At 33.7% G+C, this 72089-nt stretch overlaps 2 protein-coding genes across 2 annotated transcripts; both read right to left on the reverse strand.

The window, feature by feature from the left end:
* Nucleotides 1-2850: 2850 nt before the first annotated feature.
* Nucleotides 2851-43901, reverse strand: LOC146539792 (uncharacterized). The gene is made up of 3 exons (XM_085207927.1): nucleotides 42399-43901; nucleotides 41136-42167; nucleotides 2851-3087 (listed from the first exon to the last, which is right to left on the reverse strand). The coding sequence occupies exons 1-3, from the start codon at nucleotides 43899-43901 to the stop codon at nucleotides 2851-2853; spliced, it is 2772 nt and encodes a 923-aa protein (XP_085064053.1).
* A 15601-nt stretch (nucleotides 43902-59502) lies between these two features.
* Nucleotides 59503-65368, reverse strand: LOC146539793 (ras-related protein Rab-18-like). The gene is made up of 5 exons (XM_085207448.1): nucleotides 65161-65368; nucleotides 64356-64523; nucleotides 63027-63168; nucleotides 61132-61254; nucleotides 59503-60828 (listed from the first exon to the last, which is right to left on the reverse strand). Exons 1-5 carry the CDS (start codon nucleotides 65220-65222, stop codon nucleotides 60718-60720), a joined length of 606 nt encoding a protein of 201 aa, XP_085063574.1. The 5' UTR covers nucleotides 65223-65368; the 3' UTR covers nucleotides 59503-60717.
* Nucleotides 65369-72089: the final 6721 nt, after the last annotated feature.

Here is a 72089-nt window from a genome sequence, read left to right on the forward strand (position 1 = left end):
ATTATATACTTATAAGTACATTACAACTTTTATATTATATAACAAACTTATAATTTAGATTTTATCGCATTGTATATTGTAGTATTTTTATTTATTTATTTATTATTATTATTTTACATATATACCTGTTACTATATATATTTTTTGTCTATATTAATAAGATTTCATTATCGTTATTTTAATGTCTGAAACCTCCTCTGATACAAATCCTTTTCTCTCTTCTTCTTCTGTTTCAGAAGATTTATCTAACAACAGTTATCAAAGCATTCCTTCTTTAAATGAGTGTCTGAATTTTCATCTTTCTCCTTTTCCAAAAAATCTAAATGTGGTTCACATAAATGCACAGAGTATTCCAGCTCATTATCCTGATCTTCTGTCCTCTTTTGAAAATACTAATGCGCACGCCATATTAATATCAGAATCATGGTTAAAACCCTGTCTGCCATCAATAGCTTACTCGTTACCTGGATTTCACCTGATTCGAAATGATCGCACAGGGCGCACTGGTGGGGGTGTTGCAATTTATCTCCGCTCTCATATACCATTTACAGTTCTCGACTACTCTCATTATAATGCAAGTGACGCCGCTAAACCTGAACATCTTTTTATTGAACTGTCGTTTACACATACAAAAATTCTTCTGGGTGTGTACTATAGCCCGTCACTTACTGTGGATTATTTCGAATCTCTTGAAGTTCTGCTTGAAAAACTGAGTCCTTCATATGAGCACTCAGTTATCATGGGAGATTTTAACACATGTCTGCTGAGAAATAATAGCCGATCGGATCGGTTAAAGGCCGTTGTGAATAGTGTTAATATGCACATTCTGCCTCTATCCTCTACTCACTCATTTCCTAACTGTACTCCATCTCTCTTAGATTTAATCTTAGTCTCTTCCATTGATCATGTTGAAATACATGGTCAATGCAATGCCACTGCATTCTCGTATCATGACCTCATCTTTCTGTCTTATAAAGTTAAACCGCCCAAAGCAAAATCAAGAATTCTTCTCCAGCGTAACTTTGCGAGTATGGATTTAGAACGTCTGCGTGAAGATGCTACAAAAATTGATTGGAACATAGTCTACAAAGAAAGTACTGTAGAGCATCAGGTGTGTGCTTTCAATTCACTTATAATCCAACTGTACGATAATCATGCACCTATTAGACCTGTACGTGTTAAGCATCTACCAGCTCCCTGGCTTACAGAGGACATAAAAAAATTACAACAAAAGAAAATTATTGCCAAAGCTAAATATAAAAACAACTCTTCAGACAGTAACCGTGAGAAATATGCTAAGGCTCGGAATCGTTGTAACATGGTGTGTAGGGATAGTCAACGACGCCATATCCATAAATCTGTTGTTGAAGAAGACAACACAGAAAAAATCTGGAAATTTCTCAAGACACTTGGAGTTGGGAAGGCAAAGCAATACACCAATCCTTGTAATATTGATCTTAACAAATTAAATAAACATTTCTCCCCTTCTGTTACAATTGATGTAACCACTAAATTAAGTTCTCAAAATCAAATTCGTGCCTTGCCCACTCCTACTAATCCTATTTTTAATTTCGCTCAATTCACCGAAAGTGATGTTAAAGAGAATATATTGGCGATTACTTCTGATGCTGTTGGCCATGATTGCATTAGTCGTAAAATGATCATACCAATCCTTGACATCCTGATTCCTGTTCTTACCGAAATTTTCAACCTTTCCATAAACACCAGTACCTTTCCTCCAGCTTGGAAAGAGGCCCAATTAACTCCATTGCCTAAAAACCGCAATCCTTCCTCCATGTCAGATTACCGGCCTATTTCAATTTTACCATTCCTTTCAAAAATCCTTGAACGTCTCGTAAACCAACAATTTAGTAAATATCTGGTAAGCAATAACCTACTTAATTCCTTACAGTCCGGCTTTAGGCCTGGTCATAGTACGACTACTGCACTAGTTAACGTATCAGACGATATTCGTTCAGGTATAGATAATCATCAAGTTACCTTAATGATTTTGCTCGATTTTAGTAACGCCTTTAATACCATAGATTTTGATATTCTATTGTCAATTATGTATTCTCTTAACATATCTCCTAAAGTGATTGATTGGTTTCACTCTTACTTGTATGGTCGCAAGCAACGTATCCGAATTCAGGATTCCTATTCTGAATGGACCTCGGTGCGTGCTGGTGTTCCGCAAGGTGGCGTGTTGTCTCCTCTCTTATTTTCTCTCTTTATTAACTATTTCTGTCACAATCTTGCTTCTCCCTACCATCTTTACGCTGACGATCTTCAAATTTATCGTCAATGTCCGTTGCATAATCTTCCGAATACTATAACAGCATTATCTCAAGAACTCACTAATATTTCTACACGAAGCAAATCATTAGGCTTAATTATAAATCCTAAGAAAACGCAAGCTATTATAATAGGTAGTCCAAGGCTTATTTGTCAAATCACATTTAACGATTTACCTGATATATTGCTTGACGGAGTAATAATTCCTTTTACTGAGAAAGTTAAGAATTTAGGAATTATATTCGACCAACATCTATCTTGGAAGCCACAAATCTGTGAAGTAAGCAGGAAAATTTTTTCAGCTGTCGCATCACTACGTCGATTACGTAACTTTCTACCCATCCCTACTAAAGTTGCGCTGGCACAATCACTCCTACTACCAATTCTTGATTATGCCGATTGTTGTTACCTTGACCTAAAGGAGGAGCAATTAAATAAACTCGAGCGTCTCCAAAACGTCTGCGTAAGGTTCATCTTTGGACTCCGCAAATACGATCATATTTCCGAATTTCGGAAAAAGCTCAAGTGGCTCCCTATTCGGTTTCGCCGGAATACTCATGTTCTTTGTCTTCTGTATAACATTCTGTTTAATCCATCTTCCCCTTCATACCTCAAAGAACGATTTAAGTTTTTATGTGAATCACATAATTTCTCCCTCCGCTCCCAATACACATTATCTCTTAAAATTCCTTGCCACTCTTCTTCCTTCTTCACAAATTCCTTTTCTGTTAAATCTGTTCGCTTGTGGAACTCTTTACCCGTTAAAATAAGGCAATCTCGAACTTTAATGACCTTTAAAAAAAGGCTGAAGGAATATTATTTGACACTTTGACAATCTTAAGTATAGTTGACAAATTTAATTTAATTAATACGTTCACTGTTCCCACAAAATCTTATTATATATGTATATGTGTATGTAGGTGTGTTTGTATGTGTGTATTTATGTATGTATGTATGTGTATGTATTTATGTATGTATAAGTGTATGTATGTATGTATGTATATGTGTATATATTTGCCCATTTATATATTTTATTTAGTACTCAGATTTATTTAGTACACCCCTCCTAATTTAATTAATGCTCTCCTCTATCCAAAGGTTGCCTGGGAGAGATTGCTGGCTTAGCAATAAGGCCGCCTATTGTGCTGTTTCTTGTATCATTATAAACATATTTGTAATTAACTATTTGGTGTGCAATAAAGAATATTTTACTTTTACTTTACTTTTATTTAAAGATTTCGGGCACATTATGTGCAAATGCGTCACGACTGGCTTCACATTTACATAAATTAAACATGAACTGAATAGCAAGATTTTGATGTCGTAGTTTATTTAGATTGTGTTCGGTCATGTTAGGACAGCTTGCATCGGCATCATCGAGAATTGGGTGTAATAGAGAATTTCCTAGCATCCTCTTGGTGGGGATAGGTAACACTTATTTGTAGACGTCAGAGAAAGAGAGAGAGAGAGAGATCTTAAATATTATCGACTTATTTTATTTATCGACTTATGTACGGACCATCATATGGAACGGTCAAAAAATACCTAACCAAGTTCTTTTCCTAATAATGTAAAGCTTAGAGGAGGTTTTTTACACACTGCGTCCAACAAACAGCAGGGTTGGGAACTTAGTTTTTAGACACTCTAGTTTCTAATAAGACACTTCCATTTCTCATTTTCTGATGAGGCGTTGCGTGTTGAATGGCGGAATTCAATGCCGCGCTTTGTCTCGTTACCAGAGCCAGAAAATGGAGATGCTAAATATTTTTGTGCCTCAAGTGAGAATCGAACTCACTACTGCCTTGGTTACAGTGGCACGCTTGTATCCCTGCGCCACGAAGCCCATTTTTTGCTATTCACGAAATGGTTCCTTCTGTCTAATCTAAGTAAGGATACAGGGTGAAGCTAAACAAAACATTTTAAAAAATATAACTCAAAGTACTAATACTAAAATTAGTAATAGCTTTATTGGTTGTTAAAGTTAATTTTTTATAACGCTTTCAAACTATTCCATTTTATTTTACAGCACTCTAAAAATAGAGAGATTAAAATTTGCAACGTTTTAACAACGCTTAATCGAATAACAAATCAATGTGGCACTCTGGTACTGAGCTAAGCCGTTGGTAAGGCAATGTTAATATTTTTAGCTCACCAAATTAAAATTTGTTATTTTATAAAATTTTCATACATATTAGTTGAGTAAAAGTATATTTTTTATATTATAATGTTTATAAAATGTAAATAAGAGAAATATTAAATTTATATTTTCATTTCTTTGTTCTGGTGTCGAGGCAAAGCGTGGCGTTGAGTCCCGCCACTCAACACACTACGCCTCCTAAATTCGACGGAAAGTGGGGAACGCAGTGTCTTAATATTAGGTTCCCTCTGCCTACCCTGCTGTATACAGCGTGAAGCTGATTTAATTGAATTTAAAATGTTTATTGAATCGTGTGACGCGTCAGTAGTGTTTGATTTCTAATTGGGAGAATAAATAATTTTAGACCGTCGTAGTGCAGGGCAAAAGCACGGCGTTGATTCCCGCCACTCAACACGTCATGTCTTGGAAATTAACCGTACGTCTAGAAACCGACTGGCGGAACCCAACGCCACTTGACACGAACCAAACCCACAACTTACTGACTAATGGCTTGAAAAAAATCACTTGTAATATCTAACATATCCGACCCGCACTAACCTCTTATCGTGCTATATCCAAACACGTAACACTCCCCCGCGAATTGACAGTATTTTATAGTTATCGCGGTACGATACGCTCGGTTATATCCCCTATGTGTTTTAAAGTATATTAACAATAATAAATTTTAGCATAACGCGACAAGCTTCGTATTACACCTTTAGTAGCTATCTAATGTTTTATTACTCTGCCCCCATATAAATAATATAATGGAATTTATTCGGAATGGATTTTGAGTGGTTTGAAGCCGTCGTGGTATGGTGGTGTTTGAGTGTCAACACACAAGGCAACTATTGAGGGTTCGATTCTCATTCTACAGTATAATTATATATCAATTTTTTTCATTTTCCCGCTCTTGTGGACAGAGCGCGGCGTTTAGTTGTACCACACAACATCCAATATCCCGTAAATTGATGGGAAGTGAGTGATAAATTTTTTTATACATTTACTATTTAATAATGAATGAAAATTAAATAATGAAAAAACTGTGCTCAATTTTAATTTACTTTGAAACTCCTTACTATTTTTAAAGGCAAAGTTAAGCTATTTTTCTTTACTGTCGATAGCTTGATAGCTTGATTTATACGAGAAGTTGCTAAAGTGTCTGCAATGAGATTACTTTCCGCTGCTGATGTGAGAACAAGAACAATATAACTATACAACTATTTACATTATAAAACGTTGTCACCTTAGTAGCGCAGTGACGAAATGTTTGATTAAAATGAAGGGTTCGATTCCTACTTGTCAAAATATTTGTATTTAAAATATTAGTGACATTGAAAGATTGTTAAAGAGTAGAAGATAGAAGATATTCATTTATCAAAAATTTAAACAGTTAAAATGACGATAGGCAGGACACAGGACAAGGGACAGTACTAGAAAATATATAAAACTAATTACAACCAGCAGACGGTAAAAGAAAAAGAGGTTATTGGACCTTGGTTGGGGGTACCTGTTCAAGAAAAGCCAAAAATAGAGAGAAATGATATAAGAAAGGTAGAGTAATTTAGATAAAACTTAATATCAGCAACAAAAGCTATAAAAAAAATTGTAATAATCTTATTTTAGTAAAACACTTCCCATGCACAACTTGAACCGCTGTCGAAACATTGAAAAACAGAGCTCAACACCGCCCTTAATTTTTCTAGATCGAGAGAACAAAATTGATGTTTGAGTAAAATAATCTGTACTTGGTTTACTAAAAAATAAACTATATAAAGGGAGTACTAGACGGGCAATGCACTTGTAATTCTAAAGGTTGAAATTTATTAGAAAATGTTCTATTAGAGAGATTTTTATCAGATATTTATAAAAACTTTAATCTTATATTTTAACAATAATCTTTGTATTGAAAATGTAAAAAAATAATATTTTCTAAAACTTATCGACGTATCGCCCTGAGCGTTACTCATGGAGAGTGAAAGTTCAAATGTCATATATTTATATGAGTTGCTTGAAGACATCATTTTGATTTTTTATATTTAGCCAGAAGAGGCCAGTCTTGGCATAGGGGCACAAAGTGTGACTGGTTATGGGTTCGCAGTTTCCCATTCGAGGAAACAAAATACTTATATAAATTTATATTTTCATTTCTTCGCTCTGGTCTCGAGGCAAAACGCGGTGTTAAGTTCCGCCACTCAATACGCAATGTCTCCAGAATTTAGCAGAAAGTGGGAAATAGAGTGTCTTGCCTACCTGCTGCAAGTCTTAGTATTTTAGTTTTGCTCTTTTTGCCTTTGGGAACGGAACCGTAAAAACTAATTTAGAGCTTCTTAATAAGAGAGAAGAATGCCTATTTACATCTCTATGACGTCAATCAGAAATGCGTGAAAAAACTTCTTCATGTCAAAAAAGTAGTCCATGTTTAATTTTATGGAAAGAAAATCTAAGCTGTAAAGATTGTTTTTATGTTAGATTTTACGAGGGAACTTGCTACCCTTGTTTACTTCGGGGGGGTTTTGATTAAATTACACGGACCTTGAATATAGCTATGTTAGCATTTTTTTTATTACTTTTTTTTCGACTTATAAAGCAAAATATATAATATGTTGGAAATTATTGCAAGAAGATTGCCGGTTGGTACCTAATTTTCTATCAAATTAAAAAAATACCGTTTTTCTCTTTTTTATTATTAGTTTTTCAGCTTCACTCTTATCTCTTACGTGAAGGTAGGCGGATAGCATTTTGTGTTTAGTGTTAAAACACTTCTTTATAGGTTTCTAGTATTTCACCATTTTATCTTTCAATATTGTAAGTAAAATCTTTATTACAGAAAATTAATAAAGACAGATCATATCTCAACAATTAAAATCGTTTCACTAGAAATTCTTATACCATCAAAAGATGCGATATCTTCACAACGAAGTTCATTACGGCGTTGCAACAAAAGACTGACTTAATGAAAGTCAAATATTTAATTTTAACGTTTGGTACTTGGATAGTAAGCTTTGAAGTACAAAATAGTGTATTTTTAATTATTTATTTTCATTTTAAAATATTTTAATTCCCGCGCTCCTGTAACAAGAGCGGCGTTCAGTTCCGCCACTTAACACGCAATATCTAGAAGACAGTGGGGAAGAATGTCTTAATAATAGGTTCCCTCTACTTACCCTACTATTTGCGGGTCGAAGAAGTGAAACTTTCAAAATATTAATACACCTAAAAACGAAAAAGAAGAATGAGTTATTAATATTATTTATCGTTTGAATATTTTTTTAACGAAGTAAATTTTTCTAATAAAGAATAACAACTTTGCCTTTAAATCTTGTCTAATTACTAAACTTGAACTATACATTTACTGCATAAAATTTTAATTGTACGAAATTTGTATTTAGGGAATTTAGGATGGTGTAAAATTTTAAATTTTTAGTCCTTATTATGTAAATTGTATATTTTTGTTTATTGTTTTAGGGTTACGTGGTATCCCTCACATAGATAGTTAAATGCTAACCCTCCGTTCTCCACTTTTCATTTAATTTACGTAACATTACGTGTTGAATGGCAGAATTCAATGTTGTAAAAATGTTAAAATTCTATTTACCTCATGAATCTAAAGAAAGTGTTCTTATGTCTCATTTCGTCTCTAAAGTCGATTTATAGTTAAACAAATTTAGTAATAATATAGCAGGACACTGAATGCACGTAGCTTCCGCCAATCTTATATACCAAGTATGGCTTAAAGAAAAAAAAAAGACTTTACGAGTATTTCTAATATATAACCCTAATAATACTAAACCCTATATAATGTGGTAGAACCCCACGCTGCACTTTTGTCTTGTGAGCGAGAAAACGAAAATAATTCGCTCTCTCAAATGGGAAAATCGAACCCATAGCTTACAGTCAGGCACTATATCACTACTCCACCCTATACAGAATATTATGCTAATCTCTATATTTCGTGAACGGAACCCATTGATAGGGTTCCGTCGTCCATTTTCCGCCAAAATACGTGATGTTCTTGCGTAGCGGAGCCCAACTAGTTAATTATATTTCTAAAAATATTTTAAACCTTTCTTCTTTAACTTGAGTCGAAATATGAAGTTACTTTGGACATTTTCCAAGAACGATGCCACCTCAGAGGTTAAGTGTATATAAAATCGCTGTGTACTTTGCTGATTGCAACTTGTATGCCATATAATAAAATAAACGTCACCGCCGCTTTTAAAAGTTTTTTCAGAAATTCAGTACAAAATTTTATGATGTTTTTCAGTTTTATTCTAGTAAATACCTCGTATTCGAATTCTAATGAGAAGCTTATAAGAAACAACTAAGCTTTTTTTAGCTTCACGCTGCATCCCTCACATAGCAAGGTAGGCAAGAGGAAACCTGGGAACCTAGCGTTAAGACACTTTGTTCTTTAGACATGCTGAATTCAGGAAGCATTGTGTGTTGGGTGACGGAACTCAACGCCGCGCTTGCCATCTTACCAGAGCAATGAAATGAAAATATTTTATTTCATTGAGTGAAGTACTTGTATACGTAATTCTTAACAAATGGCGTTTTATTTTACGACGATAATTATATTATTTATTGTGTTCTTTTTCACTTTTGGCAAAATCTCTATCGTTTTAATTGTATTAGCCTTTTATAGACTAGTTAAAATTGTGCTTTTATTTAAAAACACTCTGTATAATTAAAATACAAAAAGCAATTTACTCAATTATAAATATTAAACCCAAATAAGATTCGAATCGAGGACCTATAAATAATACGTATACATCTTTTTCTATTAAAGTGTATACTAGTATACACTTTAATAGAAAAAGTTGTATAGTAAATTCAACTTTTAAGTGTTAAGACACTAAAACGACAAGATTTTGAAGACACATTAGTCACTAAGATAGGGGTAATCATGTACTTCAGTGCTTCGCTTTGCAACTGTATGTGATGTGAGAAAAGCATCAAAGTATTCTGTTATATGAATCTGTATTGTAATATGGGCTAAAAAAAGGTTATTATTTTTTTTAGTTTCACGCTGTATCCCGCGCATGGCGAGATAGGCAGAGGGAACCTAGGAACCTTTCCCTTCCGTTCTCTATTTTCCGCTAAATTCTAGAGGCATTGCCTGTTAAGTAAGGGAATTCGATGTCGCACTTTCTCTTATTACCAGTAAATTATATTTACGTTTACAAACGAAACGTGACAGGTGACGTGGATTTGATTCCCACTCGATAAAAATAAATATTGAATATTTCCACTTCTTCACTCTGATAACGTTGCAAAATTATGTCGTCGAGTTCCATCACTCAACGGGGAACGGTGTGTTTTAACACTAGGTTCCCATGTTCTCTCTACTTATCCTGTTATACACGGAATATAGCGAGAAATAAAAAAAAATACTTATACGCATAGAATGTCCAACATACCACATCTCTTTGATGTCCACTCTCAGTTGCAAAAAGCGTTTTAACTTAGAAAGTTGCGAAATTTGTTCAGCCACTGGCCTACTGAAAGGAAATTCTACTGCTTTTGAATGGATCTAGCCTACTTTATAGTTATTTGATGTTTATTGTTGGATTTAGCTGTGTGCTGTATATTGTTGAGCTTTGGGTTCGATTCCCAATACATTACACATGGAATATCTATATGAATATTATGAGAAGAGTTTGTTTGCTTGAACATGCTAATCTCAAGAATTATAGTATATATTTTTTTCAGCTTTCTTGCTATATCCGTACACAACAGGGTAAGCAGTGGGAACATAGTGTTAAGTCACTCCGTGCTGAATGGCGGAACTCAACCCCATGCCATCGCCTCATTACCAGAGCGAAAATATGGAAATATAAATTAAAATAAATATTTCATTTCCTCGAGTGGGGATCGAACCCACAACCACTCGACTTTACAGTCACACTTGCCTCGACTTGCCTCACTATACTACTACATTTTAATATTATAAACAAGTTTAAATATCACATTCGTTTGTATGAAACATAAATTTCAATTAATTCTCAGAATAACGTAGGCACCTTATAATTTCTAGTCCTGACAATGGCCAGCGTGACGTGGCCGCGCATAATTTAGAGCTCATGTAGACTAAGCCGTCTCAGCTGTGTGTACGATGTGATTCAACATTAAATGTTTGTTATATATTATATTTACTTGGGAAATATATTGTTACATTATTTTCTTTTTATTTTGAATATTGTTTATGGTATTGGTAAGGCAATGCGCGGTGTTGGGTTCCGCCGCTTAATAGCCAATGTCTTGAATTTAGGTGAAAAGTAGAGATTGAAATTGTCTTCATACTAAATTCAATGCTTATATAAGAGTGTGAGCTTCACACTTTACTAATTCTTATGAAACTAAATATATATTATTAAATATTTCATTATCTCAAGTGCATCAAATCCACGACCTGTCGCGGTAACAACCACATGATTTTGCCCCTGCGCCACGACTGACCTCAATAGTCTAACTAACATAAACAAATATTAGAGCAAAAATACATATATTTCTAAATATTTTTCATAATCTAATATCAAAAATATTTACCTGAGTCGTGCAGGACGAGCAAATACTTGGCTTAAACATGTCGTGACCACCCGGACATAACTTATGAATGCCTGTAATGCCGGTGTCAACGTCGGTACTTGCTAAGCTTGACTTTCATATATTTTATTCGGATATTTCTATTTTCTCTAATAAATTATAAGAACAATCTCTCTGCTCTTCTATTCTTGATGATTATAAATTGATTTGTTTGTTTGGTCGTGAGCTCTAATCTCAAGAACTGCTGGTTCGATAAGTCTACGAATATAAGAAGTTATAGCTATATTACATCTGTGCAGACCTGTTTTGAATTGAACTTATGTACCTGCGGTTGGGTTACCTCGGGCACATATAATGTGAAATATTTCAGCGATATTATACAGCGATCTTTTGAACTATAAGTATAATATACTAAATGCAAAATGGACACAACGAAATTTAAATTAAAAAAAAAATGCCTCTTGACCTTTATTTTTCCTCTTTCTGGTAACGAGGTAAAGCGCGCCGTTGAGTTCCGCCACTCAACACGCAATGCCTTCAAAATTCGGCGCAAAGTAGAGAAAAATGTGTTAATGGAAACGGAGTATCTCAACACTAGATCCCCAGGTGCCCTCTGCCTTCTCCGCTACGTGTAGAATACAGGATGAAATTAAAAATTAAATACATAGATATTTACATACGTACATAAGAAAAAAACATCATCTTACAACATCTCAAACATAACAAACATAGGCATTCAATAAAATACACGACGTAAGAACACATATTTAACAAATATTTGGCTCTGAGGAGAGCGTTTATTAAATTCTCACAAGTAAATACGAGTACGGGTGTGCTCGTGCGTCTGGAGAAAAACGATTTTCTTTGGAGCATTATGTTTATCTTTTAACTGTTAATAACTTTGAGATCAAAAGTGAAGGCAATATGTTTAAAAATATTATGTTTTACTGGATTATCGTATGTACGAGTGTGTGTATTGACGTTATTTTAACCGACTTCTGCAAAAGGAGGTTATCAATTAGACTGTATTTTTTTTAATGTTTGTTACCTAAGAACTTTTGACTTAGTAGAAAGGATTTTGATGATTTTTTTTTTTCATTGTAAACTGGTGCTTCCCGTGTTCCCTATTTTAATTTACAATGAAAAATTCATTTCTGACAATGTTATCCATGAGAAAATCACTTTCTAGTGTCTTGACTTCGCCTTGTGCACTTACTTCGTAAGTTAATGTGTCGAACTAAAAAAATAAGGAATAATATGACCTGAAAAAAAAAAATAGTTACATTTACAATTTTTTTAAAGATATCATTCGAAATGTGGGGAGTTGAGAAAAAATTAGATTTCTTTTGCATTCCCTGCTATATACGGAATGCAGCGTGGAACTATAAAATATTATTAAATTTATTTTCAGCTTTTACTTCCATGAAACTTTCATTCAAAACGTTTTCTCAAGATAAAATCGAATGCCCGACCTTTGACCCAACAGTCGCTTCAAAAGACCTAAAGCTTAAACTTAACGATTACGGAAAATTCACCGAAGTCCATTCAACATTTAAACCTTACAATTAGTTACTTTAACAAGAAATTAAACTTTGCTAAAAATTTATGTAAGAAATAGGAATTTGTTTATTAATTAACGATATACTTTTTGGTAAACGTTCGTAAATCTGAAGTCAAAGGATTAGGGGCAACCTTTTATTATGGACCTTGTAATCTCATTGCCTTTCAGACGGTATTACAGCTGTAATTAAATAAATCAGCTGTAATTACAGCTAGGGTATCTTCTAATTCGGCTTTTTATCTTCTTTTTTCAATGCCACATTTCATGGACATGCATGTATGTATTTGTAGATTATTAAAGCACCTAATATATTTTTAAGCTTCACGGTATATCCCTTGCTTAGAAGTGATCAGAGGGAATTTAGTGTTAAGAAGCTTCGTTCCCTACACTCCGTTTAATTTTTAAAATATTACGTATTGACTGGCGGAAATCTTTGGTTTTTTTTCCAAATCGGTGTTTTGAAAATATTCCATTCGTTCGAGTGGGAAACGAGCGTGCACCACGATGGCATCAGTACTTTGTTCTTTAATAATATAAAATTCGTAATTATTTCTTATTTTTTAATCGACTTCACAAAAAGGGAGGTTCTCAGTTTAACCTGTCCATATTTATACTTGAAAGCACATGTTCAAAAATTTTGTAAGTTTGATTTGCATAATTATTCTTATTTATTTCTAGAACAATTTAAAAGCTTTTTTGAAAATAAAATATTTTAATTATAAAAACATTCCAAACACCAAATGTACAAAAAATGGATCATGTTCTAAAAACAGTAACAAAGAATCGTCGCCTATAATCGATTATAAATGCTGTTATTGAGAGATAAGAGGTTTAATTGAAATTTCATAATTACAGTATTGTGAAGAGTTAACCGCTATTGTGGTTTGGAAAAATGATTAACGCTTTTATCTTCTTTATCTGGCGCATGTGTGAAAAATTATATGAAAATTGCAATATCCGTCGTATTATGTTGACTTTACCATTTATACAAAAAAAAAGACAAAAATAATTAAACTAAATTTTCATTTTCATACGGCACTCAATGCCTCCAGAATTCGGCGCAAGTGGGGAACGGAAGTGTCTTAATGGGAACGAAGTGACTTAACAATTGGTTCCCAGGCTACCTCTGCCTACCTCACCATGTACGGGATACAGCGTGTAGCTCTCTTAGTCATCCCATATACTTCACAAATATTATACATGCAATCTTTTTTTCTTTATAAGTCCAATAGGTTCGGGTTGCCCTTCAGTTACTTTCAAGCACGATTTTGCTTTTGTTATCTACCACACATAACACATAATAAAACCTAGTGACACTCCATTCTCCACTTTCCGCCAAAATAAGAAAAATGAAAATAATTAATTCCCCCTATTGCAGACTGAACCCGTAATTGTAGCTAGAGCTTCTATATAAACCTCTAAAATAAACAAGATAACAAACAAAAAAATATTTGAGTAACACCTTTCCAATATAAGTATTTTAATATCCAACAAAATTACTATTTTACTTTTGTGTGATATATCAATCCCATCAAAAACATAAATGTAAAAAGAAAGCCAAGTTCTGTAATAAAACGTATGCTTTCAGCGATAAAAGAAGTGAGATGTAAATGTATGCCAAGTTCAATGGTCAGTCCTGAAATTTATTTTTAACAATATAAAATATTTTATAACAACTGAAAATGCCCATTCTTCTTACAACTTGGAGACTTTATTTATGTGTAATATCTGACTTGGCTAGTTTTCATATGAATTTACAATAGAATCTGAATAGAATAGAATAAAATTTGAATACATTCATTAATATCGATGTAAATTAATTTGAAAACTAGCCAAGTCAGATATTACACATAAATGAAGTCTCCAAGTTGTAAGAAGAATGGGCATTTTCAGTTGTTATAAAATATTTTATATTGTTAAAAATAAATTTCAGGACTGACCATTGAACTTGGCATACATTTACATCTCACTTCTTTTATCGCTGAAAGCATACGTTTTATTACAGAACTTGGCTTTCTTTTTACATTTATGTTTTTGATGGGATATCATTACTTTTTGTACAGAAATTATAAGTAGGAAGGTTCATAATGTTATCAAAATCAAAATATTCTTTATTCAATTTGGCCATTACAAGTACTTTTCCTATAGGAAGCTACTATAGCAAGAAACTCAAGAGTTGCTCTTTTTAAAACATAGTTTAGAGTAAGCGCTTCATAGGACATTTCTCTTCGCCGAATAAACCAAGTAGGACACCATTGTGATAATACACTTCTATCTTAATATTGTACAAATCTACTGCAGCCTTTATTTCGGAAGTAGCTCCGTACGTAGTTAAGCAAAGCATGTCTTCTTTAGAAGAGTAAGGATTCCCGTTTCGAGCGCTAGTGTAGATACTTAAATCATTCCAGTTACGACATACGTACTCTACTATAGTCTCGCGCAATTTATTAGTTTGTTGTATATCAATACGCTCAAACAAAGAATATGCAAAAGCATGGAAGAGACAGCTCCCATCGGGAGGCATTGGAATAATTCGGTGTAAGGTTCTTGTTTCACCCACAAGCAATTCTATTGAACGACTCATTGTTCAACATGTCTTGGAAAAAATATAAACAATAAGTTTATTAAGTGCTGACGGTACCAATCTGAATTGATATGATCCCAAGGTTAACTTCGTTCTCTGCCGTTTTCACAAGTGTTCCTAAAATCAGTAAAATCATGAAACCCAGGCCAAAAAAACCATTAAAATATGAGCGCCTTCGTACAATAAAATGTATCTAATATAATTAGGTATTTACGTTTTTTTATTATAGTCAATAATATTATGTTTTATTACTCTTAAGATGATATTTAATTATATATGAATTTAGATTATATTTATCTATGAATCTCGACTATAGTTTTTATTTTGTTGATTAAATGACAGTTGTCAGATTATAAAGTAATTAATGTATGCTGCGTTTAGAAATCTGATAAATTTATTATTATTATTTTCTAATTTTATTATTTTGTTGGAATAACTCAACACGCAATGCCTCCAGAGTTCGATGGAAAGAGGGGAACTGAGTGTCTTAACACTAGGTTCCCTCTGTCTAGCCCGCTATGTGTGGGATACACCGTAAAGCGGATTTATTTATTGGAACGAAGTTCCTTACGGCAGGCTTGGAAGGGATAGGGATTTCGCTGCGTGAACGAACTGAAAAAAATGTGATAGTAAAACCGTAAGAAAAATGCGTGGAATAAAACCGTTAAATGAGACGTGCGCAGGCGCGACAGTCGCATACACAGACGAGTAATGTATAATACCTTTCTCTTTCTCCCTCTTTCTTTTTTTAGTTGATAATTTGAATTACGATGTTTTTTTATTTTATGTAATTTATTATTTCCTAAAATACTGAATTTTCTAAATACTTTCTTGTACTTAAATAAAAACAAACCAGCAAAATTTAAGAGAAAAATCAAGAAAACCTACATAAAATTGAGCACGACTTTTTTTGCAATTTGTGTCGATTCTATATTAGCCGAAGGACTCGTCGTTCGTCGAACTTCGTTCCTAACTGGTGTCCCACGACACCACATTTTGGTTTTTTTTATTATTTTGTTTAAGTAATTTTTAATTTTCTCTTTTTTTCTTTTATTTTTTTATTAACAATTACTTAAATTTTTACTGTTAACAATTACTTTATAATTACTTCTGTTAAGATAGCTGGTAGGCTGACAATGTTTCAAAATAAAAATCAAATCAGCTTCACTCTGTATCCCGCACACAGAAGAGTAGACAGAGAGAGCCTAGTGTTAAAACACTCAGTAACTAGTAACCAGTAACCAGTCAGGTTTTACAGTCACACTTTATGCCCCTGTGCCACGACTGACCTTACAGATAGTATATTATTATTAAATTTTATATATATTTCTATCAATATAATTACTTTTTAAAAGCTTTTATTTATATTTATTTTTTAGTGTATTTTTTTCTGTTTTAGGATTCTGTACCTCGAAAGCAATAAAACTGAACCCTTATAGGACTTAGTACTTAAATATTGTAATAATAATTTGTTATAATAATTTGTTATTTGTTATCATTGTGCCGACAGTGGTTTCGGTTAACGGTTTAATAGCGAAAAGCCTCGACCAACACCTTAAGAGGCTATCGCTTAGCTGTTGGATCAAGAACCGGATACAGAAGGCAGTATTACTTGAGACGGCACGTATTGTGCGGAGGTTCCTCTCTCTGGAACCCTAGCCACCGATGGCTTGGACCCTTGTCCCGCCCTCGGAAGAGTGGTTTTTTTATATTTTTAAATGTATCTTTTTTATAATAATTTATATTTAAAAATGTAAAAGTGATTCACTAATTTAATAAAAGTTCTTCAGGTATTTAATATCAAATACGTTAATCGACTATGCAAATGCTCTTAGTATAATAAGTACTAAAATGTTTTAATTATCTATATATATAAAAGGACTTGTCCTCACTGACTGAGATAAGACGCACGCACAGCCGTAACCTCTGATGGTAGAAACGTTAAATTTGGACAAAAGTTTACTTTCGTAATCTGGACATCCACTAAGAAGGGATTTCGAAAAATTTTAACCTTAAAGAGATGAAATAGCGGTTCAAAGTTTTTATGGAAAAAAATTTAAATCGGCACCGATTTTTATAAAATTTGAAATTTAGATTTTTAAAGGTATTTAATTGAACACGTGTTTCATCGTTTTCTAGAATTCTCCCCTCTTATTATTCCCCCCCTAGAGAGAACCTTTAGGGGTGCAAATATTCATAAATATTCATAAAATTTGAAATTCAGACTCTTAAACGTATATAATTAAACATATGTTGTATGGTTTTCTAGAAATAACCCCCTAAGGGTGCAAATAAGGGGTTGAAAGTTTATATAGAAAAATTTTTAAAACGCCACCGATTATTATAAAATTTGAAATTTAGACTTAAAAATATTTCATTGAACACATGTTTTATGGGTTATTAGAATTCACCCTTAAATAGGCAAGCGAAGCTGCGCGCGTCCGCTAGTAATAAATAATAATGAAGGATGTTAATCCATTTATTATATTTTTATATTTTTACGTGAAGCCCTTGAAGTCCACATGATGACAGGCTTTCTCAGGACATAAATTAGAGTCATTTTCAGCTACAAATGGAGACATATCTTATCTTAAAATATACTTGAAAGCATCGTGTTGTTTGAGATGGCTTACGTAAGTAATAGTGAAGTTAGTCTACATAACAAATAAAATATTTACTAACGTGTGACATAAATAAAAGCAAATATATATAAATAATGCATTGCTCTTATTTTGTTGGCAGGCGCTATGCCTAAAAATCAGTTATCATTAACTTTGATTGCTATGCTTTCATTACAGGTGCTATAAGTAAATGTTCCTAATTGAATCTATTTATTGAAAAATTATAAGAAAATATTTAAAAAAATACTAGTTTCGGATTTTTCCCTTGACATACACCCAATTACTTAACCGGATGCTAAATTTCACCATTCTAGATCATCTGGAACTTGGTTAACATTAAGGTCTATAGGTCAGTCACCCCCCTAAAAATTTACGATTTTTGGACGTCATTATCTAAATAACTGTTTGAGCTGTGTTTATGAAATTTAATGCACGTATACAGGTAGGGGGTCTAAATATTTGAGCCAAATATGATAGGTTTAGGTGGAATAGTTTTTGAGTTACGAATAGGTAAAAAGTGGCTTCAAATGGTTCGTGTAAAATAACACACGGTGCTGCTCGCCAGTTCTGAAACCCAGAAACTTGGCACGCGCTCCGCGCGTTTTAAATACATTTACTGTTAAGAAACTAATAATAAAGAGGATATACCTATTACTAGATATTAAGAATTTTGTTCGGTCTAGTAATAAATTCAATTTGGTCTGCCAGCTGATACATGATGTAATAATAAGGCATAAAAGAAATATATTAATTAACTTTTACTTGAAATTTTGTAGAGCTCTTAAATATGAGTGGTCGACAGATTACGGTAACCTGAAACTACACGGCGTAGAACGCTGTAGTTTGAAATTTAAGAATAAAAGAGTATAAGAAAAAAATCGGCGGGATTCAAATCCGCGCTTCGTCTTTTTATCACAGCAAGAAAATTAAAATAAATAATTATCTCAAGTGGGAATCGAATCTAACATTCGATTCGACTAAATAATCTCTTTTAAGTCTCTAATATTAGAACAGATATATAATATAACAAAAAGAGAATCACCACTAAAATTAAGTCCATCTTAAGCGATACAAATTATGTTGATTGACGCAAATTTACTTTTCCCATTTCAGCATTCAATTCGTTACTTTGTGACGTAATGTTATAGCTTTTAGAAGATCCTTAAACTCATTCATATGTTTTTTCCACGTTCAAAGTCTTACGCAATTTCCGGTCGATTTACTTTAGCATTCGATTTACCTCTTAACGTATCTTCCTGTATGTTCATATATACGTACATAAAATTATTACTGTTTTGAAAGAATAAAGGGGGAGGGGAAAATAAGGTAGGTAAACTTACCACTCTTTCGTTTCGTTTCGCCTCAAAATTCAGGCAAAAAGTAATGAGAGCAATGTCAAGGTCCCGGGAATAGGAAAAAAAAATTTAATTGTGAAATGGGTAAAACGTAAGAAATAAATTAATTTTCGAATTGGGCAGAGAGTACCAAATCCATTTTTTTGGTAAATTTCAAAGAATTTCACACTGAAAGTAGAAGAGAGCGGTATCTTGTAACCCATTTGCCACAATGGCGTCGAACAATAATACTTTAAATTGCTTTAATAATAGTTCAAATTGCTACCATTTACTACCACTATAAATTTAAGCAAAGATCAAAACAACTTTAAATAAGATTTCACATTTTAGTATCTCGATCGTAAAACGTCCAAATAAATAACAAGGCTTACGTTTCAAAATTATAGTCCACATAACTATCGCTTATAGAAATTGGACTATAATGCAAGAAATTGAAACGACTGTCTAGACTTTTAATGTCTAAACGTGATCGCCTTGTGAATGGTGGACTTAAAAATGAAATTGTCTAAACAAAATTACAGCACGAGTACATTGCGGGTGGACTTTTCTAGCTGGCTTAAAAAGGTAAGGATTTTGTAGGAACTGGATAATATTATGAAGATCGATTGAGGAGTACGTGTGTTAATTACACTAATTTCTCATATACATTCCTTTATGTTATAACGAGATTATATTTTTTATTTAATGCAATCAAAGTTTCATCGCTCACATTCGCATTCGTTCACGCTGTATCCACATAGAAACATAGGCAGATACTACCTGGGAACTTAAGGGAGTGTTAACACTCCGTATACGGGATATCGAGGAAAAATTTTATGTTAATATAATAGATAATTACAAAAATCAGCAATGTACATATTACATTAGAATCAAATCGACTCCACTAGGCTATAGTAGGGAGTGCTAATGGAAGACAGGAAGCACACGGCGGCTCAATTAGAAAGGAACAGAACGGAACCCTTTGCTGGCAATTTCATGCAGTTAACGACGAACGACCCCTACTGAAACTTGATTAGGAATTATGATTTTATAGTCTTAAATTTTTACAATTTATTTTAAGGAAGTAGGTCAGAAAGGTGAAAAATAAGGTCAATCGTGGTGGCTATGGCTGGGTTCCCAGTTGAAGAAGTGAAATAATGAAAATTTTCATTTCTTCGTTCTGGGGTCGAGGCAAAGTGCGGCGTTGAATTCCGCCACTTAATAAGCAAAGTCTCCAGAAACCAGGGATCAGAGAGCGGAATGTTTTAACACTGGGCTCACTCTGCCTACCCTGTTATATACGGAATACAGCGTGAAGCTGAAAAAAAAAAGAACGAAAATTATGGGTTGTGAGTTTTATTGTATATCAGTTCTTTGTATCTTGGCTCTTGGTTTTCTCTGGGCGTCCTATGCCACTTTCAGTAGTTAAAAGGGATAGTTCTGAATGAACTGTTAGGGTGATAGAGTGTTTAGCCTTCAGGTAACAGTGGTCTTCACCTCATTATTCACTTATTCTTCGTAGTCTCTGTTCAGCTGTCTCAACTAGTTTATTGAGAATTATATTCTTATAATCACCAGCATTAAATTCTTTTCTTATAACCTTCTACGTTAAAGATTATACACGCTATTGTCGACTTGATTGAATGTGTTTGTGCGGACATACGAAATGCCGTGTCCATTATCGCCCTAACCTGTTCACGCCAGTTCAGCGGATATAATAAACTGCAACGTATACAGGATTGAAATAGATATTATGAATTTTATAAGAGAAGTCTAGTATTTGAACCCTGTTTTTATTATTTCATAGATATATGTAAAGATTTTTAATTCATATTTTTTTCTCGTTCTGGTAATAAGATAAAACGCAACGTTGAGTTACGTAACTCAACACGCAATGTCTCGAAAATTGGGTAGTGCGTGAAGAACGTAGTCTCCCAGTGGCGTAGTGACGAAATTCAACTACGCACTCATAAAGCCAAAGATAAAATAAAATTAAATCAGGGTTTCAGTATCCGTTGCACTTTCTAATCGCAGTCAATGCGCTAAGAGGCTTAGCGAGCGGCGTTGAGTTATTGTATCTCTATCGGAGCTGACTGAACAATACACCTATCTGTGATGCTTGAAAATTTTTACACGCCTTTGGGCCTACTTTCATAATTTTTTAAGAAATATTATGGTATTAACCTATATAAAATATACCCTATATATACCCTATTATTATAAATTTTAGGTGCATATATGTTCAATAGGAGATTTATATTTACGAAAGAAGCTGATTTCTCATTTTGAAATCAGCCGCTATATCCGATATCTTGTTCGAGTATAACATTTTTTTTTCATTTTATACTGCATTCCGCAAATTAATTCCCAGGAATGGGAAAAATATTTTATATAAGATAAAATGTTCTACGTATCTTTTTAAATTTGCTTATGAATATACAATGGTATATTCTTAATTCATCATTTTATTATCTTGCTATTTAATTTTGTAAGCTTAACCCACTTCTTGGTGACCGGTTAAGCTGAAATTACATATAAAACAATAAACAGGGAAAACTTAGTAACATATCACTAATTCTCCAAATTTTCAAAAAGTGTATTGATATTATTGTATCTTCATAAATACAATGAGAAAAAATGAAATAAAAAAGTTTTCTCTGACATCTAGGAAAGATGGAAAAAAACGTAGAGCTGCTTTTAGTTCTAAAAATACCTTCTAGTGTTACATTTAAATTACATGTGACCAAATCCATTCAAATGGAAGCTCCTAAATGGAGGCTGTCGGGAGATTCATTGAACAAAATTTAATTGGTTCGCCATTTTACCAAACAACTGCCATCGAAACCAATTATCGTTTGCGTTTGAATATCGAAAGTTAGTAGCAGGTGAGTGTAACAGCTAGGCGTAAGAGAGAAGCGGTAGCGATGTCAAATATTGACATAAATATTTAGGTATACCTTTTATTGGCGTCAAGGTGTGTACCGCATACATTAGGGTAGCCAGAGGGAAGTTAGTGTTAAGACACTCCGTTGCGATGACAACAAAGTGATCCTTATAGGATCTTTATGGGATCACTTTGTTGTCTGTCTGTCCGTCTGTCATTTATCTCGAGATTATACAGAGATATTAAGCTGAAATTAATATTAAATATTTAGGTCAGTGATCCTTTGAGGCACAGAAAAAATCAAACTACACTTAAATCAATGCAATTAAAAGATACGTCCATTTATTCATCATTTTTAATGTTTTTTATGACACTCGCCACTTTTAGGGTAAACTTTTTTTTTTTTTTACGGTAAAAGGACAAGGCAAACGAGCGTTAGGGTCACCTGATGGTGATCACCGCCGCCCACGACCCCGTGCAGCACGAGAGGAGCTACAGGTGCGTTGCCGGCCTTTGAGGTGGAGATAGACGCGCTTTTTAAAGGTACCCATATCGTACCAACCTGGAAACACTGCCGCGGATAGACCGTTCCACAGTTCGGTGGCGCGTGGAAGGAAATTTCTACGAAACCGCACAGTAGTGGAGTGCCACGTATCCAGATGGTGTGGATGATATTTAAGTTTATGACGTGCTGTGCGGTTAGAAAATTCGGCGGCAGGTAACAGGTCAAACAGTTCTTCAGAACACTCACCATGATAAATGCGATAGAGAACGCACAGCGAGGAGACGTCTCTACCCAGAGCCAAAGTGTCAAGCCTTTCACAGCTTACTGGGTCCTTAATGATTCGAACAGCTCTACGTTGTATGCGATCAAATGGGTCAAGCTGATACTGGGGTGCACCAGCCCAGAGATGAGAACAGTACTCCATGTGTGGCCGAACCTGGGCCCTATATAGGGCCAATCGGTAAACTTTTAGGGTAACTTCTCGTGGACCTACAGTTCGAGTCCGACTCTCAGTTAGCGGACGTTTTTAATTATTTATTTTCCAATTGTTTTGTTAAACTTGCACCAAACACCATAATGTAGACGGTAGAGTATAAATCACGATCGGCCCTGTTGGTGAAGTCATTAGCGACCAGCGATCGTACGTACCCTTTCGTAGAGGTGTTTTGTTCGGAACATAATCCTATTACAGGCTTAAGTGTAAATTGAATTCGTTTATTTCAGTTGCGATGTGTGATCGAAGAGTAATTTTGAGTGTATATTTTTGTAGGGCACTGGACTTGCGACTGGGGTTCAATTTTCACTTGGGGGACATATTATGTATAGATATATATTTATATTTCTTCGATATAGCAGAGAGGAAAACTGCGGCGTTAAGCTCCGTCTCTCAACACGCAACGCCTTAAGGATTCAGCTAAAAGTGAGACAAAGAAGCGCCATATTTAGGAACGAAGGGTCTTACAACATTAGGGTCCACTTGCTGACTTCGTCAAAGGTTCACTTTGTCTCCCTTCCTTCCCCCATTTAGAATATGTCATGAATCAAACATAATTCTTAGCTAGGTATTTTGATTTCATAATGGAGGCAAAATCAAAAGTAAAATTTGGTTATAAATATAACAAAATTTAGGTATACACGGTATCTACCAAGTTACATGTACCCCACAATGATAATATTAATACAATACTTTGTTAGAAGCACTTTAGTTTTATACGCAAATGAACACTTCAACCTAATTGAGTGGAATGGAAATCATTTAAATGAAATAAGTTTAATTAATTTATTAATTAATGATAAGTTATCTCTCAATTCAAATATAGATAGTAGTTATTTCACGTGGTTTTTCTTCTCATTTATTTAGTTTTAATAAAAAAAAGAATTTTTACACTTTTTTCTGTATAACATTTTAATGTTACGGTTTAGATTTTGATGGTATCCTCTAGACATAAAGAAAGATTGGTTGTAATTTATTACGTATTCTTTTATTTTACTTAATAAGCGTTTACAATATAAATTTGAAAATCACTTTAAAATCTATAAGCTTTAAGAAATCTATAAGATTAATCACATTGTAGAATTAAATCGTAATAATACAATTATAAATGAGCAGAAAAGGGCACGGAGCGAAAAGTAGGTAGTCTTTATTTTAATACTAAAATCCATATAATTATTATAATGCACTCGTATGTATTGAGGCCAACGTGGAAGTACAAGCTTGTAACTGTAAACGATGTCATGGGTTTCATTGCCACGTGAAATTTTCAATATTTTCATTTCTTTGATCTAGTAGCCAGGGAAAGTGGCGGTGCTGAGATGCACCACTCAACACGTAATGGGTAGGAAAATAGGTAGTATTTTAATATCATATTCTCTCTACCCACCCTACTATATACGGGATACAGGGTGAGGCCAAAAAAATAAATATGTGTTATACTTTCGTTGATTATCAAAGAAATTATAACATACAGCTTAATAAATAAATTAAAACTAAAAAACAGACATTCCAATTCCATTTCTCAATACACGTCCATATAGAAAATTCCATTCACATACATATTTATTTATACATATACCTATTTCTAACATATTGTGTTGAGAGCACTTATCATTGAAAAGCGTATGTAGATACGAATTCTCGCTTTGGCGAATAAAGTTTTGAATAATTAAAGGGTACTCGATATGTTCTTTATACGCTCTACCATACAAGTCCTCATCAATTTTGTATGAAAGGCATTCCTTTAAAATGAAAAATAAAATCGCTAAGAGTTATCGGTAATTTGTTCGTGCGATTTTCATTTAATTTTTAATTTGGAATTAGATTTTTAATGGTCACGAAAGAAAATAAATGATAGAGAGGAACAAAAAAAATGAGATTTGTTGTTATTAGGGTTCGGTTCCTCAAAGGAGAAAGTGGAACCTTTATTAATTGTTAATTATTTTATACGTATCCTTTTTTCAAGATCGTGTGGTATCGTGGATACGATCCCTCTTCAGGGAATGATATATTATAATATGTATTTATATCATTTATGTGTTCTTGCTCTAACAGACAAAGCACGGTGTTGAGTTCCGTTGCACGCAGTGTCTCCAAAATTGGATGGAAAGTGTGGATCGGAGTGTGTTTAAACTAGCTAACTTATCTATCTAGTAGTATCTAGTAGGTAGTACACAAAGATTAATTTTCATTTTCATTTAAAAGAAAAATAACATAAATTTAACATTGACCTAAAACAAAAACCTATTAAGCTTAATTATTTTTTGTCAGTCTACGAGACTTAAGGTAATGGAAATCAAAAAGAAAGTGAATTTTATGTTGATTAATCACTAAGAATTCTTAGGACGACGCGAAATGTTTAAATGTGACTGTTTCAGTGGCAATTACTGTATTAAATAAACGACGTTTTATCTTTAGACCAGTAAAATATTCTTGTAGGAAGCAAGAGAAAACTCAGTGACTAGATTCTATTTATTTCAATCTGCATCTGCAAAGGTCGTAAAAGACGTGGGGTAGCTCAAACAATATATTTTATTGATTTAATAAAAATAAAACTTTATTCGACAAATATGTTTTTATACTACAAAAAATGTTAGTACTTATTTGCTTAACCTATATTAGTAATATATTTTTTTAATTGTTGTTATAAATCTAGCAATTTAATTTATTTATTTCGGATTTTACACTTAGACAAAAAAAAAGGATAAAATGATTGATTTGCGATAGTTACAATTTAATTCATTCTCAGCCGGAGGAAAAACTCATTACGGGAAACGTAGAGAAGTTTGATAGTAAAAGCCTTACATTAAAAGTAACAAAGATGTTCTAAAGTGGTTCTCGCAGATTTAAGTTTTAAGACAAATTATTTTTATTTTTATAACTTTACGGCGGTGAGAGGTTTCCTACTAATGTAATAAATATAAAAGTTTGTAACTATAGATGTTTGTTCCACTTTCACACAACAACTACTGAACGGATTTGGATGAAACTTTAAAGTTATACAGGTAATATCAGAGTTATACATAAACTATAAAAATAATGTAAAAAATTAAGAACTCTTAGGCCCCTTAGCTCTTCGCATTGACATAGGCCCTTAAAATCCGAGCTCTTTTCACTACCTAACCTAATTTGAAATATTTATATTAGTGCTGCCTACGAAGTATGCTCTAGAGATAAACTGGTGATAGTTAATTTATATCTACAAATTAGATAAATTAATACAAACACAAAAGTCGTATAATTGAAGCAGGTCAAAATGGATTCCATCAAGTGCTCTTAAATTAGTATTAACAATATATATATATATACAAATATATAGTTACCTAAGGTATTTTATTTAATTTACCATGACACAGAAGTCCTAAAACAATATTCAATGTTAATGCTAGAGCTGTTTCGTTTAAATGCAGAGTAAATAGCCCGGGGTGAGCGCATTATGGCTGTATCAATTTAAAACGTAGTAATTGCTATAGGAATAGTAAAAGATTTTATTTTAAGTGACTAGCAGACCCGCGAACTTCGTATCGCCTTACAGTCGATTCTTTTTTTTTAATATGTATTCTACTATTCGGGACACCGGGTCAGCTAGTAAGATAAAAAAATAAAGAAAGTTGATAAGTCAACAATTATATAATATCAAAAAAAAAAACTTAAATCACTTTAAATTCTTGTAATATTCATTAAAAATTACAATAAAAATAACAATTTCCGATATCTTATTATGATACCTACTTATTATATTTTATTTTTACTTATTCTAAATTCAGTTTCATTTTCATTGTAGAACTTTATGGTACCCGTTATTTTTTGTTTGGTTATCTGGCGCGTAAACAAACAGAGCAGATGGTTTTCCAACACGGGAACAGGCAACATACAATAGACCATGCGAGAAACATGAGTTTTCTATATTAATACCACAAACACTTGATAACTGCCCCTGGGATTTGTTTATAGTCATTGCGAAATCAAGCCGTACTGGAAACTGTAGTCTTTTAAGCTCGTATGGTATGTCAGTCGAAATCATTGGGATGCCCCGCATCATCAAAAAGTCTTCTCCTTTATACTTTCCTTTCAATATGATTGCTTCTATTACGTTATTCATTATTTTTTTATCGCTAATCGTGTGCCTTTACAAAGTTTCGCAAAATTACAACTACACATACAAGCTTTAATTGAAGATTCTTCTTCTTCCTGGCATTAATCCCGGCTATTGCCAGGGTCTGCCTTCCTAGTCAAACTACTCCACTTTGCACGATCTTTTGCGTCCTCGGTGGTTAGACCATTGGCTCTCATGTGCTGCATCACGACATCCAACCAGCGCTTCCTTGGGCGTCCGGAAGGTCGCGTCCCAGGAACTGGTATAGCAAGGCACTTGCGTCCGACATAGTTCTTAGGCCGGCGCGTAACATGGCCAAACCATCTCAAGCGACGCTCTTGGAGCTTATCCGCTACATCACGGACCCCAAGACTACCTAGAATGAATGTGTTGCGTATGCGGTCAGACCGCGTTACGCCGCACATCCACCTCAGCATCTTCATTTCCGTGACGTGAAGCTCCTGAGTGTGCCGAGATAGTGCTGGCCAACATTCGCTGCCGTATAAAAGAACCGGTCCGACGATGCTCTTGTATATCAGCCCCTTGAGCTTGGGCGGTATTCTGCGGTCGCAGACCACACCAGTGACCTCCCGCCATTTGGCCCAGGCAGCGCTTATCCGGCCATGGACATCGTGATCGATGCCTCCAGACTCGTGCATAACGGATCCAAGGTACCTGAAATTCTCCGACTTAACGGCTGGCTCAGGACCTAAAAGGATGGTGCTCGAGTTCCGGCTCCCGCAGGCCATGTACTCTGTCTTCGACACATTTAGTTTAAGACCGCCGTTCTCAAGCGTACCCTTCCAGAGGTTCACTTTACGCTCCAGCGTCAGTCGGTTCTCGGCAATGAGTGCTATGTCGTCGGCATACATCATCAGCCATGGAGGCTGGTCCTGGATGTGAGCCGAGACAGTATCGAGCACTACATTGAATAAGAACGGACTAAGAGCCGAGCCCTGGTGAACCCCCACTGTAATCGGGAAGGGTCTAGTGTCGCCAACAGCAGTCCTAACCATAGAAGCGGAATCGTAGTACATGCCTCTGATAATCTCAATATAGGCCTCAGGGATCCCTTTGGATCGCAATGCCCACCAGATACACTGACGAGGCACACAGTCAAAGGCCTTCTGCAGATCTAAAAAGGCCACATGCAGAGCTCTCCTTTTTTCCCTGTATGCCTCCATCAAAGTTCTGAGGGCGAAAATGGCGTCCATGGTGCCCGATCCTGGCTGAAATCCATATTGAGACGCAGAGACAGTACACTCTCGGCGGAGCCTGAGGTCGATCATGCCCTCGAAGAGCTTCATGGTATGACTCATAAGCTTAATGCCCCTATAACTACCACAATCTTGAACACTGCCCCTTCCCTTGTAAATAGGGGTAATAAAGCTAAGCCGCCACTGATGCGGCATCTTACCAGTGTTCAAGATATGGTTAAAAAGGTCAGTAAGCATGAGCACACCAAGAGAGCCCAACGATTTCCACGCTTCGATCGGAATGTCGTCAGGTCCCACCGCTTTTCCGTTCTTCATTCTTATTCCAGAGGATGTCCTGACTAATATCTGTCCGATATTTGTTTGTGGGCATACGGGTACGCGACCCCGGATCCTCGAGCCGCCACTCTCACATCCTCATCCAGTCCGGAAGAATGGTGTCCCCCCCCTTCCCCTCCTCCTTTCCTTAGCTCTCTCCTTCTTCTACCTATCCTACTCCTTCTATTTTACTCTCCCCTCGGTTTTTCCCCACAAAGGGGTGGCTCCAATTAAAAACCGCCAACCGCCACTTAAATGGACCATGAAGATTGTTAGGCGGAAACCCTGGCAAACCAAGTGAGTTTAAAAATTCCGGTAGATAGTTCACGACATCATCTTCATTAGTAGCCGTATCAACTGATTTATATGTCCTCATTACGCCAGGAATTACATCTTGGAAATTGAAAATTTAATTCATTTATATCAGTGTGTTTGGCAGCCAGTAAAGCTCTTCCGTTCAACCAACCATGGAATAAATAATTTTCAGCAACATTTGGAAGCACTTTATGATGAATGAGTTCATCTTTGGATTACGTTAACTGACAAAAACGATCAGGAAAGGTGATGCAGCCAATCAGCGCATCTATAGGAAGTTTGCCATTACCAATATCAATGAGTTAATTAGAGAATATGTCTCCAGATTGATAATTTTGCATCATGACACGAATATTCTCGCTTAAATGTAATACCTTGACATGTTTCTACAATTTGGAGGACTTTAAACATGATTTCAGTTCATCATCAGCTTGCTTTGAACGTGGAACCACTGGCAATGTTTGGCGAAAATCTCCTGATAATAAAATCCGTAGATCTTTTAAAGTTCTTTCTAAATTCAACTGTCAAATCAAATTAAAGTGTTTAGTAAGTGATATTGTAGACGACATAGCATCTCATAAACAAAATATTTCAATTACCTGCATTTATCATCTTGATTGGGAAATCATAGCCATCTTCAACTTGACAAAATATAATGGGATATTGCAGTGCATCATATGAGCGATGTGTTTCCTTAATACGTTGTATTCGATTATTTCACGTGACTCCAAATTTTCTCCAATTTCAACAATGGCAACTTCATCGATAGAAGATGCATTAAAACATTGCACTTTTGAAAAATATAATTAGTTAATTGTATTCGTGAAATAATTTTTGTAATTGTTCAACTATTGACCTTTTCAGTGAATTGTTATGTGTACAACGTAGGTTGATTTCTTGTGGAGAATTTTTCATAAAATAAATTTGCTAAGACTTGTAGTCGCTATCTGGTACTGGTAACAATAAACCTGCTCTATGATATATTTGACCTTGTAACTGTTGAGGGAAAAATGTATTGTAATGCGTATGGGCTATAATAGTTATGATTAACATACATGCAACTGCAGATACTATGACAAAACTTAAAAATTAGCATCAAATTTTCCCGAACTGCTTTTGTTACTCCAAATGAAGTCATTTGAAAGCAGTCGTTGTATTGTTGAATATTTTTTAAGAAGTGTACATATGGAATATGCTCCTATTCCTAAAACCAATGAGTACAATGGCTCTGGAGGTGGAAGTTACGGTATCAATTTACACAACACAATCTATTGGCTTTATTTTACAATAACAATTTTTAAATTTCAATTTTTACAATAACCTTACAATATTGGCTAACTGAGTTCATAGGTCCAATAGCAACACAGCTGTAGGCACTGCTGGCATCAATTGATATATATAACAAAAAGGAGCTCGATTCAAATTTGCACCATTATCAGTAGTAGTAAACTATCGTGCTTTACGGGTCTGTCTCAATCGATTTTTTTCACGTTCATTGCAATCTTCACGTTCTGGGCAGTACGATTAGATTATTCTGCCTAAATTTGTCCACCGCCTTATAAAAGGCAAATTTAGTAAGTCACAAATACACAACACTTTATTAATTTTATAAAATTTGTGGCTTTTAGATTTAATAATGTAGCTGCACATTTACAACAAAGAGACTTTTACATTTCAAGTGACATTTTACCATAGAAATATTGACAAATATTGACATTAAAAGACTGAGATCCCAGGGCCCCCAGACCTACATCATTTTAGCAAAGCTGAAATCTAATATGTACTTAAGACTGTATGCATACTCTCTAACTTAAAAAAACCTTCAGAGATAGTGCCAACTTAAAGCACACTTCCAGTTACATTAAAATAGAAATTCTCGTTTTTATATATGTTTTAAAGTAAAAAATGTATATTTCACATTCTTTCACGTGTACCTTTACTTCTGCCAAACTTCCTAAAGGTTCTTTAAAATTTAAATATATTATTTACGGACTATTTAAAGATCCCTCATATATAACCAGATCAATCCGATGGCTTCATCATTTGCCCAGAAAGAGATATACCGTTATTTTTTGCTACCTTTTAAAGGATCCTATTTTCAAATTAGTGAGTAAGCATATAATATGTAAGCATATGTCTTAACTACATGTAAGACTAATAGTCCCGGCGACTCTGGGATCTGGAGCTATAATATTTATACGATACTAACGTCAGTCAATTGTTTTGCCTTCCCGGAATCCAGCGACTAACATTTAAACTTTATAGTACGGTATTAAAGTCCAAATTGACTTTTAAGTATTAATACGGATCTTTTGTATGGGAATGTAGAAAAGTGTTGTTTTTATATCTTTTCTGGGAATTTTTTAAAGTTGGATCCAATTTTTTTTTATTTCAACAGAAAATGCTCATCACGCTGAATAACTTTTCCTAAAGCGTTGTATTGATATCTTTTATAGATTAGGCGGGCTGCTAGGGTTTCACATCAGGTATTCGGGCTATCAAAATAAATTATAGCCTATATGTTGGCGAAGACTAATGGCTATGCGACAAAAGAAGTTTCATTTAAATCCGTCCAGTAGTTTTTGCGTTAAAGAGTCACAACAGACAGACAGACAGACAAGAATTCCAAAAATTATATTTTTCTCTTCTATTACTTGTATAAAGTCCCCCGGAAAGGTTTTTTTTAGTTTATATTCAATGTACAGATTTTACCCCCCTTACAGTTTTATTATATATATAGATTATGGGCAGTTTCTTGTTAAAGGTTGTTTATTAACAGAAAAGATAACCTTTTTTTACTTTCATGCTGTATCCCACATGTACATACATGTGTTAAGGTAGACTTAAGTTACCTAGTTGCCTAAGACAGAAAGAATCTGATGTCAGAACACTCCGTTCTCCAGTTTCTCCTTGAACTTAAAAGAATATACGTTGAGTAAAGAAACTTAATTAACAGAACGAGAAAATTAAAATAATTCCAATAAAATCTACAACCATCATATTTTCAATTAGACCTCAATTAATTATAATAATGATGCAAATTGAAAATATCAATTACCAAGTTATCCTTCCAATGCCTCTAGTAACTCGTAGCGTTACGGCACAGTTCGGTTGCGAACTTTGTGATTAAGACTAAAGATGGTCTTCGCAATTGGCTACACTATACTCTTCAATTGCATTTCTTCCTTAAAACCATCGTACAGTTTTAGAGATAACTTGTATTTTAAATAGATATAGGTAATATAGGTATAATAATGCAATGGCATAACATGTAAGTAGGTAAGAGAACCAGAGGAAGACCTTCGAGAGGAAGATCACCTAATAAAAATGAAGACTCCCAACATTTTTGTCACTCCTTTTTATGCTACTGCTCTGCCATTTATGTTCAGCAAAAGCCGAAAACGGAATGTCTTAACACCACCAAATTCTCCACCTATTTGACAAAAGGAACAAGCAAAGGAGCAAAAGGAAAATTTGAAACCGAAAAATTATAATTTCATTTTGTATTTTCACTATTTTCTCAGTGGCATTCAGTTTTCATAATGAAAAGAAATAACGTAGCGTCATTTAATTTCAAAGTTTCTTTCGTTTAGAATTATGCCAACATAAAATCACTTGACGGGCCTTTTATAGCCTTGCAATTGAAAATAATTTATCGTACTACTAATATCATAATTTGTGTGGAAGTTTGTGAGGTTAGATGTATGTGCCACTTTCACGCAAAAATTACTAAACGGATTTAGATGAAACTTTACAGTAGTATATTTTACACATTAAAATTAAATATAGGCTACAATTTATATCAAGATTTTGTATAAGTTGACTAAAATTTAAGCGGGCGAAGCCGCGTTTGGGGTTGCTAGTAGTTTATTAAAAATGGCGGCTCCGTGATCACAACACAGCGTGCGTTCCGTTTACATTTTGCTATTGGTCGACGTGATCCCATTCCCACTGGACCAACAATCAGAAATTGGGTATCAAATTTTAGAGCAACATCATCAGCATTAAAAACAAGACCACAAGGCCGAATTAGGACGTCAACGTCAGCGGAAAACGTGGATAGAGTGCGGGCTTCAATTCAACAATCCCCTCGGCGTTCTGTTCGGAAACATGCCGCTTCACTAGGATTATCTTTCAGTAGTGTCCGCAGAATACTGCATAGAGACCTTAAATTTCACCCATACAAGATTCAGGTAGTGCAAGAATTAACAGTTAGAGACTTAGACACACGAACAAATTTATGCCGCGACATTCAGCAGATCCCCCGCACTGCTGTTTTGATCTTCAGTGATGAGGCACATTTTCACCTCGCCGGAACTGTCAACAAACAGAATTTTCGATACTGGGCTGAGAATAACCCACGAAACCTACACGAACGACCACTTCACAGCCCTCGAGTGACAGTGTGGTGCGCTATTGCAGAGTTTGGTGTGTGGGGTTCCTATTTTTTTGAAGAAGATGGTCAAGTCGTCACAGTTACCTCTGCTCGGTATTGCGACATGCTTGAAACTTTTCTGAAACCGAAATTGGAGGAATTAACGCAGAATCATGACAACGATAACATCTGGTTCCAACAAGATGGTGCTACAGCCCATACATCCAGGCGTTCAATGGAAATCCTGCGACAAATGTTTCCCGGTCATCTCATTTCTTTGCGAGGTGACGTTGGGTGGCCGCCGAGATCACCTGATTTAACCCCCTGCGATTTCTTTCTCTGGGGTTACCTGAAGGAAAAGGTGTACACGCATCGTCCCCGAACCATCGATGAACTGAAGGCTGCAATCACGGAAGAAATCAATGCTATTCCGCTGAATATGACTCGACGAGTAATGGACAACTTCCGGGAAAGGCTTCAGCAGTGTGTGGTCAATGGAGGTAGACATTTACAGGATATCATTTTTAAAACCAACTAAATTAAAACTGCATGTTATGTGCTTTCAAACAATAAAATAATTTTTACTGCATGTCGCTTTGTTTTTAATACACACCTTATTGAAATCGGAAAGTTCAATATGACTCACCCTGTATTAATGTACGTTGAAATTTTAATCTTTAGAGCCGTATCGTGTCGTCGGTGGATTTTGGTTGAACGAGACTAAAGCTTAACGTCTAGATTTATTGAGAGTGATATAATACAATTATGTAGATTTTCACTCATGTTCCTCCATTTTCTTGAATATGATTCTATTACGGGCCAGTCGTGGCGCAGGGGCAAGTGTGTGACTGTAACCGCGACTAGTTTTTTATTCTCTATCTATCTCTCTTTACGCTGTAACCCATATAAAATAGCAGGATAGCCAGAGTGTTGTTACAAGAGCAATAAAATGAAAATAATTAATTCCCCTAAAAGGACCTCGAATCCACGACTGCCGTGTTTACAGTCGGTGCCGCTGCGCCGTGACAGACTTAATTAGAAAGATGCGTAAAGATAAAAAATAAAATCGGCTCGTTTGATCGTCTAACTTTTATGTCAGCATTTTAGCAAAACCCGACCTAAAATCCCCTGGGTTAGGCCGCCACTTATTGAGTTATTCTATTAGGAATATCTCAATTAATAAAAGAGAAAGTTGCTGATTCCTGGCTTAGAGTGTTAAAAATTTGCTACTTTGGCATACCACAAAATAAAATCAAACATTTTGAAAAGCGAGAACCATTCTAAAATTCTTTCAAATTATTTATAAAACAAGCAAAGTTATTGCTTCAATAATAATTAGGCCAAGTGCGGTATGCTTATATTTATGAATCTTTGAGTTACAGATCCCGTCTGATATTTTAACGAAATTAAAAACTTGGGCGGCACAATTGGAGAGTACCGCAAAGAGCCGAAACTGGGTTTCGATGCGATCGTTTTAAATCAAGCAGGAAAAATTACTTGGAGCATTTTTGAGTTCGCTGAAAACTCTCTTTACCCCATCCTCATTATATTGTGCTCACGACCAGACTGCTGTGAGGTACAAGATGTGGGAGACAGCGTTTATTTATTTTATTTTTACCTGAAATTAAATAAGTATGATTTAGTATTTAATAATGTAACACAGAATATGACAGTAATGATTTTAAATAGCTTGTGGTATGTATAAATACTATTACTAAAAATATTCTTATTCATTTTGTTGTTGAGAATTTAGTCTTAAAAAAAGGATAATTTTGTACATTAACATAAAATGTTACCAATAAAGTGTACCTATTTAAACAAAAAAAAAATATTCTCAAAGAATAAGGCGAGAGTTACAATTATCAGATTTCTAAGTTTTATCAGATTATATTTGAATAATGTTTTTTTATCTATGATATATTTTTTTAACTATATAAGTATTAAAGGTAAGCTATTGGACACTTCGTTCCCCACATCGCCCAATTTTCCATAAATGGCGTGTTGAGTAGTGGAACTCACCGTGCTTTGTCTTATCTAGCAAAGGGAGAAAAAAAGCAGTCCTCAAGTGGAAATCGATTCCACAACCTGTCGCGTTTACAGTAAAATGCTATGACACTGAGTCACGCAACCCTCAAAGTTAAATGAAATTAAATAATACTCAAATTCTTATAAATCAGACCAGACAGTGTGAAAATGTTCCGCCGCGTTGAAGCAGACAGCGGCCCCACTTCAATCTATTTTACCATCCACGTCTTAGTGAAATGTCAGGTTTTTATTACGGCACTTCGGAGAGGCCACATGAGACCACACGACACCGGCGACCGGCGACCGGCGTCTCGTACTTACCAGTACGTCGCTCAGTCGTGGGGTGTTTTACGATTTAAGTGTATCTCTTTATCTTATACGTTTCATTAGTACACTCTTTAAGTGAAGTTGAGTGGTTCAAAGGTTTTGTTTTAGGTTCACGCTGTATCTCGCACTTAGTAGGGTAGGCGAGAGGGAACCCGGGGGATCTAGTGTTCAGATATTCCATTTAAATTAAGACACTTCTGTTCCCCGCGTTCCGCCGAATTTTTGAGACATTGCGTGTTGTGTGGCGAAACTCAGCACCGCGCTTCGCCTCATTACCAGATGGAAATGAAAATGTTAAATATTTTAATCCAATTCAATCATCCAATTTAATCTAACTCACTGAAAAATAGGCAACGGAAATGTCTTAATGGGTAATGAAGTATCATAACACCAAGTTCTCGCTGCCTACCCTGATTTAATTTAAAAACTAGTTAGTAGTAGCTTTAATTTAAACATAATAATAATAAAAAAAACACTCTCTACGGTTAGATTAAGGATTTTTGTTATATCGATTAAATTATTTATGCAAAGATCTCCAAACTCTGAGCAATCTTCTTAGATACTTATCAGAATTGTATGCTATACTGAGATACCAGGTTTTTATCAGACTACATGAGACGGGCCACATGAGAGCAATACCAAAAGTAGCAGACAACGTGGGAAGGTGATTTATGGTTGAAAAGTTATAATTTTGACCTCACATCGATCGTTCTATTCCAATGCTGTTATATATCATACTAGCGGACGCGCGCAGCTTCGCCTGCGTATTGCTTAGGGGTGAATTCTAATAAACCATGAAACACGTGTTCAATGAAATATTTTTAAGAGTCTCAATTTCAAATTTTATAAAAATCGGTGTCGATTTAAAGATTTTTCCATACAAACTTTCATCCCCTTATTTGCACCGTTAGGGGGTGAATTCTAGAAAACCATGAAACACGTTTTCAATTAAATACTTTTAAAAATCAAAATTTCAAATTTTATAAGAATCGGTGCCGATTTAATTTTTTTTCCATACAAACTTTCAACCCCTGGTTCACCCCTTTAAGGTTAAAATTTTTCAAAATCCTTTCTTAGTGGATGTCCAGATTACGAAAGTAAACATGTGTCCAAATTTCATGTTACCTCAGTCAGTGCGTCTTACCTCAGTCAGTGAGGACAAGTCCTTTTATATATATAGATTGTCTTGTTTTAGCTTCATGTTGTATCACATTGAGGCCAGTCGTGGTTCAGGGCACAAGGGCTCAGGAGCATAAAAAATGACTCTCAACGCGACTGGTTGTGGGTTCGAACCCCACTCGAAGAAATGAAATATTTACTTAAATTTATATTTCCATTTCTTCTTGCTAGAGTAGCGTAGAGGCAACAAAACACTATTAACATAATTTACAAGAAAAAAAAACTATTTAAAACTAAAGAAGATAAGCACTCGCGTCGTCTACAGAATTTCTTTATCTCCTCGAAAGTGTTATCACTTAATGAAGTGAAGATTTCTACTAACCTTTTTTGTTCGTTTGTATATAGTTTTGAGATTAGTAAAAAGAATCTTTTCTCAATATGTAAATGTTTCTTTTCTGTGTGGTACTCCAAAAAAACTTTGAAATATGAAACCTACGACATCAAATTCCTTATTAAACTCTTATTTCTACTGAAATTAGAGATTATGCGTTTTCAGAGGCGGAACTACTACCTTTATCACATACTTATACATACTTAGCAAAAGAGCTTTCTGTGATGAAGATTTTTTTAACAAGGCAAAGGGTTGTGTTTCTCTTGCCCCACTGGTGTCGTTGAAGAGGTTATAATCAAGAAAATTTAATGTTATTTCATAGATTAAACCACAAAATCTGGAAGATTTATTGATACACATATATTTATACAAATATAACCATTTTCTGGAATCTTAACCTATATTCAGATGCAAATAGAATTATTATGTCGGGACAACGAAATTTAGTTTATTTCCGGACCCAAACAAAACCGGTCCACTGTTGGCCCTTTCATCCGGATAATACGAGGGAAATGACCAAAGGTCAGTCCGTGTTCTTTGTAAAGTATAAGATAAATAATGAATTTCATTGCCCCTTTGATACGTTTGGAACTTAATAGGCTTTTACATATGTGTAATTATTTAAAATTAAATAATTCTTTGCTATAATATAAATCGCTTTTCGGGAAAAGCGAGAAGCTGATATAAATGAAATTTAAATCCTAGTCTATCTGCTACAATCGTAAATCGCCTCCAGTAATCGTCTAAATATGACGGATGGTGGATATACAAACACATACATTACAACTGTCCCGTAGTGACTGATTTATAGGATTTTAAGACGTGAGATTAAGTTCATATATTTTTCTGTATAAAATATCTAAATTGATATTTTTTAGACGACTTGAAAAAAGTTGTTATCAATTTGACCTCATGTGATGTTGCTAAAATTTAATAATATTTGAGTGTAAGTAAGTAAATCATCTACTTACATTGTGAAATATTTGCCAACTACATTACGAAACCTGTGGATTTTAATTACCTAGGTACCTATGGTATAGTAACCTTTTGAATTCACTCTTCAGAATTTGCTTTTAAAATATACAATTTTTTATTAATAAGCAGGGTGAGAGAACTAAATACTACGGGATAAATTTACTCTGGAAGCACTAGTCTTCTTCAGTCCAGTCACGGCGAAGTGGCATAAAGTGTGACTGTAAACGCGACAGGTTGTGGGTACGATTCCCACTCAAGGAAATATTTAATGTTTCCATTTTCTACGTTCAGGTGTTGGAGCAAAACGCGGCGGCGGAATTTTTTTTTTTTTTTTTTGGCGGAATTTGGGGAAACGGAGTGTCTTAATACTAGGTTCCATCTGTTTACCCTACTATGAGTGGATTATAGAAACCTTGTATTAAAACAATCCGTTGCAATGTACGTTGAGTGGTGGAACTCTACGCTGCGTTTTGTCCACCAAAGTGGAGAAAGAAATAAAGAACCCACTACCTCTGCCCTTCTGTGTCACGATACACAGAATTTCAATTTGTAATATTTATATTTGATTTCAAAAAGAATAAATATTATACAAGATCACATATGTAAGAAGTAAGTCTAAGAATTTTAGTTTATCGTATTTTGTAAGAAAGAAATCGCTATCGTTCCAAATAAATCGTAAATTATGTTGGCATTTACGGTGTTCGGTGTCGAGTTTTGTTACAATTTTGCGAGAGCTTGAGGTTAAATTAAATAAACAGCTTATTTCCTTTTCTCAGGCTGGCGCTGTCAGCTCGCTAACTAGGTTAGTTACAGTTTCATTTCGGGGGAGTCTTTGCAACTATTGTTGTTATAAGGAACGCTTTCTGAAACATTGTTTTTAGAATGTATGTACTATTGAACTTTGTATAGAATTTAGGTAGATTTTGTATAATTTGAGTAATAATGGTATAAATAGGTTTCTTTGTCTATTTTTGTCCTAAGATTGAGAAAAGAAGCCTGTTGGGGCGCACAAGGGCACAGGCCGTGTAAACATGACACAGGCTTTACGATTTCCACTCCAGGAAAATAAATGTACATTTTTTTATTTCCTCGTTCTGGTAACGAGGTATAGCGCAGCGTTGAGTTCCGTTACTAAACTTGCAATGCCTCAACAGGAGCTTGGTTGTGTGGTGGAACTCAGCTGGGTGTGCTGCTTCTTGCCACGTTACCCCATCGAAGAACCATGATATATTTATTTAATATTTTTATTTAGATCTTCCTCGTCAAAAGCGTAAACAGATGTTTTTGTTTGTGATTAATTGATATGTTTAGGATAGACAGTGATACTCGTATTCAGAAATAGAGAATTCAGTGGAAATAGTAACACAGCTGTATGTAACCCATTTATCACTGGGAGCCCAAGTAAAGGATTTCGATGGTGTGCTTCTGAATAATGAAAAATTTTGTACATATTTTTAACAATTCTAAAGTGTTATTTAGAAAATAATAATAAGTTGGAACTAGCAAATAAATATTTCGACGTAAGACTTAGTGTTTAGAGGATTTGGATGTTTTAAAAGAGGCACAAGTTCAAATCCCACTACAATCTTTTCAACACATGTGTAATTTTTAATTTTTTTTATACGGTTTGTAAGAAAAAATTGTATTATTTTTATTATTTACGAAAAAGTCAAAACAAAGGAGTATACGGGAGCTCTGACGGTAAGTTGGGAGGTGAAGGCCTTTAAGGTGGAAATAGACTTGCTTTTTGAAGGTACCAATATCGTATCGACATGGAAACACTACCGCAGGGAGGCCATTCCACAGATGCGTGGCGCGTGGTATGAGGTTCCTACGAAGCCGCACGATAGTGGAATGCTACGTATCCAGATAGATAATTTATACATTGAAAAATTATATATTTTTTATTATTAAGAAGAGTTTTTCATATACGAAAAATTAAATTTGCACTAAGTACAATATAAATTACTTCAAAATTTGTATTTTTTTTAAAACAATTCCGTCTTTTGCTATCCATTGGATGTCAAATTCTAACATCTTTATACCCCATAAAATTAGATTGTTAAGTAAATAATAATATTGGGCTATGAAATTGACTTAGTTTCCGGCCTTTAGACGGCGTTTCGGGTGCCGTCGCCCCCATCCGGATAATACGAGGAAAATGAGACAAAAGTCATTGTTTTCCTTTGAAAAATAACGCTACTCGTAATACTGAAAATAATTTGTTAACTTTGTAATTAACATTTTTAGGAGAATATTATCTTTTTTTGTGATTTATTTTCTTCATTTGAAAAAGGAATATAATTAAATTGTGCTGTAATTAATGTTTTTTTGTTGTTGTGTAAAGAGCACTGATTAGTTCTTTGGTGGTGGTAAGTTTGAATCTATTATAATTTCTAATTGAAAGTTTAATAAAGTTTAAGGGTATTATTGAAGATTTTCTCTAGATATTTTTTTTTTTTTTTTTTTTTTTTTTTTCATTTATTTATGTACCACACGTGATAGAATGTACAGAAAACTTATAACAACAGGTAAAAAAGTGTACAAAGGATAACTTATCTCTAATAGAGATCTCTACCAGAAACCCTTGAATGTAGGAGATGTTATAAGAAATAATTCGGGTGCGGTATTTTAATGTTATGTTAATAATAATAATAATAATAAACCTACATACAAATATACATAATATTAATCAATATTCCTATACCTACATAAATATACTTTTACAAACATACACACATACAAACATATAAATATATACAATGACATAAAAGAGTTGAAACAGAAAAAGAAAATTAATAAAGAAAAAGACAAAGCGACTACTAAAGATTCTAATTAAGATGAAGAAAATGTTGTTTTAGTTTGATTTTAAAAGTATTTAGAGATGGATTGCCCGACAGTATAGAGTTAGGTAGTGAGTTCCATAAGTGCACTGCTTGAACTGTGAAGGATTTTTCATAGAAAAAGGTATTACATATAGGGTACTCAAGCTTTCTTTGAGTTACACATGAGCGTACCGGTCTTTCACTTGGAAGTGTCAGTTGAAAACGCTCCCTTAAGTAAGGAGGAGAGGATGACTTTAAAATGTTAAAAAGCAAAGTGAGAATGTGCAGGTTACGACGTAAACGCACAGGAAGCCAATTCAGTTGTCGACGGAAATCAGACACGTGGTCAAATTTGCGTAATCCGAAGATAAAGCGAATACACATATTCTGAAGTCGGTCAAGTTTGTCGAGAGCCTCTTCATTAGCATCAGGATAACAAACATCAGCGTAATCTAGCAGTGGTAGAAGAAGAGATTGAGCAAGAATGATTTTAGTGCGAATGGGTAAGAAATTTTGAAGGCGTTTAAGAGAGTGCAAAGAATAATGTATACGTTTACTGATTACATTAATGTTCGCAGACCACGACAACTGGCTATCAATTATGAGACCCAAATTTCTTGCTGAATCAGACAACGGTACTATTGTCTCGTTTAATTTAATACAAGGTAAGGTGTTAAAATCTACTCTAGCACGTAGTTGCCTACTACCAATTATTAGAGCTTGAGATTTGGAGGGGTTAATAAGAAGGCCAAACAAAGTCGCCCACTCGCTAATATGAGCGAGATCAGTGTTAATGTTCAAAATTGCAGTGTTTAAGTCTTCAAGAGTGGCGTGTCTATATAGCTGTAAATCGTCAGCGTAGAGATGGTATTGACAAGATAGGATTTTGGTAATTTCATTTATAAAAATGGAAAAGAGCAGAGGAGAGAGTACGCCGCCTTGAGGTACACCAGTTACCAAATCAACCCAGTCAGAGCAAAGCTCTCCGGTGTAGATTCTTTGCTTGCGACCCCGAAGATAAGAACGAAACCATTCAGTGGCAGCAGGAGAGATGTTAAGTGTGGAAAGGATACCAAGTAACACATCAAAATCCACAGAGTTAAACGCGTTACTAAAGTCGAGTAAAATAAGTATAGTTAATTTTTTATTATCCATCGCGAAACGAATATCATCAGTAACTTTAATTAACGCTGAACATGTACTGTGTGATGGACGGAAGCCGGACTGGAATGTATTTAAAAGATTGTTTTGGAATAAATAGTTAGAAAGCTGTTGAAAAGCTGATTTCTCAAGGAGCTTCGAAAGGACAGGAAGGATAGAAATAGGACGAAAGTGTGAAAAATGAATAGGATTAGATTGTTTAGGTAACGGAAGGACATGTGCACTTTTCCAGGCAGTAGGGAAAGATTTTGACTCGAATGAGAAGTTTAGAATGTGAGTAATAATAGGAGTTACAAGATGTAGCACTAGCAGCAACATGTCACGACTTAAGTTATCACTTCCAACAGCTTTAGAGGAAATAGATACGATACCCTTTCTAACTTCTTCTACTGTCACTTCATGGAAGGCAAAAGGATCACAGTTAGGCTGGGTGGCCTGAGCCAGTTTTCGAAGACATAAAGTTTTATTGGATTTGGCCATACGCACGGGGGAAGCAGAAAAGTAACTATTTAGAGAATTCAAATCAATGGACTGATAAGAAATGTTACGAGATTTACCCACGCCTAGTGACTCAAAGAATCTCCAAGTTTGAGAAGGAGAGAAATTATCAATGCAGGAAGTTATATACCGGCGTTTTGCATCTCTACACAACCTGTTACACCGATTTCGCAGCTTTTTATAGACAGCAACATTCTCTGGACTCGGGTGCCACTTGCACTTTCTCTTGGCTTTGTCGCGTTTCTTCATTATTATCTTTACGTACGAAGTTAGCCAAGGGGCAGGCGGGCGTCTAAAACGGACTGGTTTAAGTGGTGCATGAGCGTTAAATAAAGATAATAAGTTATTGTTAAAAATGTCAACTTTTTCGTCAATGTCAGAAGATGAATAAAAATGAGACCAATCCATTAAACTAGCGTCTGAAGCAAACGAGTCGTGATCAATATGCTTATAGTTACGACGCATTAACACTTTGCCTCTTCGCTTAGGTAGTGATAAAGTGTAACTTACAAACAGGAGGTCATGGTACGAGAAGGGGGCTGTCAGTTGACCATGTACACGTACGTTCTCCGGCTTGGAGGCCATAATGACATCAATCAAAGAGGGATCAGAATTTGGAGGAAAATGTGTTTCAGAGAGGGTAAGAATAGAGAGATTGAAAGAAGACATTAAAGATTGTAACCTTTTAGCTCTGGAGTCTTGTTTTAGAAGGCAAGTGTTCAAGTCGCCCATAATGATTGTGTGTTCATAAGAAGAGACAAGGCTTTCAAGAACTATTTCAAAAGTATGGAAATAATTAATATTCATAGAGGGACTATAAACAACACCAAGAAGGACTTTAGTATGGCGGCAATTAATTTCAAGAAAGAGATATTCTAAATTGGCTGAGTATTCATTGGGAGAATGTTGTAAGATCTTATAAGAAATATCAGTTTTAAGGTAAATACAGATACCACCGCCTCTTTTATTAATACGATCATTTCTGATGAGATTAAAGTTTGAAATGGAATAAAGAGAAGAAGGGAGAGAAGGTTTAAGCCATGACTCTGAGACCAAGATACAGTCGACGGGTACATTGTTAAACGACACAAGAAGGTCGGTGTAGTGCGCTGGTATGCTTTGAGCATTGATGTGCACCAGATTCAAGCAAGAGCTCACATTGAATACTGATTGAAGTTTACAATCCAAAGAAAAATCACTAACTCCCAAATCACTACCATCAGTTGTTACACTATGAAAACTTTCAGACGAGGAACATGTAAAATAATTATCCTTTAAGGCTTCATCAATATCTGACATAATTTATGAACTTTATATATGTATATATATACTTACAGCAATAATAAAATTATATAAGAACAAATATAAAATGATAAAAATATATAATTAAAATAGATCAAATATATAAATAATAAATATTAATATCGGCTACTGTTTACAGTAACACCAATAATTATACAAAAATAAAAACTTTAATATAATCAAACCCACATTCACTGGCAGTTCGGAAGAGAGGATGCTAAATTACAATATTAACAACACCAAAAACCACATTATTGTTTGTGTGTAAACAAACACACACAATGTAAACAACAATAAGCGTAACTTAATAAGTTTGGTACAGTACAATGATATATTATTACAAGCAATATAATATCTTTTTTGTACCTTGTTTAATAGAACAATGAAAGTAAAACACATTTAAACCTATACTATTCCTTATCAAAATATTATCAAAATATTTATACCAAACCTGATTCTATTTAGTTAATATTTCGTTTTATTTATTTTGTATTTTATTATCGTGTGTTGATAACTATTAGGCGAAACCCAACGCCGCGTTTTTTCTTTTACCACAGCACCAAATCGTTAATAATTTTACCAATAGGAAATCGAATCAACAGCAAAGTAGCAATTAACAATCATTAACCCCATTTTCACAATAAAATAATTCCCCAAATCCATATCAAACATCTAAAACAGAAAACTTTTCACTATAAGCTCGGAAAGTTAAAGGGATGATTGAAAGTGGTGTTTTATCGTAACAATTTATAGAGGGTGGTACAATTGATAGCGTGCTAACCGCGGCCCGAGGGATTGATAAAGATTATAGGCTTAACCGTAGAATTGTTGCTCAAAAGTTTGGGTAAAACAGTTGATGATACATGTAAATATAATTTTTATGTGATACGGTGTTGTTGGATATTTGTTTATTTGTGTGTATTTTGAGGTCAGCGATTCCCATTAGTCGAGTGGCGGAACTTAACGCAGCGCTATGTTTATCCGAGTGGAGCAATGAGAATAATTTAAATATAATCAGAAGAGTTCATATTTTAAATGTGTATGTTTGTTTCCTTGGGATGGTCAGAATTAAGGGTGGTGTCGTTTCTCATCATCAATATAAAATGAACCTTTCAATTTTACCGAAAAAAACTTTTATATTTATTTCTTAATATTTCCATAGTCATTAATATAATTTAATGAGTCAGCGCTTTTTTTAATTCATTAATCTATCTTATAATTAGTTAATTAAAGAAAATAAAAATCAATCATGTGCCAAATTCTAATCATATCGGGAAAATTGTACGTAATTGGAGTCAATTTGCACAAGTTGTTGAAAGGAATTTGTATTTGCGAAGACCTTCCAAAGGAATGAGGCACAAAAATAGACCTAATTATATAAGCCTTACCTGCTTACTTATATTAATCCCTGCCTCGTTTTACCTGCGACTTCATCCCCATGACCAAATAGAAATTAAGAGAATATTATGACACTTTCCGAATGCCATGTTGTGAGCGTTCAATAAATGTTTTATCCAAACAAAAATATTAGAGTTTTCAACTCGAATTCGGACTTATAGTTTCTAAGATCAGTGCATTTAATCACACAAACCTTTCAAATATTATTATAGAGGACTATAAGGTAGAGAACAGTGACCCAAAATTTAAATCTCTCTGCAATATGTAAATTTTTTTATTAAAAAAAAAAAAAGGAACGTAATAAAACTGAAAACATTATAATGTACCAAATGACTTCGCAAGCCATTATTCCAGTGCGATAATACCGCTGGTTGGAGCAATGTTGATGATAAATACAACGATCAATCAATGCCAGTAATAACGACATTTAGGCAGAAAAACTGCTTCGGGTCAACTCGGTATCAAATTGAACATCCCTTGTTAAGGGGTAGAAATGTGACTCCTGTATAACCTTTTTATTGGGTTTATGTTGTTAGGAACGGTGCTCGTGGATCCAGATCACCATTGGAGAAAAGTCACTGGCTGGTGAGATACATGTTTTTGTTTTTATAATCTATTTCTTACTTATAGAAAATAAATAACATGTTTACAATCGTACAATTAACAATTACTTACGGATATATAAATAAAAATAGTTTTTGCGTTAATTTTTTAATATTTTCAAGTCTCATTATATTTCTTTTCTAGTTTCACTATGCACATAACATCATGAAGCTCCGTTTTCTACATACCGCTCGAAGTCAAGACATTTCTAACGTACTTTAAGTGGCGGGACTTAACAACGCAGTTTTTCATGAAAATAATTAAATTTATTTCATTTTTCTCTACCATCTCTTACAGACAGACGCTGTCGCTTGAGCTAGAATAGTTTCATACAAATCCTGTCTACTAAATCGTTAGATAAAACGGCAATTCACCTCATTCTCCACATTTAACCACAAACCCTTACATATATTATTTATTTATTATAATAGTACTGTTTAACCCTTAAATAAGCCGATCAATCAACATCCAAGTATAACACGTGGAATTATATTTGAGCAATATCTCGCAACGCTACGATAGCGCTACGATAACGCTACGGCTGCTACGGCCGTTTAATGATCATCATTTTGGCTTTTAATTGGCCAATTTGTGTATATAATTTAAATTGTATTGTGATTGACTTTACTTTACGTTTGTATGGAATATGCATGTGATGATAAAATATTATTTATGTACCTGTATATTGTAAAATTATTTCGTTACTGACAGGAAAACTTTGCTGGAACCATGTGGCGTAAAGATGTAGGTTTTTTGGTGAGCTGTAGGCTCTGTTTGAGATGTAGGTTTTTTGGTGAGTGTAGAGTAGTACTAAGAGAAAATTTCCTTATATTTTTATGGGATATTACACTCTAGACATTATTTATAATCTTGATCTTCTTGATTGAAGAAAAAAATCATGAATCATCAACTACAGCTACAGCTAGCTAGCAGCTCTTCTTTTTCGTGACACAATGACGAATAGATATAATAAAATAATCATATTTCAAGACAAAGGAAAAGGTTAGTTTTGTTACATAATCATTTTAAATTTTCATAGGAGATCTGTCTTATTTTATAGCGAAAAATAACAATTTTATACCAAAACTCGTTTCTGTGCCACTTTACACTTCTTAAAAGACAATCTTGTATTTTCCTTCGTAAAAATCGTAAATTGAGTGGCATTAGCTAAAAGCTGTTCTGTATTCTGAGGACGTACCAACCTTGTTAGTAAGCCTTTATCTAGATATCTATAGAATTTTGTATAAAAATATTTAGTGGCTTATATTTTTGATTTATATACTCGTACTATGGTTGATTGGTAGTGGAATTATAGTACCTCGAATTAGTAGTAACTTAAATTATTTCCACTACTAACATATTGTTGTTATTTAAAAGTATATAAATATACTGATTTTTTATTTCTATATTTTTATGGAATGGCAGAGGGAATCTAATATTAGGACAGTCCGTTCTCCACTTTCTCCACCTTATTTTCGAGACATCGTGTGTTGCGTGTGCTCATCACGCAATGATTTCGGAATCCAACGGAATGTGGGAAGCGGAGAGTCTTAGCACTAGGTTCACTCTGCCTACCTTTCCGTGTCCCGTACACACATACAGCGTGACACTGGTTTAATTTTTAATTTTAATTTAACCTTAACCTTTAAGCTAATCTTTTTATAGGACATAAAAGGATTAACTTTGGACACTTATGGAAAAGAATGCTTTTTAGTCGAGCCTAGCATTTTGCCCTAAGATTTAGATTTGAAAATTTGAACGAAAAGTAATGATAATCCAAAAATATGTTCTATGTCTTCAATATAAAGTTTAATTTCATTCACATCATCTTTTCAATGTAACACGGTTTCCTGCAATCTGAGATCAGGACGGGGCAAATCCAATGGTTAAACTGAGAAAAATGCGGATTTTATAGCAAGGTTAAAAGTAGGGCCGAGAGGTAGGCTTTTATAAAACTAGCATTGAGTTAAGCGACACTGTTTACACTCTGTTTTACTAGTAACGGTGGATTTTTTTAAAAATACAATTTCTACGAAGAATTTTGTACTTTTACTGAATTAATAGAGGCTGGTGAATGTTTGTGATTTTGGTCCATTTTCGAGAGGCTATACTTGGTTACAGTACATATTTGTAATTCTACGCTCTCGAGTAGATAGAGGGGACCTAGTGTTATAACACTTAGTTTCCCACTGTCCCCCCACTTTTTTTACACATGACGTGTTAAGTGAAAGAAAATATTAGTGAACTAAATAAAAACGTATTACTAAATTAGATGGTTCAACATTTAATTTTTTAGATGTACTTTTAGTATTATTCATATTAATAACACTCCAATAGAACCTCGATTTCGTCAAACCAATTTTAAATTGCAAATTTATTTCGCTCTTGTAAACCTATACATTTCATACATATGGTACGTTACGTTTTACGTTTTACCTCATGTAAGCTAGCACAAATTCATTAATATTCCGCTTGCGGCAGACACATCCGTGTTTTAAGAGAAAAATCAAAATCCAGGCTTTTTGCGTTATGCAGCTTTAATTTTTGGACGCCTTGTGTTGTGATATATTTGGGAAACGTATCCAAATAGGTAATGTTTGGTTTTATCATTTAAAGCATAGCTTAATGTAATAAAATTGATTTTTAGTTTCAGGGTGTATCTCGCATACTAGCAAGGTAGGCAGAAGGGATTTGGGAATCTAGTGCTAAGAGACAATGGACCCGTTCAGAAACTTCCGTTTCCCAGTCTGGGAACCTAGTGTTAGTAGTAGTAAAGACACTCCGTTTCCATTAAGTTACGTATATAGTACGCAAAGGTTACGGTTAGTTACGATTACTTAAGTTAAAGAGTTTACTTTCCTGGACTTATTGCCGTAGTTTCAAAATGCGGAACTCAGGCAGGCCTTCCAACGCTTCGTCTATCTGTTCCTGATTGTTAGTCGAGGCATCTAACCTACGCTCCCACGGTCTTCGGTTTTCACCCCTCTCATTCTTTACAGTACTGTTGCCATCCCATTGCCACTTTGACTTTCAAATTTAGAAAATCGATTGTGTAATTTAATAACCATATCCGGCCATTTCCAGAAAGTTGTCGGAGCACGGAAATATCCTGCAAACTCTTCAAATATTGACTGAGTGACCAATATTATATTCGAGCAATTAAGTAGAAGTTTTTAACCAATTTCGAAAATTTAAATTAGTATATTTAATAAACTAAAATAGCTTATGTTATGTCTATGGAATATAATGACGTACCAAGACTTGTGGATCTCAATTCCTGCATAGTGCTATGTAGCGTCGAGTGTGTCTCTCAAGCTTAGCAATTTCCTTTGTGTGTTCCTAGGTATACTACATTGAAGTTAAGGGGGCTGTAATATATGTATTTTAGGTATTCTAATAACTTTAATATATACTTGGTGGATTATTTATATTTAATAAGATATTTGATAAATTTTATTATACCTTTTAAATGAAAGTATTTAATGATGAATCATCTATACTCGTATTCGACATTATACATTTTTGGAAGACGTTTTGATAACTTTCCAGTAGTACACATTTACGAGTAGATCCATATAGTACTATATAAACATGATTAATCCAGTTGACTTTAATTTAAAATGCTTAGATTTATCTTAATTTCCTCGCTATGGTAGACAAAGAACGGCGAGTACATCATTTTTCGATAAATGGGTAGAAAATGGAGTTCTGAGTGTCGTATCACTAGGTTCTTTTGCACTGCTATAATGCGGTAGCATATGAAATTACATAAAGAGCGTTTTTAATGTAGTTGTGCTACTCAAAACACAATGTCTTGAGTTTGCGAAGAAAGTAGACGTTTTCTACTTTCTTCTCGAAGTCGATGTTAAAGATATTTTTTATTTCCATAAAAAAAAAAAAAAAAAAACACAGGCCACTTACATGGAAACATTTTTAACATAATAAATAGATGTAGTCGGTCGTACATTAATCAAAAATCAATTACATTTTTTTTTCTTACTCATTCAATGCATTTGTTTTTTTTTTTAGGATGGGTAGCTTTTAATAATGTATTTGCTTAGTTGCGTTTTAAATGCATTGAATGAGCTTTGGGATGTCTTGTCTTTACATTATACATGATGATGCTACATGATGAAAGTGCTTTTTTCATTGACTAGAATTTAATTTTGTGGAGGAAGGTCATATAAAAAGCATGATGACCTCCTGCAGAGAATATATAAAGAGGTTGATGACAATGGACGAGGCGAAAGTTTTCTCTCTGGCTACCCCACTAGAGATTCAGTGGACATCACTACACTGATTACTAATATCTCATGTTTAACATAAAGTAACAAACATAAGTTTATAGATACCGTTCAAGTGCCACAGCCAATTAAGCTATACGTCGCCATCCCGCAGTAACTCTTTTTACAGCCGTGCCGTATAAAAAGAGCAAAAAAAAAAGCTTTCCACAACTCCATAAACATTAATTCTAAACGCAAACGAAAGTTTGTTTTAATTTCATCGCGGACATCGTCGGAATAATTTGAGTGGTTCAATTTTTTTTTGGTTAATAATTTTTGTGATATTTTGCGTTACAAACCTGAATATTATTTCTATATATTTCACAAAGCTATGTATATTTTTTATAGTATTGTATTACTCCTTTTTTGTGGAAAAAGCGGAGAAAATCTAGTGTTATCACTGTTCTCACTGGATCTTACTGTTATTGTTAAATATATATTACTGACGATCTTAAATGTCATGTAAATATAACTATCATTCATCAAAGTAGTAATCGAACCTGTAACCATAAAGGATACAATCAAGCAATTTGAACTACGTCTCTATGGCATTCACTAGGTTTATGCGATATAAATAACTCAAGTAGTTGCGTGTTTAGTGTTTTTGCGAGTGTACAAGATAGATAATAATATTTGCAGTAAACTTTTTTGAATTAAAGCTTGGGAATGTTACGTATATATTTCTTTTATTTCGCTTTTTATGAAAATGTAGTTCGCCTTTTTATTTTTCGCTTTACGATCATTTTATAGGTTACTTTATACTGTGAGGAATAGAGTGTTTTAACACCACATTTACTTTGACTTACTTGGTAAGTGTAGAAAAACCTAAGAGAATTGAAGCAGCGTGATATATACTAGTGAGCACTTCTATGAAGTTTTTAATAGAGAAAAAAAAATGCTAGATTTTTAAAAAGAATAATCCTTATACTTTTACTTAACCTAGAGTTACTACACTTCCATTCTCCACTTTTCGCCGAACTTTTCCTTTTGACCAGAGCGAGGACATCAATGGGTATCGAACCCACTACCTGTCGCGTTTACAGTCGCACGCTTGTGCAACTGTACTACGACTGGCCTCAAGTCCTCTGACCTGATTTTTTCTACGAAAAATATATTAACAGAAAATATTTTTACATCGGACCCAAAGTAAGATTCGACTTGTTTTTAATTAGATTCGTTGTTGGGATGTTTTATTTTTTCATTCGTTTCTCACCTTTCTTTAAAGGCCCTATAATGAGAAAAGTTTATATTCTTCGAAGCGTCGCGACAGAACTTTATGCTCTAGTTACTTGTAAGTGGCAATTTAAATTGCTAATAAACACTTTTGATTATTTTTATATAATTTATTTTTTTAAATAAATATAGTATTGTTGCGACTTTATTTCTGAAGCTAGATTCAATGGTATTGGGTTCGATTACAAGTCGATACAATCTGTATTTTAATATTTCCGTACAGTATGAGTGACTGATAAGGCACTTCCGAAAATACTGAGCGTAATATTACGTATAAAATTTCTTAACTCGTGAACAAAAACCCTTTCTTGCAAAAACTTATGTTAAATCAACGTCATCACGAAGTAAATACTTCTTAAGGAAGGCAAATAAGACTTTCGCCTAATAATGAATACTCGCACTGAACGAGCGGAATGATAATAATTACACAACGAAAACCTTTCGAAAGTTGACTCAACTTGACATGTGTGGTTTAATTTATACGCGGAAGCGAAATCCAAAGTAACAGAAAAAGCGTATTTACCATTAAAACAAGATCGTTTCCTCAACTTGGAATCGAATACACACATAACTACACCGGCCTCATAAATGCCTTGAAGTAGATATGTCTTGGTAATTGTTAATAAACAAATTATCAACAATTTCATGATTTTTACGGCATAACATGAAACCTACTTATTTCCGCCCAATAACGAGGCAATGCGCGGTGTTGAACTCCACAACTCAATACGTAATGCCTGTAGAATGCGGTGGAAACGGTGTTCTTAACACCAGGTCCAGATAGCGTGAAGTTAAAAAATCTAATTTCAACAATTTTATAAAGAAACTAATTATACATAACGCGCGCTCTCAACTAGCCCCTTAAATTAGCAACATCAAAATTTTGCATCGCATAAACTTTATAAAGAAAACATAAGCCAAGTTGTTTCCTCGTGAATTATTCCTAATTTATACAAAACGAATGATGACTGCGTAGTAATTATACGGTGAATTAATGTCTCTAAAGTGTATTAGTTATGGCAGGCTTAGTCATGTGGCATGTTTCTAGAGCTACGAAATAAATTAAAATCAGCTTCACGCTTTATCCCGCACACAGCAGGGTAAGCAGAAGGAATCTAATGTTAAGAGTTAAGACATTCCTACCATTTTCCAACGAATTTTGGAGGCATTGCGTGTTGAGTGGCGGAATTCAACAAGGCGCTTTGCTTCAACATAAGAGAGGAGAAATGAAAATATAAATTTAAATAAATATTTTGTTTTCTCAAGTGGGGATCCAACTCACTTCTAGTTCTGTTTACAGTCACATTCCCGTGCCCCTGCGCCACGGATGGCCTTTACAGATGTTTTATATTAAATTATGTTTTCCTTTAGCGGGATCAAAAAACCGGTCAAATGCAAGTCAGACTCGCATACCGAGTCCGATTTACATTCCGTAGGAATTTCAGGATTATATATCAACTTGTATGACATATATCCGCTGAAGTACAATTTGTATAACTTGCTATACACAACGTTTATAAATTGAAGAAAAAAGCTGTATTAGGTTAGACGCATCCTGTGCTATTGCTATGATAATAATTATAGCAAATCAATTAAATGATAATACAATTACTTACCGACCCGTGCAATTAACTCGCATATAATTACGACCAAACAATGAGCTATCTACTTATCTAGTATAAGAGAGCTATTATATTAATATTTGCTCGATCTATGTATTTACAATACAATAATTCAATGTATATTTTTATACACTATGAGTTTAAAGTCGATTTTAATTTCATAAAATATCTTATTTATTCCAAACAGCTGAAACTAGATTTTTTTATTTTATTTATTTCTTATTCTCTCTAAAGCATCAGTGAGCATTAAGTAAGGAATTTTGAAAAATCCACCGACCTTAGTCGAAAGTTCAAGAAAATATATCTTAGGAAAATCGAAAACCACGTGGGCAAAGTAGTAAGTAGAGAGGAAATCTAAATTAAAAAATATTAATTTTTGGGGCTGGTTAAACAAAGTACAAAATTGAGTTTGGCCTCATTAAGAAAGCAATTTTCAAGCTCCACGAAGCCACTCCAAGAAGCTCACGCCAACAAGGAAATCAAGAAATATATTATATACTAGCCTAATATATTATAGTCTTCAATATAGTCTGCTATATAATACGACACTAATAAAACTCTATAATCTATAATATATATATTTTTTATTTATTCTAGATTCACTAAAATATTTCATTTACAAATTATCAAATTATAACAAAAACAACATAACACTTATACAAACCGAAGTGGAAGTGTACGAAAAACAAGTGAAATAAATTCAGCGGGTGTGTCACTTGTTACAAAAAGGTACATGTTTATATAAAATGTCGTAAAAATGGACATAAAAATGCGAAGCACTCAAATAATTTCGTCGATGCTCGCAGCAACATTAAGTAAAGTTTTGTTTTTGGGCGCAGATTTTTTTAGCTGTAAACTTTTTTGGTAATGTGTATTTTGAAACAAAAAATACTACTATTATTTTCTGTAATTAAGTGCTTTTTAACGTAACTTTAGAAAAAATGTTTTTAATGTGAGACCAGTCGAGGTAATTAAACGAGGCAGGTCAAGCGCGATGTTGGGTTTCGCCTCTCAACATACAATACCTACAGAATTCGGCGGGCAGAAGTCCAGAATGCGACGAAAGTCTTTTAACGGGAACAGTTAAAAAACTAGATTAGCTTGATATAAAACAGTCTATAGCCTTCCTCGATAGCCATACTGTGCAACACAAACATAATATTTTAATTTTAACCAGTACTTCCTGAGATAAGCACATTTAACCAAACAAATTCTATATATGTATATTTATACTATATAATCAAACGCACTTCTATCTTCAAAGTTGATAATAATGACCACTAAGCCAGATATCTTCACGAATACGCCCCAAGCTACCTTTTTTCCCGAACAATTTCAAAATTCATTTGAGATCAATTACTCGGAGCTTACTCGGGTTCCATTATACAGGATTACCGGTTATTGTATAGATTAACGTTATTATCACAAGATGGTGTATTCGCATAATTAGATACAATTTAGCAAACAAAAGGTTTTTGTCGATAAATAAATGTAATTATTGTGAAGCTTGTGGTTTCGTGCTTAAGGTTTTTGGTGATTTTGAGGTGGTAATAGGTTCTAAGATCATTTAATTGGTAACTGTGGAAAAGTGCTGTTTAACATGCGTACGCCCAATTTTGAAGACAGTGAGTGGTGAGTGGAGGAACTCAACGCCGTGTTTTGCCTCGTTACCAGAAGAAGGAAATGAAAATATTAAATACAGTTCAGTTTCTTTAGTGGGCATTGAACCCAAAACCTGTCGCGTTTATACTCCCAGCGCCACGACTGGCCTCACCACTCTACTACTGCATATTCTGTATATACTTTAATTTTATTGTTATACCAACACATTTTATATAGGTAAATGTATGATAAAACATAACTGGCAGTGTGCCCTATAAAGTGCCTATTTACTTTTATATGATATATTACGTTTGTTATAATAAATAATACTTCCTTTTTAGGGCGAACGAATTAATTATTTCCTTTGTATTCGGAAACAATGAGAATGGTTAATGAATGGCGCTTTTTATCATTCCTCGTCTATTGCAAATTCATTCTGCAGTAGTGTTTCTTGAAGAAGCTTGATGATTTGCTAATTACAAGAAAATATTTTTTTCCCATTATTTATTGTTGAGACGACTGGCCCAGTGCCAATGGTTGGTCTTGAGACAGATATAGATGATTCGATATGGTAATATTTTAAATATTGTGTGAAATTATTGTCATTTTTTTTCAGAGGAAGGTTCTTTTTATTTTTTGAGATACTTTCATCGAAATATTTTTTATTTATTTATTTATTCAACTTGAGGTTAATGCTGATACCTCCATTGGTTTCTACAGCGACACCGAGTGGGTACGAAAGAGAGTACTCTGTCCCTGGAAAAATGCAAGCTCTGTGTGGCTGTAGTATGTGAGGATAGCTTCAAGAAAAATCATTTAAATATATTTGCGTAAAATTGTATTGCTATCAATTAATGGATGCTACTGCAAAAAGTGTCGGGTTCCAAAGAGTGTACAAAACTAAGTATACGCAATTATTCTAATTTAAGTTTAGTTTAAACCCCATTAGAAAGGTATGAATCGTTCAAAACTTATTGAATCATTTAAGAAGTGACAGCAAAAGCTTTCGCATAAAAACCTACCTACTTCATTTCAATTTCTCCGTCATTGTAAAAATTCACGTCAAAAATGGATTTCCAGATAAAAGTGTCGCGGGGAACTCCCGACCATTTCATTTGAGTTGATTAAAGTTTTTTTTTCTCAATAAGACTTTCAAATATAAAATTATGCCTCGATTAAACATTAAAATTGAAGTTCGTTAACTATTTTATAGTTTAATTTTTTTTACTATATTACCTTAGACTCAAGTTCTCAATTATTGTATCGTATTTTATGTTTAACTGTATAAAATATTTAAACCGCTTGAAAAATAGCGTTCGTTGTTTTTTTTTCTACACAACTTTACAAAATATGTGAAGGAAGAAATATTTTTTTATTATTAAGATTGAGACCATCATGGCGCAGTGGCACGGAATATAAATGGTTGTGCGTTCGGTTCTCACTTGAGGGAATAAATTATTTTAACAAGTTTAATAAAATAAAGCGCAGCGTTCGGTTGCACTACTCAACACGCAATGTTCCGAATGCGCTGGCGGAACTGCTTCTACCCAAAAAAGAAAACCACTTAAAATAAGCATTGAAACCACAATCCCACCCATATTTTATAACTTTAATTACAATACAAGTTCGTAACTACAGGAAATGCCTACACAGCTCTCAACGTTTGCACAAGACCAGTTATTCTAGTTCCGTTTATCTTTGCCCATGATAATAGTCTACAGTTTGACAGTGATGTTGGAACTGTGCTGTTAACAGTGCTCTTGGAGACCCGATTATTTTGGTAATTATTTTTCTTATTTAAACACTCTAATGGTAAAATATATAAGGAAAACCAAAACAGAATATTTTATATTAATTATGTTGTTTACTTATCGACACCAGTCGTGATGCAAGGACATAAAATGTGGCTGTAAGCGCGACTGGTTAAACCCATATGACCAGATGGGGATAACCTTTTTCTTCTTTACTTTTTGGACTCTACACTAGAAACACTATTAGAATTGGATTTCTTGATTTTTGTTTACGGCAACAGCAAGACAAGATTTTTTATTATAATATCCTTAACGCCCACGCAAACAAAGTCGGGGACAACGACTAGTACTCTATATAATAATAATATATCTCATCATACTTAAAACGAAAACTGGTACAAGTAACGCTCACGATGCTCATTTTCATTGTCATTAAAAGAATAGCACTCAGTTGTATTTAACCCTACTTAAGTTCCCTCCACGAGTGAGCCCTAGAAGTAATTAAATCATTTTACATTGTAAAATAATGTTATATGAAAGAAGGTTTGTTTAAAATGTATTTATATAGGTATACTAATATCAGAACTATACGGATATTTATTAAATATTCTTTAAAAATATCTATTGTTCATTTTTACAGTTGTTTATTACACTATCACTGGTAGACAGCGCCCAGGGTTGAGTTCCGCCACTCAACACGGATGTCTTGAAAATTCTACTTTTTTTTAGTTAGTACTATGTCATATTACTAATAACATAATTTGGTGAAGTAAAAATATAAATAATATATGTATATAACTTCATAGAAGTGTCGATACTAGTTATATTGTCAAGTATTCCACTTCCAAATAGTTGTAAACTGTTCCAGTTTATAGCTAGTGAAATTAATGGACGTACGAGGCTTCCGTTTTAGAAATAAATCGCTTCTATTTTTCTCTATAACAGAGTGAGATTTACAAGTAAATAAGAAACATACATTATAAGAGGAGTTTTTTTTAATTTGCGGAGTCTTTTACATGTAGATATACCTATATTGTTGCGCAACCCAACGTCATGCTTCATTTACCTAAGCGGAGAAATGCAAATAAATTATAGTGAAGATCTGTAGCCCCGTGTCCAATTTCCCATCTAATTTTTGAGATATTGCATGTTGAGTGGAACTTAACGCTGCACTCTGTCTATACAAATTACATACAAATTAATACAAAGTGTAAAACTAGTAAAACACCTTTAAGTTACAAGAGAAATATAAACTTAAATGTAAGACAAGTATTTGCAATGCAGATTTGAATTCTAGTTGGACTTACTTATACCTCAGCTTTTATTTATATAAGTAAATTTAAGTTATAATGCATTTTATTTGATATTATAAATATTTTAAGTTAGTAGGTTTTAATTAGATAGTTCCCTTTATATACCGATCCCGATATTTATGATTTTTAAATGTTGAATATTTGTTTATTCTTGTTCTTTTTTTTTATAAATTTTCTTAATTTTAGACATATTGCGTGTGAATATCAGTCACGTTTTGCTTAATAAATAATACAATGAAATAAAAATTATTCATTCCCCGAGAGAGAATCGAACCCACAACCATTGCGTCGCAACCATGGCTTCGTTTATTTAATTTATTTATGTACATATAAAAACTGTAACAATAAAATTTCTATATCTACCCTCCTAAGTACGGAATGCAGCGTGAATAAAAAAAAACAATATTATTATAGGAATTTTCAGTCACAAAATTTCCCTCAACATTTTGTCTAGCATTAAATCCAGTAGTCTCTATATTACACGAGTGCTTGCGCTATTTTGATAAGATAAGCTCGTCGGATGTTGACTGAAACTCCACTATCCGTATGTATTAATTTCGACAGCTTTAGTCGAAGTGAGATAGCTTGTGCTGCTTCAATTGAGTGTAAATTTGAAATATACTTGTTTATTTGAGTGCTTAAATTGTTTTTTTTAGCTTTTACCTGTATCTCGCACGTAGCAGGGGAACAGGAACTTGAAAAACCTTCTGCCGGGTTCTGGAGGCACTGCGTGTCGAGTGGCGGAACTTAACGCCGGGATTTGCCTCGAATGAGAATACACATACTATAGCGTTCACAGTCGCAGAATTGTGCCTCTGCGCCAAGAGTCCCACAAGTCCAAACCACAAGTCGCGTTTACAGTCACACACATTTGCTAGTTGCCGCCACGATTGGCTTAAATCCAAATGTTCTTTCTTATACTTCTTCAACAAAAAAAATATTATTTCTTAAATAACCAAAATATTTTTATAGCTACTACCAAAACAACATAATGAACACTTCACTGCTACATTATTAACACGGTTCCTCGCAAAACAATAATAAATACAACTCCATATTAATTCACCAACGGAATAGTAAACATAAGCAATCATTCTGTTTATCTTGCTCATCTTGACAGCTTTATTTTCCCGCCAAAACATCTCTTAACATGTTACACAGATTATAAATGACAACAGATAAAGTAAACGCCTGTAAATCACGACTCTGCTTTTATTTGTCAACGCTTATCCCGGCGCGGTGAATGATGGGAGCTCATTAGTGGGACTCCGGAGGGCCATTGAGGGCAGGCCTCCTTGAGAGGCATTTGTACTAGTTGTGATAAATGGCCGGTCAGTTAGCCCGGGTGAGTTAAGACAGTGGATGTTAATAGTTTCTTTTTTAAGCTGATATTTTAAAATTAAGTGGTAAAATGGATGAAAATATCTTTGAAAGTATTATAAATATAATAAAATTTTAATAATTATTACATGTTAATATCTCAATTTTTTCGCTCCTAGCAAAGCAGGCAGTGTTCGCTCAACTTTCAAAATATTACGTACGTACACCGCGCTTTCCTTATCAAATCAAGAAAACGAAAATATATATAATCTTTTCACCGCGTGGGAGTCGAACCTACAATCATCGCGCTTATAGGCGGACGCTGTCCCACTGCTCTACGATGGCCTCAATTACATTGATTATATCTATAATAAAAATTATAGCAACTACAATATCACATTTCGCACACAAATAACAAAATAATGTACCAATGATATTTAAATTCAAAATGGCTTTCGGTTAGCAAATGAAACTAATTAATATTAATTACCATATTTATTTATGAATTTAATATTATTGGTCCTATTTTACATGTATTATCTATTATTTAATTAATCATTAAAATTTCACAGATAAAAATATAACAACGATAGCACAAGCCTATATACCTAAATAATATAAAAAAGTGCTACAATGCATTCATATTTGTGGTTTCTTTTTAAATTCCTTTTTACAAATTACTTATGTACTACGGGCAGCCAAACGTGGCTTCGCCCGCATAGACATGATAGCTAAATTTATACAAAATCTTCATATAAATTGTAGTTTGTTATTCTAATGTATAAGCTTTATTTCTGTAACGAATCATCCGTAATCATTTGATGCCCATGTTAGATGGAACTGTAACCGTAATACAACTTTCAGCTCAAATGGGACACTGAGTAGTGGGTATAATTCAACTTGCAATATTTCACATACTAGTAGATACTAGTAGATGTCAAATAAAAGCTTGTAAGAAATAAAAAAATAATAACAATATAGGATAACTGTCAAATGGTAACTATAAAAATTATAAGATCTTTGATTTTCACAAATGTATAAAACTAAATGACATGCCGTAGTATAGGTGTGCATATAAAGATATTGTACTAAGATACTCATTGACGGAATCTAACGCCGCTTTTTCTGATAACACCAGATATAAAGGTTAATTTTTAAAATGTTACACAATTATTATGTGATGAATCTTTTACATTTTATTATATTAATTTGTTATTAATAGTTTCTAATTGATAAACTATTAATAACAAATTAATAGTTAAAATTAAAAATAGGTTTACTAAATAAGTGTAGTCCATATTAAATTATTTTAATAATATATATTTATTTATATACAAAAGCAGACTTTATAAAATATCACATTGCACACAGAGGTTGGCTTTATATTATCTGTATTTAACGTAAAATAAATTTATTATCTGTATTTAACGGACAAATATTTTAAAAAAGTGACAACAGTTCAAACATTCATAATGGATTTTTTCATTTAAATAATAATAAATATCGATTTCAAATCTTTAATAATCAAATCAAATCTATAAAAGAAATAAATACATAATATTAATACATTTTATAAAACAGATAACACTAAAACGGAAAATATATAAATTTATTTTCTTTTTTAATTCTTATAAAAATTGTACTAAACATACCTACAGCCAACCTACAAAGCAAAGCGTTTTTTTATATTATATAGTACAAGAGCACGAATATTCTTCTTGTTCCCTTCTTTCGTCGTTTGATATGCGAATGTTAGACGATGAACCGGTTGACTCCCAAAGTCCAGGTGTTTCTATTATCTTTAAAATAATAAATAATATTTCTTAGTTAATAACTTACAAACTATATTTTTTACTTAAAAAGCTTTACATACGAACTTTTAATATGAAACTTTAATATTTTAGAGATAAGATAATGGATGAATACATAACTATACATTTTTATTTAATTGGTAGTAAGTAAAGCTGCAAAAAAAATGAGAAAAACCATTCATACGTGAAAATGCACTCTTCATTCCCAATTGATTAATTTAATTTTATATTGAAGACAGATTTAATTATTAATAATATTTATTAACTGCAATACAAAATATTATGCCCTACCTTCTGTACAAGTTCTTCGAATGCCAAATTGATACCTTCTTGTGTTTTCGCGCTGCTTTCAATAAAGAGCATTCTGTGTTTTTGTGCGAACGCCTGTCCCGCTTCCCTTGATACGGCGCGTGGCTGATGTACAAATATAATTAATATTAATATATTTTAATCAATTTTTCAGCAAAATAGGGAACCTGTTGTTAAGGCACTGCATTCCCCACTTTCCACCGAATTTTCAAGACATTGACTGTTGAGTAACTGGCACTACTACATTGCTATGTAACTCGATGATTCAAAAGAGTTCCATTACAAAAAGGCCTAATTGAATATAGAATACACTAAACAAAAACAAAACAGCTAACTAAAAACTGAATAATTAATATTGGAAGCCTAAGACTTATAGTATGAGGCTTTCACCATCGAAATCATCAAAGGAGTATGTACTTATAATTAAAATATTCCAATAGCTTTTGTCTATTTCGACAAGATGCCATATTAGAATTCATTGCCCTACAAGTATTTTACAAGTACAAGTATTTTTTAAATTAATGGAAACTAATAAGACAATTTATGTCTCACTACTTTTAAAAAATACAGAGGAAATATTAATAGAATTTCAGTATTCTAATATATTTTGTAAATTAATGTCGTTATAACGCATACAAATAGTGATTGACTGTACAGGCGAGCGAAACGTACTTAATTTTATTCTATCTCTAAGATTAACACGACAAAAAATGTAAACAAACATGGTCCTTAATATCATAAAGATAAAAAAAAATAAAAAAAATCTAGATTTTATGCTTTTTTTACATATTATGAAGCATATTTAATTTATTTATAATCTGTGACAAACAATTTTAAGGCTCTATTTCCACCACGATCAGAGCGGACCTATTAAGGACTACGTTGAACTCGCAATAGTAAGCCGCATACTTTTATTTTCATCAACAAATAGTAGTAAGTATGGGCCGAAAAGACCGAGCGAGTAAAAAGGATTGAAATGAACTCGCTCAGTTCCAGAGAGCGGAGAGAAATAATAACGAAATACAAAACTCTTAATTGGTGGAAATATAAAACTTCATTCTCTTTTAAACCGGGCCGACCGGGGCATACCGGGCTAACCGGGCTTTAGAAATCAACATGTATTAAATATTATCAATAAACACTCACGTTATTATGATGTGAAGATAATGCAATCTATTTTAGTTTCAAATATAGCTAAATGTCGAGATAACAAACAGGTAGATAAATATTCATATAAATAATTATTAATTCATATGATTTGAGTGAAATAAACATAGTCTATTTGCACTATTTGTACTATTTACAGATTCTATCGATATATATAAAAAGAGTGATAGAACTCATTGTTTGTTTGGGACACATGTATAAGCAAAACTTAAATGATTAACATAATAATGGCGTCAATGTTATAAAAAACCCATTAGCTTTTCGTTGTGGTGTCGCGAAACGAATAAACTAGGAATTGGCTTAAATTTTTTTAATTCGAGCCAGTAGTTTCTGAGATTGGTGCGTCCAACCAAAAAAAAACTCTTCAACTTAGTAGGTAGGAACCTTGGAGACTAATGCCAACAGTCAATCAATCAACCAATGAGAATGGATCTCAATTAAGTCATTTCCATTGCCCGCGTCGAATAATTGCGTTGCGGAACCAAACGCTGCGCTATGCCTAGTTACCAGAGCGAGGAAATCAAAATATGAAATATTTCATTCCTCCGACTGGGTATCGACCCGCAACCGTTGAGCTTACAGTCGTCTGAATAGGACCCTGCGCAACGACGGCCTTAATATTAGCATGGATACGCCATTATTTTCGTGTCCAGTCAAATACTACCAAAATAAGCTGTAACTTAATACAAAAAAAATATATAATTACTTACTTTATCAATTTTGTTGCCAACTACAAGACAAACTATGTTCTTCTTAGTTGAATACACTTGTAGCTCTTCAACCCACTCGTTGAGTTTCTGCAGTGTTTTCGGTTCGGACACGTCGTAGACTAAAATTGCACCGTGTGCGTCTCTAAAACGATAACATACATTTACGTTGTATCCCGCATATAGCAGGTTAGGCAGAGAGGATGTAGTGTTAAGACACTTAGTTCCCCACTTTTCTCTCGAATTCGAGAAAATGCAATATGCAATGTGGCGGAACTCAACGCCACACTTTGTTATAAATATCCTAGTGGTAAACATAGTTTTTTTAACTTCACGCCGTATCCCGCATAAACCAGGTTAGGTAGAGATAGAGATCTAGTGTTAAGACACTATTCACACAGCATCCGCTTTTCGACCGATTTCGAGGTTGTATGTTGAGTGGGGGAACTTACGTCACTCTTCTGGAGAGGGAAAATAAAAATAATGTTAAATATAATCATTCTCCAGAGCAGTGCAGAAAAAAAAATAAGCAAGATTATCTTAGAATTAAATATTTTCTATTCTAAGACTGGAATGCATAATCACAGCATTTAGCGTTACACTGTCTGCCTGTTACTAGCGTTACACTGTAGAGGATACCAGGGAACATAGAGTTAAGACATTTCTTTCCTATTACAATACTATGAGGAAATTAAATAATTTCCTTGAGAGGAATTGAACCCACAACCTGTTGTGTTTAATGGTACTATACAAAAAAGATAAATACAAAATTAAGGCTTAGCGAATGCTATGAGACCTGTTTGTCTACATCACTATTTTTAAACCTCATCCCTACACACAATAATTAAAAAACCAAAAAATGATAAAATGTAACAAAGATTAGTAATAATGGAAACGTTAAAAACATACATTTTACTATTTGTTATTATTACATAATTAATCACACAATGTAAATTATATGTGAAAAAAAAAAAATAATAATTCATTTGTCTAAGTGGAGATGAGATCCATTAACATCAGATATTATCCCATTGCACCACAATGGCTTCAATAAATGTTTCTTTATTTTTCCTTATGCTGTTTTCTGCACATAGCAGGGTAAACAGATAGAACCTAGGAAGGATCCTAGCAAGAATTCAAGGTCATACTGCCTCATTACCAGAGCTAGGAATGTATGTATATATATGTATGAATATATGAAAAATTTTATTCCACAGAATAGGAATGAAGTCTATAACCATCACATTTACAGTTGCACACTTAGACCCTTGTGTCACAATGGTCTCACAAAATGATTATTTTAATATTTTCACGGATTATATAAATTCTTACCTATAAAAACTGTTTGTCAATGTTCTGTATCGCTCTTGACCAGCTGTGTCCCATATACCGAGTTTGACTTTCAAGCCATTCACTTCCATAACCTTACATTTGTAATCAACTCCGATTGTTGCTGGGAATGATGAATTATAATCCCCAGTTGTGAACGCTAAGATAATGCTAAAATAGAATTCATAATGAACATTTTAAATATATTTGTATTTAAGAATAAAAAACTAAATCTTGCTGTAGAAAATTCAGCTTCATATTTGATGCAAGTGATGTAAAAGCAGCAATCGGAATCGGAAGCATTATGTAGAGGGAACTTAGAGTTAAAACATGATGTCGCACAATTTCCATTTAGTTTTAGAGACATTGTATGTTGAGTGGCAGAACACAATACCACACTATGTTAATCAGAATGAGGAACTACAATAATTTAGATATAATCATTCCCCAGAGTGGGAACTGAATTCAGAACTGCAGTGTTTACAATCAGATCCTGCGCTACTGCAACATGACAGCCACAAATATAATTTAACAACTAAGTAATTTGTTTCATTTAAATAAATCAAGGTCTAATACATATATAGTCACGCAATATTATATTATATTGATAATGCTATTTAACAAAACCAATATCTGTTTGAAATTGCTAATTTTAAATCAGTTTCTTGTATCTAATCAGCAATTGTAGAAAGTTTTTTATGGTTCTTCTTTTTTATGGAAAAATGCAGCATTTTGTGTAGAATTTCTATCATAAATAGTAATTTACCTGTATGAGTCATGCAGATTATAACTGGCTATAGATACTTACCTAGATTTTCCAACTCCACTCTCTCCAATTACTAATATCTTAAGCGTAGTAACGCAATCCATTCTATATTACTGAATCAATCTAAACTATTTTAAATCAAAATAAAAAATGTCTATATTTCACTTCTTTGTTCCACAAATACGGAAATGTCACAATTATCTTGTGTACAAGGAAAAAAACTAAATTTAAATATTATAAATGACTTTGTTTTCAGAAATTATAAAATAAAATTAGTTTTTTTAAACTGAAATTATTGAAAACTATCGTAAATAGTTTGGAAAACAATGTTGACGAAATTGACATCTGACATTTTGCGTCTTGAAATTACAGAATGACGTTATCACACGTTTTGTTAATGCTCGTTGTTTGAAGATATAAAGTTTAGGTATGCTATTTGAGTTTCAATTTTTTAATTTATAAATGCAGAAAATTAATATATATACATAGAAATTACAACAAAATACTTTTTTCACTACGAAAAAAGTCTAATAATGTTAAAAATTATTTTACTTAGTTTCTTCTGTATATTAGACAAAAATGACATTTTTTTTGTGAATAAACTGAAGACCCATCAAAAGTATAATTGTCTCTGTTCCATTTTGCTCAGTAAATTGTTTAACTTAGGTGTCCGGAATATAGCTTTCGCACTACTTTCTTTTTTTAAGTATGGAAGTTATGGAAATCTCACAAATTAAGTATAATATTTAAGAATATTTACATAATAAATATGTGTGGAATTATTATCTACAGATTGTCATGCAGGATAACAACTAGTTTATATAATAATTAAAATGTACCTTTGACATTGAAAAGGCAACTGTTACTTACTAGCTCTTCTCAGCAGAACTGCCTTCCCAGCAGCCGGAGGTAGCTGTTTTTTGTCTATTTGATTAAAGAATATTTAGAATATGAATTAGATGAAAAGATGGCGGATAAATTTTCTGTTGAACAAACGCGCACTGTATACAATATACTCTCTGGTCGCTGCTGGACTAAAGACTGATACAAAATGATTGCTTCTAAGCGAAAACAAAACACGGCTCGTATATACATGTGGACAGACCGTTGTTCCTCGCATCCCCGTTATACCCTTTACATGTATTTTGTCTACATGCATATGCTTACGTATTCATTATTACATTTTTTTTTCTATACATCTAAAACATATTTTCTCTATAAAAAATAGTAAAATAAATCTATAATAAAAAATATTATTGCATCAGCAGAAATCAAAATACAAGCTGTCTGGCCATTTCAGGGCACGCGAGGCATAGGCCATTTAAACTGAACCTTTATTCAAATTCGGTATTCGCCCGCTCATCGGTGAATAGAGCTATTTTATACAATTCGTGAATAAATCTCACTTTCGCTAATGCGTCATTGAATCCAGTCACCCCTTTGGCAGTTTACTTTAGTGAATTTATTTCTCCAATTTCACGATTGACTCTATTGTCTGTGTTTAAATGAGAAATCTTGATTTGTTTTTGTGTCCGTCATGTTTTGTGATATTGTTTATGTTTTTTATTTCAATCAGGCTTGAGTTTTATCTTTAGGAACAAGAAACATATATATTAGAGATTAATGACTGAAACTACTTATATGAAGTTTTTCATATAATTTGGCGGGTAGTTCAATGACGGTACTTGACAGTTGACAACAGATTACTCGCAAAAAGCGCCTGAAGCTCCTCTGGTGTTGCACAGGGTCAGGGCGGCGGTGATCACTTACCATCAGGGGACCCGAATGCTCATTTATTTTGTCTTTTCCAAAAAACCATTCTTTTACTTGTCTATTTGTTTACACAACAAAGAGATGTCGCATATTTGTGAGGTGTACCAAATAATTGGAAGATAGAAATAGACTTCTAAATGCAATGATATCAAATTAAAGAATTAATTTTCACCTGTTTATTAAACGGCTATGTATCCAACCAACACACATTATATTCTACCTTCCAAATCAATTTCACGAATTTCCAACGTCATTTTCTCAATTTTTAATCCATAAAAAAGAATAACTAAGAATTTCAATAGGTACTGAAAATAAATTTCAGGACTAACTTCATGGTCTGATAATAACGGTTGAAATATAGCATTATCTGAATATCGATTTTTATAGATAAAGCGAAGGAGGTCAGAGGAAGGCATTCAATGTATGTAGGTCTGTATTCAATGGAGGTACGCCGACAAAACGTTTCTTTATTTCATTAGAAGATGGGAGAGAAGAGGGTGTGGCGAGTTATTGTACAGAGTGCAATGGATGCTCTCCAAGAACAATATTCTAAACAATTGTGCAAAATGAGCGTCGTAAGAGCAACAATTGCCTCTTAAATTGGGTTGGGGACATTTTCATTTAGTTGAGATGAAATGTTTGAGACACTATTAATTACTTAGAGTTTTTAAAAAAGTACTCTGAGCGTAGTCCGGTGGCATAAGAGTGTGACTGTAGACGCGACAGTTATGGGCTCGATACCCACTTCGTGAAATGAAATATTTAATATTTTTATTACCTGAAGTAAACGAAAAAAGGAAAGCGGTGTTGAGTTCCGCCACTCAACACACAATGTCTCCATAATTTAGCACAAAATGGGTAACTGAGCATCTTAGTTTTAGTGTTTTAGTTATTTTACACCAGGTTCTCCCTAATATAAGTGTGTTAATTGCTGTTTAGCTCTCATAAACCATTTAAAAATTGGTAGTGATATAAAAACTTTTTTCTAAAAATCGTAGGTGAGCGATATAAGTATTTATATTGTTTTCGTTTCTAAATCTTTTTCATTTTTAACCTCAAGAATCTACATTACTATTCAGTGAAGGAACGAAGCAAACATTCTTGCCACCATTCCACGAGTACGTGGACATGACCTCCACCTATACTCTGAAATAATAGCAAAAGCAGGTGTATTTTCTTTGTAAAATTAAAATCGTTTCAATATATTAGAATAAGATTTTTAGTTTAGGCCAGAAGTGGCGCGCAAGCGTGCGACTGTAATGACGACAGGTGTGGGTTCGATTTTCACTCGAGGAAAATAAATATATAATATTTTCATTTTTTTGCTCTGCTAACGAGGAAAAGCGCAGTGTTGAGTTCAAGAACTCAACACACAATGCTTGGAAAAATTCGGCGGAAAATGGGGAAGGGAGTGCTTCAACACTAGGTTCCCTCTGCGTACCCTGCCGTTTCCCGTGTAATTGTAAACCCTTCACCACTGCAGTCACACGCTTGCGCCATTACGTCTTATTGATATTCTTCAAATCAGCCTATTCGTAAAAGAACAATAATAATGATTTTTACATACTGCTCAAGCAAAAATACAATTCCTTAATTCCTACGTCATATATCTACCATTACATAAGTATATTGCAGGAAGTAAGTGCTGGTGCCCTAGCACAGTTGGAAGATAACCACAGCTGAAAATGAACGCCTCAATATAAAGTAAGATACGATGAACTAGATCGTACACTGGCTACAGAAGTGTGCTGCCCTTTGTAAAGCTGAAGTAGGGTTGACGTGTAAATCTAAATATGCTTGTATATTTTTACTTTTCTTAAACAATTGCAAGGCAGATAGTATGTAGAGTTAAGACACTCGCTTGTTCGCTTTATGTTTGAATTGAAAATGCGCGGCGTTGAGTTTTGCAACTCAACATAGAGTTGATATTGAATGTCAGAACTTAACGCCGCGTTGCCTTCAGACTGCAAAAATTAAAATAGTCCGTTCTCCCTAAGGAGCCTAGTGTTCTCTTAGTTTAAACTGCAATATGAAGACTGTTATGTTCTAACTAGATTCTTATTCTGCAATAATTTAAGTAAAAACTAATTAAGCCCCACAAGGTCTTATTAAATGTTTATAAATTACCTCTTTTGGAGATATCTTGTTGAGAAATCCCTAAGGTAACCCTAATTAAATACGATGCGATGAAACTTTTTGTTTTAGCTATTCTAAGTGTTTCTTTGTTAAACAAAGCTTTGATCTTTAATCCATTTCAATTTGCCTACTTGCCCTTTGATTTGTGAATTCGTTATTATTTATGTAAAAACATCAGGGATTACTGTTGTGATGAAATTGTGTATTGTTTTAGCATTTGGATTTACCATATTTGGTTGGTAGATAAAGCGCGGCGTTAAGCTCCGTTGCACGTTTCGATTCTTCACATACATATATCGAATTTGGGCGTCGATCTATAAACAGATGTGGCATTGGAACTAAACTTGTCGTGTCTTATGTCAAGATATTTTCATTGCCAGATGAAAAGTCGAATCAAGTTGAGAATCAAGAATAGAATGCCCAAACTTGTCTCAACGATAAAAATAATCTATCAATAAAAATTTATTTTAAAAGAATTTATTATTAAACTACAAAAAAATTATTTTAAAACTACAAAAGATACGAGATAATTTATTTTTTTATTTAGAGAATAAAAGTAGGTAGCAGTGCCTTAACATAATTTTTCCTCTGCCTACCCTACAACGTGTGTCATACAGCGTAAAGCTAAATAAACAAATACTTGTATAAGAGTAGAAAGCAAATAACTGAGGTCTCCTTGTCGCTATTTTCTTAAATATTTTTTTTATATTTGTTGCACACGGTAGAATAGGCAGAGCGAAACAAGTGTTAGGACACTCCGTTACCCATTTTTCGCTGTAGCTGGTGTCGCTACACCAGAACGAAAAAAAATATTAAATATTTCATTTCCACAAGTGGGAATCGAACCCATAACCTTTCGTGCTTACAGTAACACAGACTGGCCACATGTCCACACCTCTACTCACTACTCCACGTTTGGAGTGAACACTATGAATGTTTCATGACATTCCGACAAGTGACAACCCTACATAATTCACCCCATATGACCGTATGACCCCGCTACAGTGTTGCTTTATAGACAATTCATTATTTACGGTGATCTCTGCAACTCTGTCGTCTTTTTAGCTTACGTTAGTTTCACACCAGGAATATGAACCTATAAATTCGTTGTTCCTTGTAAAATTGGATAAGGGACGTGATCAAAAGTTATTTTGTATATAGACTATAGGATAAATTGATAGATACGTACGTATATGTATGTATATTTTACTTCTGCACACCTGCATACATATTATCCCACATGACAAGGTCGGCTGGGAGAGAATGCTTTTAGCGTTAAGCCCGCCTTTTATACATTGTTTTTTTTGTAATTTTGTGCAATAAAGTATATATAAATAAATAAAATAGATAGAGAAAGCGCGGAGGAACAAGGGTACTATTATAAATACAAAGGTTGGGGGTTCGATTTCAAATTTTACTGCAATGAATATTCCATCATCTGTGTACAGCGGGTCAAACGTAATATTGAAAAACATCGCCATTGAAATAGTTTAATAATTGATAAACACATAGAAAATATATATTTTTTTGTAAAAAAAGATGTTTTAATAGCCGGGGCCCATTTAAAATTTACAAGACTCCTTGGAAAGATTTAACTGACTGAAGAATGGGTACCACACAGGATACAGAACACACATAAAGTTGAAAAGGTTCTGATTTTACAAATTAAAACAGAAAATAACAAGAAAAATAAATATAAGTCCTTCAAATATAATTATAAGAAATTTTATGTTGCGAGTACATTTTCTTTTAATAATTTTCTTTAATAAAATTGCTAGTTTACAAACAATTTATTGTGTTCAATCTTATCTTCTAATTGTAGATGTTAGATTTATTGCAGAAAAATACAATATGAGGACAAAATTACAATGAAAATTGTTACTTATATATTTTTTCACCAAAGCTTTTTGCTATTGTAATAAGTGAAACTTGAAATTGTATGGCGCTTCAATTCTAATCACAGCATCATGAATCATCCACCACGGCGTTAAGTTGCGCTACTCAACACGCAATGCCTCCGGAATTCAGCGGAAGGAAACAAAATTACTCTCCACCAAAATTTGGATACATTCTACAATATATGGTACAATTCAAAGAAGCTAAGTGATATATGTTTATATTCTCATAGCCGCAAAAAAAAGCTACAAGTTTTTTCTAATAGTATAAGTAATGAGACTCTTTCATTGCATTCTCATTACAGTATTCCTTTACGGGCCTTAGCGGTTTGATTTACACCTACTTCTAGACTATACGCATTCATATGTAGACGTAGAACTGAGTGGCATTCATGTCTAAGAGGCAAAGGTTTTCAAAGAGCTACGTACGGCTTTCAATTATAAGTGAATCATTTAGTTTGAAATTGTTTTCAGGTAAGTTAAGTACTATTTCGTGCAATACTACTACTACGTTATTCTTAAAATTCTGTAGGAAATAGAAAATAATCTTTTTGTTTGTTGTGAGGTTTTAGAACTGTATACACATGTGATTTTCAAGGAGATGTAATGAGGAGATCAATTAGGACTTTCTCAGAAGCAAACTTTTAATTATTTTTCACATTTAAATGTAAAGTTTCTGAAAATTCTTCTTTCATTTCTCAATTTGAGAATATCGTAAAATTTGCTTCACTATAAAGCAGAGTGAGTAAAGAAAGCTTACTGTTCTCCACTTTGTAACCGCGGTACGGAATGTCGTTGTAAAATCAAAAAAAAATTGAATAATTAAGAACATCTCTTATTCTGTTAAAACATTAGATAAGCAAAATAAATAACGTCAGCCATCAGACACTTTGAGCAATTCAAAATCAAATGTAAATACAAACACAGACAGAGCTATCTGCAATAAATTCGTAATTATATTTCACGAGCAAACATTCTGTCATTAATTTTCGATTCGAAAATTTAAATGGAACTATGAGATTCTATCAATTTCAAGAACCATCATTAACAGACAGCAAACTTTAAATAGTTTCTAGTTAGATCGATGTTTACACGAAACTTCTTACTTTGTAAGAATAATAGGGTACTTTGGAATATTTCAGAATGTATCTTATCTTAAAATGTTAT

The sequence above is a fragment of the Heliconius melpomene genome, chromosome 3 (assembly GCF_056956725.1).
Source record: "Heliconius melpomene rosina isolate 202511_hmr_F chromosome 3, ASM5695672v1, whole genome shotgun sequence".
Lineage (NCBI taxonomy): Eukaryota > Metazoa > Arthropoda > Insecta > Lepidoptera > Nymphalidae > Heliconius > Heliconius melpomene.

What these genes read in the sequence shown, in the direction of transcription:
- LOC146539792 (XM_085207927.1), bottom strand. Translation starts at nt 43,901, where the DNA reads ATGTCAGATATTGATGAAGCCTTAAAGGATAATTATTTTACATGTTCC. An exon ending in TGCTGCTAGTGCTACATCTT is followed by an intron (nt 42,168 to 42,398) that starts GTAACTCCTATT and finishes AATACATTCCAG; the next exon opens with TCCGGCTTCCGTCCATCACA. An exon ending in CACTTCCAAGTGAAAGACCG is followed by an intron (nt 3,088 to 41,135) that starts GTACGCTCATGT and finishes CTTTTTTTAAAG; the next exon opens with GTCATTAAAGTTCGAGATTG.
- LOC146539793 (XM_085207448.1), bottom strand. Translation starts at nt 65,222, where the DNA reads ATGGATTGCGTTACTACGCTTAAGATATTAGTAATTGGAGAGAGTGGA. An exon ending in AGTGGAGTTGGAAAATCTAG is followed by an intron (nt 64,524 to 65,160) that starts GTAAGTATCTAT and finishes ATTCTATTTTAG; the next exon opens with CATTATCTTAGCGTTCACAA. An exon ending in TCGAAGAACTTGTACAGAAG is followed by an intron (nt 60,829 to 61,131) that starts GTAGGGCATAAT and finishes ATTATTTTAAAG; the next exon opens with ATAATAGAAACACCTGGACT.